We start from the raw sequence: 72,089 nt of genomic DNA, 5'->3' as shown, positions 1-72,089 counted from the left end.
ACCAAATATCTCTGAAACAATACGTTTAGTGAATGAAAACTATAAATTGGAAAAAGCTCTTTCTTTTAATACCCTATCTTATCACACGTTTAATAAAGCCTGGTTGGCATGGCCCTATAGGCCACAGTAACTAATAAATAAATGACTAAAGTTTTAAGTACTACTACCCATATAGGGAGGAGGAGAGGTGGCCTCGCCGCCTGTGGCTCAGTGACATTGCTCCCCTTTGGGCTCTGGGCCGGGTTGGTAGAGGCTACCTCTTCTCTTCTCTTCCCATCTCGAAACCCGAATTGCAATTCCACCATTGAGTATATGCTTTTCTCTTGCATAAATGCTTGCTATTTGATATCTACTGTTGTAACACTTTACTGTCCTGTTATTTCCCCCTGTTATCTACATCCAGTTGATGTAATTTTGTTGTTATTTTTGATAAAATGAATAAAAATTTATTGATTGAAAAAAAACATATCAACTCACACCCACTCACATCAACACATCAGGGAGAACATGTTTATTTGCTACCTAGAAAATCCCATCGACTGTCAGATGCCATTGTAATGAGATAATCAATGTTATTAATATTCACTTAACCTGTCAGTGGTCATAACATTATGGCTGACTGGTGTATATTATAATCCTGACATTGTACACAGGTTTTCCTGTAACACTGACCCCATATCTGCATGGACATAAGGAATAGTCTTCCAATATTGGAATACACCCAGAACGAGTTTATGCTTTTTATTCAGGAAGCCTTTGTGGCCATCTTACCGCATTAGTCCCGATTCCCGTGAGCATCCCACTGCCGAACATAGCAGGTGGCAAACGCTTGTCGACTTGCGCTACTGTCGAGCCACTTGGGCCATGGAGGGAGAGCCCACAACTGCAGGAATGCCTGTCCGCCTCCACGGGAACAGGCGCACACAGGACAGTCAAGTCTGACTGAAGTTTGTGTGTGTGTTCACCGGACCCAACCACCGAACTTGGAAGCTGTCAATAGCTTGGCACTGCTGTACCAATAAATATCGCCTTATCGATAATTCACATTTTTATTCTAGTGGGTGATTTTGTAGGCAGGGCCCCAGTGCACTGCTTTGCCTGGGGCCCTTTAATGCTCTTAAGATGGAACTGGTTTATGTCACGCAGCCTGTAAAAGTATATATGTCAAAATCATTTTTTCTTAGACAGATATTTATTCAAGATGGAAGTATGTATTTGGGATGGTGTTAACTTCTGCTATTGAAGGTGGGTGGGGACATTTACATTTTCTGACAACAGCTATGCATGCTGCTTTGAAGATGTGGGTTACTAGTAGAACCATCTGGGGAGCAGGGCTAAACAGAACATTAGTTATGGAGGTAACCAGAAGGGTGACATCTGCCCAGAATTTGGATAGGTTGGGGCATTGCCACCATGGAGCAGAGTCCCAATGTTTCCATCATTTCTCCAGCAGTCAGGTGATGCAGAGGCATACGTTTTGAAAATTGTTTTGCATCAATTCCAAATGGGTAATACAGTGAGATGCTTTTAGAGTGGGTCCAGAGCCCGATGCCATTGTGAGGTGGTGAAAGTAAGGTGGGTTATCTGCTCCCACTATTGCATGGAAGAGTTTGGACGTTGGATTTATCAGTAGCTTGTAGATAAATGCAATGCATTTGGAGGTTGGGTTAGGATGGTTGTAGAATTTTACGAAGTCCCGAAGTAAAGGCTGATTAGTCCATCATGTATGGGAGAGCACTGAACGTATCTGAAGATACAGGTTACCAGGGTTTAGTTGATATTGCTGACATAGGTGTTGAAAGGAGCTCAATGTCAAATGTTTTATTTGAACCTTTGGTTTCAAGACAATAACAATGATTGGAAAATACTACAAGGAACATGCTGATGGGAGGAGAGAGAAGAGTCACAGAAAATGAGCTAATCATTCTGCTGCTTTTCCTCCTACTGTCCAGTCACAGGTTGAGGGAGGGACAAGACTTGCAAGTACTACTGAGCTGCAGTAGAAACAATTCAGGTCTCCTGCCTTTCCAGAGTAGACTGTTATAGGTGACAGAGCTGTGAAAATCACAGGACTGGATGGACAAAAATACAAATCATTTAGCAGGTAAGACAACTGCCATATACAGCAGATATTTCACCTCTGTGCTTAGCTTTTTGCCTGGAGCTCAGCTCTCAACCTGGAATTTAGCTTTAAATAGTCCTTTCTGTGAAGTATCTTTTTATTTCCTAGCTGATGTGTGTATACTTGTGTATTGCAGCTCCTCTTTTTAATATTTCCTATTGTCTACATAACAGGACCTATCAGTGCATCTCGCAGCGTGACCTCCGGCACGAAGACTTAAAGCCGGGTCCATCCTTCTGTTTACTCTCCGTCCTGTTCCTACGCGCTGGCATCGCTGAGCAGATGTATTTTAACTAGGCTGATAAATAATTAATGGAAACACCGGCATTAAAATGCATATTTATTTTCTGCTCTGGAGGGGAGATGTCTGCGAGCCACAGAACGGGTCGTGGGGAATATTTGTATTCGCAGTGTTTGTCCAAATGTTGAGCCACGCTTTTCATATTCATTCAGCCAGAAGGGTCTTATTTGATAGAAAATAGAGCAAAGTAAAAGCTGTGTTTTTTCCCTTTCCTATAGAAAAAAAAAAAAAACACCTGAAAGGAAATTTAATTACATTGGCTCGGCGTCTACTAAGACTCATTTACAAAGGCAATAAAACCCTGCCTTGTAGCACAATTGTTGTTTTGTCTGTTTCTTATGCAGGTCTTACAAAATGGAATGGACATGATGTACTGCACTGGGGTTGTGGGTATTCCCCTTCCTACTGTCATTTTGCAGCAGTGGGAAAAAGTAGATATGCAAGGGAAAGTTACTCACCCACCACCAACATCAGATACCAATCAGTTATGAAAATTGACAAGTTAGTAGGGCATGGATAAGGAGGGAGATAGGGGGCTCCAAACCTACCCAGAACATCCATTGCACAGCACAGTAGCTAGTTTTAAAAAGTGTGTTGGGCATCTAAAAACTGAAGGTTTCAGAAGAAAGTCATCCAGACATGCTGTCTGGAGCTCAAAGCCAATACTACATCCTCATCATGACCTCTCAGCAGCCTCCACTGACAGGGATGATGGTATAGTGCAGGGGGTCCCAGGTCCTTGCTGCACATCTTCTGGTAGCACACCACCAGCTGTAGACTACAGCAGGCAAATTTCTTTCTTGTTGATTCTGACCCCTTCCATGAACTTGCAGAATGTGCTGTACCACAATGGCAGGTTCCCAGTTGCTATTTCTTTTCAAGTAAGGCTATGCCAGCTCTCTACCATCATGTGGAAGGCAATGTTGTGGCATCATTGGGCATGGCAGTTAGCTGAAAGGCCTACATTACTGCTGACACAGGGTCCAGCAAGCACGGTCAGGGCCAATATATTTAGTTCACAGCACATTGGGTAACTCTGCTTGCAACTTGAAAGGATTCAGGACAGGACTCAGTGCTGCAGCTTGTTGCGCCGCCGTGTCTTTATACAGCTAGTGGTGATGATGCAAGATTTGTCAGCTCCACCCCCTCCTCCTCCTCCTCCTCCATGCCCTCGTCTGCTGAATTGTCCCATGAACCACAAGTACCCCCTAAGCTTTAAAGGGGCTATTCAATGAGTCAGGCTGAAAGGTGTCATGAAATGCTTCAGCTGGTCTGTCTAGGGGACAGGAGCCATATCGGAGCAGAGATTCTTGCAGCTCTGCAGCAGAAAGCCCAGAGGTTGTTCACGCCAGCTGGAGCCAGGAATGGAGGTGTGCGATAACTTCCTGTCCGCCCTTAGACAGGGAAAGTTGACATATGTGCCATGCTTGGCACATATCCTCAATTTGTTGGTGCAGCATTTTTAAATAGGCAGTCATACACAGTCAGTGCTCGGTTTGCTGAAATTCAGAGGGAATTCCACCTCCCCATAAACCGCCCGATTTGTGACATGCCCACCAGGTGGAACTCGACTTTAGCAATGCTGCAGCAGCTGCACATGCAACAGAGGGCTGTCGAAGAACTGTCTGAGTATGGCACAACGACAGGCTCAGGCCAGCTTGGTTTTCTTTCCCCACACCAATGGCTGCTAATAAAAGATGCATTCACTGTACGGTCACGATTTGAGGAGGCCACAATTATCGTGAGCCGTGACAATTCTTGCATTAGTGACACAATCCCTGCTGTGTTCCTGCTGAAGCAGACTCTGCTTGGCATTATGGACAGGGCACTAGAGGCAGAGCAGTGGGAGGAAGAGGATGACTTCCTTTCCTCTCAAGGCCCACTTTATGCAGACACCATTCTTCCTACACCACAGAAAACACAAGAGGAGAGGGAGGGGGAGGCTGAGGAGGTTTCTGGCAGCTTTGGAGGCATTGAAGCAGTGCAAGACACACATCATCCCTTGGTTTTCCATCCCCAGAACTCTTGGGAGTAGTATGTGGCTGGGGGGAGGCAGTTGTAGATACAGTTATCTTCAGTGACCCTGAGGAGTCTGCTTCTCATGCCTCCGAAACTTGCGGTGCATGGGCTCCCCCATTCTTCAAAAGGAGCTGAGAATACGTGGCATGAAGGAGAAGGATCACTATTGGTTGGAAACTCTCCCTGACCACCGTTACAAGGGGAAAGCCTCCGAACTCATCCTATCCCCACAGAGGGAGCAGAAGATGAAATCTCTAGAGGACACCTTAAAGAGGAGTTTATGTAATGCCTTTCCTGACTCTGGTAGGTAACAGTCTGGTGGAAAACATAGTTTTGAGGCTTCTGTTGGTCAAGAGAGTAATGATGCTTTTCAAAATATTTTTAGTCCTCGACGCCCAGGACTATCAGCTTCTGCATTCCATCAGGCTAGCCGACTGCCTTAATGAATACTTCTGTTCAGTTTTTACAGAAGAAAAAGAAAAAGAAAAGGACCTCCACTTGAAAGGATGACTAATGAATCGTTTGATGCATGTGTCTTTACTGAGGAAGACGTTCTAAGATTGCTGTCTAAAGTGAAGACAAATAAGTCACAGGGTCCTGATGAGATACACCCAAAATTATTAAAAGAGCTTAGTGGTGAGCTGGCAAAACCATTAACAGATTTATTTAACCAATCATTAGTAACAGGAGTCGTCCCGGAAGATTGGAAATTGGCAAATGTCGTGCCCATTCACAAGAAAGGTAGTAGGGAGGAATCGAGCAACTATAGACCAGTGAGTCTGACATCAATAGTAGGCAAATTAATGGAAACCCTATTAACCACTCGGTACGTCACTAGCCTGGGAGGGTCTGGGGAGCGAGCGCGTCACGGAACCCCCCGCGCGTGTGACCGGCGGACCCGATGTCCGCTGGTCACTCGGTGATCGGCGGGGGAGAGGGAGAAAGGCAGGCAGCTTGTGTAAACAAGCTGCCTGTCAGTTCTCCCTTTGTAGAAACACTTATCATACGGTTCTACTATATAGAACCGTTGATCAGTGTAACTACACCTCAAGCCACAGCCAATCACAGTTAGAATCACGCCCCTAGGGACACACACAGCCCCTCCCTCTCAAATAAAGTTAACCCCTTCACTGCCAGAGTATTATTACAGTAAAATTGCATATTTTTAGCACTGATTATTGTAGAAATGTCACTGGTAACCCCAAAAGTGTCAAAAATGTCAGTCAAGGGTCCGATCTGTTGCCGCAATGTCGCAGTACCGCAAAAAAAATCGCAGATCGCCGCCATTACGCGTTAAAAAAAAAACAACAAAAATGACAAAAATCTTTCCCTTTGTTAGTAAACGCGATAACTTTTGCGCAAACCAATCAAAATACGCTTTTTGCGATTTTTTTTTTTACCAAACATATGTAGCATAAAACAAATTGGCCGAAAATTTAAAAAAATTTTGATTTTTACTTTTTTTTTGGGGGGAATTTCATATAAAAAAATGTGAAAAATATTGTTATTTTCGCAAAATTGACACTCTTTTTTTTGTTTATAGCGCATGATAAAAAAATCGCACAGGTGATCAAATACCACCAAAAGAAAGCTCTGTTTGTGGGAAAAAAAGGACATCAAATTCATTTAGGTACAGCGTCGCACGACCGCGCAATTGTCCGTTAAAGTCACGCAGTGCCGAATCGCAAAATACCCCCTGGTCAGGAAGGGGGTAAAATCTTCCGGGGCTTAAGTGGTTAAAGGATAGGATTGTGGAACATCTTAAATCCCATGGATTGCAAGATGAAAAACAACATGGGTTTACTTCAGGGAAATCATGTCAAACAAATCTTATAGATTTTTTTGACTGGGTGACTAAAATAATAGACGATGGAGGTGCAGTAGACATTGCATATCTAGATTTTAGTAAGGCTTTTGACACTGTCCCACATAGAAGACTTATCAATAAACTGCAGTCATTGAGCATGGACTCCCATATTGTTGAGTGGATTAGGCAGTGGCTGAGTGACAGACAACAGAGGGTTGTAGTCAATGGAGAACATTCGGAACAAGGTCATGTTACCAGTGGGGTACCTCAGGGATCTGTACTGGGACCAATTTTGTTTAATATCTTCATAAGTGATATTACAAAAGGCCTCGATGGTAAGGTTTGTCTTTTTGCTGATGACACAAAGATATGTAACAGGGTTGATGTTCCTGGAGGGAAACGCCAAATGGAAAAGGATTTAGGAAAACTAGAAGAATGGTCAGAACTCTGGCAACTGAAATTTAATGTGGATAAGTGCAAGATAATGCACCTGGGGCGTAAAAACCCAAGGGCAGAATATAGAATATTTGACACAGTCCTGACCTCAGTATCTGAGGAAAGGGATTTAGGAGTAATTATTTCAGAAGACTTAAAGGTGGGAAGACAATGTAATAGAGCAGCATGAAATGCCAGCAGAATGCTTGGATGTATAGGGAGAGGTATAAGCAGTAGAAAGAGAGAAGTGCTTATGCCCCTGTACAGAACACTGGTGAGACCTCACTTGGAGTATTGTGCGCAGTACTGGAGGCCATATCTCCAGAAGGATATAGATACTCTAGAGAGAGTTCAGAGAAGAGCTACTAAACTAGTACATGGATTGCAGGAAAAAACTTACCAGGAAAGGTTAAAGGACATTAACATGTATAGCTTGGAAGAAAGAAGAGACAGAGGGGATATGATAGAAACTTTTAAATACATAAAGGGAATCAACTCGGTAAAGGAGGAGAGCATATTTAAAAGAAGAAAAACGACCACAAGAGGACACAGTTTTAAATTAGAGGGGCAAAGGTTTAAAAGTAATATGAGGAAGTATTACTTTACTGAGAGAGTAGTGGATGCATGGAATAACCTTCCGGCAGAAGTGGTAGCTGCAAATACAGTGATGGAGTTTAAGCATGCATGGGATAGGCATAAGGCTATCCTTCATATAAGATAGGGCCAGGGATTATTCATAGGATTCAGATATACTGGGCAGACTAGATGGGCCAAATGGTTCTTATCTGCCGACACATTCTATGTTTCTATGTTTCTATGTTTCTATCAGAAGCGTCTTCATCATATGGTGGGAGATCATCAAGGGGCAAAAACAGATATGAAGAGCTTTCCAATTGACGATCCACTGGGTCATGAGAATAGACCACTGCCCAGAACTTGTCCAGTATGCAATAGAACTCCCAGGTTGCCTTGCATCCTACTTGCTTTCTGAACAGGCATTCAGTCCTGCCGGAGATTTTGTGACAGATAAAAGAGCGCGTTTGTCCAGAGACTCCGTGGATTGGCTGACATTTATCAAAATGAATAAGTTCTGGATTAGCAGCAGCTAGCAAACCCCTGATGCCAATTTCACTGATTAAGTGCTTTCAGGATCGAAAATCTCTGAAAGACTGTCTAGGATGCCTAGCTTTGTGGGTGTTGAATTCATCTGGAAAACAATTTATGGTGTAGGTTTCATGGGCACAATTAACACCCAAGCACCAATTTTCCGGGACCTGTTTGACATGTACATATCATTGTAATTTTTGACAGCAAGGCCAATTCTTCCTTTCATCAAGAGTGCCTGTATAGGGTCACTGTGAAGGCACCACCGACACTCCAAGACCAATTTTTCCGCAATTGTTTGAGCGGGGCATCAAATCAAAATTTTTGGCTGCAAGGCCAATTCTTGTTTTCATGACACCCAAAGACTAATTTTTCTGCATCTGTTTGACAGGTGCATCCTATAATCTATATAAATTAGAATCACATGGGGGCACAGTGGACACCCAGCTCATAGCACAATGGCAGCAAAGGCATCCAGTGTGTCCACTCACCATTATACATCCCCACCTAGAACTGGCCTTCATAGCAAAGAGTACATGGAAGGGCAACGCATGCGAGACAAAATCAGAACATCTGTCATGGACAGTATAAGTGTCAGGTAAAGGTTCCAGACAAGAAGGGAAGGCTTAGAGCTCGCAATCTCGTTGGACATCTTCCCATTTGGGTACAAGACAGCCAGGCCACATGCTACCCATTCAGACAGACGCTGTCAGTTTGGCTGATACCTGCTCTATTTCCTTCTCTATTCAAAAATGAAAAGAAAATGTGTGACTATGCATGTACTTTAAACCATTGAGAGCCACAGAGGAGGCAATATAGGACTGCATGTGGCACAATAAAATGCCAGTCTGACATGCATGTAGGCACGTGCAGTCTACTTTCTCCACTGCAGGTGGTGCTCAAATTCAGTGGCATAGCAGGGTGAATGGAAGTCAAGGGGAACATGGTTCCTCTATGGTTTCCATAGTCAGTTAGTAAGCTATCCGATTGGATGCTGTGCCCCATGTGACTCTAGTGGCCATCTTGGGTCATGAAGAGTCTATTTAGGGCCTGGCTTCCAGATTTGGCACACATTCACTGGTGGGTAGTGTAGGGGCAGGTCACCCATTTGTCAGGGACAGTATAAGTGGCAGGTAAAGGTTCCAGACCAGAAGGAAAAGCTTAGGGCTCGCAATCTCATTGGACATTTTTCCATTTGGGTACAAGACAGCCAGGCCACATGCTACCTCTCCAGACAAACGCTGTCAGTTTGGCTGATACCTGCTCTATTTCCTTCTCTATTTGAAAACGAAAAGAAAAAGTTTTACTATACATGCGCTTTAAACCGTTGAGAGCCACAGAGGAAGCAAAAGAGGACTGCATGTGGCACAATAAAATGCCAGTCTGACATGCATGTAGACATGAGCAGTCTACTTTCTCTACTGCAGGTGGTGCTCAAATGCAGTGGCATGGCAGGGTGAAAGGAAGTCAAGGGGAACAGGGTTCCTCTATGGTTTCCGTCATCACTGGGTAAGCTATCGGATTGGATGCTGTGCCCCGTGTGACTTTTGTGGCCATCTTGGGTCATGCAGAGTCTATTTAGGGCCTGGCTTCCAGGTTTGGCGCACATTCACTGGTGGGTAGTGTAGGGGCAGGTCACCCATTTGTCAGGGACATTTTAAGTGGCAGGTAAAGATTCCAGATGAGAAGGGAAAGCTTAGGGCTCCCAATCTTGTTGGACATCTTCCTGATTGGGTACAAGACAGCCAGCCAGCAAGGCACATGCTACCCCTCCAGACAAATGCTGTCTGTTTGGCTGATACCTGCTCCACTACACGCTGTTGGCATTCGTGAGTGTTCCTGATTGGGCCTTCCCCCACCGGGTTTGTTGTGAACTGTTTTTGCCCTTACTACAGTAAAAGTTCTAGGAATAGCACTTGGACCGTGTGTGAGTTACTGGCACCGACCCACATGCAGATTATAAATCCTTCAATTTTCATTTTGTTACCAGGATATACATTACAATAGAATATCACTTTTCTATCATTTGTAATCAACGCGATGCATATTGGAGTATTCCTGGAAACATAAGTGATTCATTGACACTTTAATTCAACAACCGTACAGGCGCCCACTGACACACAAAATATTATGTTATTTTCAGCAAAAAAAGGAGACAGATTCTCGCTGTTCAGGATAAAATTCATATCAGCTTCTGGAGCGGCGAATTAGCACTTTGTTCTAATTACTAGAGACACTATTTAAATGAAGCATACCCAGAATTAAACTTTGACATTTTCATAATCACCAGAACACAATCTCAGTAATAAGGGCATATTTCTTTACTCACTCAAACCAGTGATCCACAAAAATCAGCATTGCTCACACCTTATTGAGAAAAGCCGGCCACAAAGGTGTGATGGAAAGAGAATTAAAAATGCGGGAGCTGGCCGACATCAAAGAATTAATTAAATGGTATTAAAGAACATTGTAATTAATCCTAAAGCATACCTTTTTTTGTTCTAATCTTAAAGAAGAATTACAGCCAGAATAAAAAAAAAAAAAAAAAAAACCCACTAGGAAATTTATTTCATCTCAGAATAGGTACTCAAGCCTTCTTTTTTTTATTTTATTTTATTTTATTTTATTTTTTAAATTAAAAGCCCAAACCTGAGGTATTTTTGTTTAACCACTTCAGCTCCAGAAGTTTTTACCCTCCTTAATGACCAGGCCATATTTTTGCGATATGGCATTGCATTACTTTACCTGACAATTGCGCAGTTGTGCGACGCTGTACCCAACTAAAATTGATGTCCCTTTTTCCCACAAATAGAGCTTTTTTTGGTGGTATTTGATCACCTCTGCGGTTTTTATTTTTTGCGCTATAAACATAAAAAGGGGAACAATTTTGAAAGAAAATATATATATATTTTCTACTTTCTGCTATAAAACATATCCAATAAAAAAATAAAAATAAATGAAAAATCTAATTTCTTCAGAAATGTAGGCCAATATGTTTTCTGCTACATATTTTTGGTAAAAAAAAAAAAACATCCCAATAAGCGTACATTGATTGGTTTGTGCAAAAGGTATAGCGTCTACAAATGATGGGATATTTTTATGGGAATTTTTTTTTCTTTTACTAGTAATGGCAGCGATCAGTGACTTATAGTGGGACTGCGACATTGCGGCGGACAAATCGGACACCTAACTGACACTTTCGACACTTTTTTGGGGACCAGTGATATTATTTACAGTGATCAGTGCTAAAAAAAAATATGCACTTTTACTGTACTAATGACACTGGCTGTGAAGGGGTTACCATCAGGGGCGATCAAAGGGTTAAATGTTTTTCCTGGGAGTGCTTGCTAACTGTATAAGGGGGTTACTCTGCCTGGGGGAAGATAGAGATCGGTGTTCCCTGCTTAGCAAGAAAACAAGATCTCTGTTTTCCTCCCTATCAGAACGGCGATCTGCCTTGTTTACATAGGCAGACCGCTGTTTCGGGAACAATCACGGGTGGCCACAGACATCGGGTCCGCCGGACCTGCTTATTGGTTCCCTCTCCAGCCAATCAGCGAGAGATCGCGCCCCTGCGGGGCAGGCGCGCCCTCTGGAGCCCCTTGACGAAATGACGTACAGGTACGTGATTTCGCGCAGGGCAGCTGACTTGCCGCAGTAAAAGTATGTTGGGCAGTCGGCAAGTGGTTTATTGGACTCCCAGCCTATGGCAAAAAAAATAAAAAATTCAGCTCTGGCTACAAAACTCACCTCTTCTCCAGCGCTGTCTATTCCTGTTCTCTATTACAAGATGTCCTCAGTCTACCAGGTAAAATGACGGTAAAACTACATATTTACTATTTATACTACTACTATATATATATATATATATATATATATATATATATATATATATATATATATATTATATATCTATATTTTTATATATATATATATCTATATGTTTTTTCTATATATATATATATATATATATATATACATATATATATGTGTGTGTGTATATATATATATATATATATATATATATATATATATATATATATATATATATATATATATATAAAAATATTACCATTTTACATTTACATTTAATAAAGGCAAAGAGACTGTACACATTGCAAAGTGTAGCTGCACCCTTTGAAAAGAATATCCAATCACGTCCAAGGAAAATAAAAAGAACAGCATTTTTGCTTGCACGTGATTGGATGATGGAAGTCATGCGAATTTCTGATCATTTACTAAGCTCTGGAGCAACTGCTCTTGCAGAGAGCAAAAGCACTTTGCAAAGTGCACAGTCTATTTGCCTTTATTAAATCAACCCCACAGCGAGTGCAAGGCACCATGGACTCACACCTTCAAGGTAAGAGTTTTGAGGTTTTTAGTGAACACAAACTCAGTGGACAAAAGCAGCAAGTTTACATAGGAAGGTGCACAACGGGGTTGATTTATTAAAGGCAAATAGACTGTGCACTTTGCAAAGTTTAGAGAGCTTAGTAAATGAGCAGAAGTTCTGCTGACTTCCATCATCCAATCATGTAATATTAATAATAATAAAAATAATAATAATCATTTAAAAATAATAATAATAATAATATTAAAAAATAATAATTTGGTCCGGTAACACTTATAGTGATAATGCCTCCATCCCTAAATCATTTACATACAGAAAGGGAAGGTTGCCCTGGGACTTAAGATGAGGCGAACACAGGTGGCCACTCAATGGAGTAAATGTAATCTCAATTTAATGATTAATGTAAAAAAATTACATCATGTAACATGGTACATAAAACAATAACCAAGCCAGACAAAGGTAAATACAGGAATATAGTACATGCTTGAAGTTAGTAACTGTATTGTTGCATGGTTGTAAACAGGCATCTTAGTAACTTTGACGCGTTTCCGGAGCAAACTGCTCACTTCTTCAGAAATGGATGCACACATGCATGTCTGTGAAAACACATATGCAGAAATAGTATTGTAACAACAATCCAAAAATGAGTTATTGATGATGTTTGCAGGGTACAAAACCCATCAGGGATCCCGAGTCATGGACCCATACTTACAAGTTGGACGGGCCTGGACGGCGAAAAGACACTGACATCCATTGGCGGCTAATGGAAAGGGACCCAGAAACACCCACCCGGGAGAGGATGAGGGACAGGAAATTGTTATGGGTGTGTAGAGTGAAGTGCCATGATGTCCATGATCACTGACTAAAATAAATATATATAGGTTATAGCAATGTAAAAATAAACTGCATCATGAATATATTAAATATAAATATGTATTGAATGTACAGCAACAAGGACATAAATGCAAGGGCTGGTGCAGGGATCGAGGGAGGAGATGTGCCTAAAAGTGAAACAAAATGCTTGGTATGAGCAGTGTGGGAAGCAAAGTCAAAGACAAAGAAAAAGTGTTAAAAACAAAAAATACAGATTGGAAGAGATAGATATTGTACTGTGTGTGGTGCAAGCAAAAAAAGAGGGGAACAAAGAAAACAGTGGTGCAGAAAGAAATTAATTTGAAATAGGAATTCATCTGAAACTTTATTTTGGAAAAGCATCGCACGACCGCACAATTGTCTGTTAAAGTAACGCAGTGCCGAATTGCAAAATAGGGCCTGGTCATTAAGGGGGCAAATCCTTCATATCTTAAAGTGGAGTTCCACACTGAAATTTTTTTTTTACTTAAAAATACCCCCCGGGACAGTCAGGGCTAGTGCATTTAACCACCTCCCACTTAAAAATACCCCCCGGGACAGTCAGGGCTAGTGCATTTAACCACCTCCCACCCGGGCCATTGTACATATACGGCCGGGTGGGAGTCTCGTCCTTCTAATCAGACGTTCCGGAACGTCCTTCAGAAGGAGAGAGATTGCGCCGCCGCAGGCACGCGCAGCGGCGCGATCTCGATGTGCCTGTGTCCCTAGGACACAGAGCAACAAGATGCGGCAGGAGGGCCCTGTGATTGGCCCTCCTGATCACATGACGGCTGTGTCCAATCACAGCCGTCATGTAATGTCAATACAGCCGTTGTAACGGCTTCGATCTCTTCTCCTCCTGACAGATCCTGTCAGTGAGGAGAAGAGGAGAGGATCGGTGCTGCAGCCGGGGGGGATCAGTGAGAATTTCTAATTACTCACTGATCACAGGGGGGGTCTGTGCTGGTAATCAGATGATTGATTACCAGTGCAGCCCTGGGGGGAGGGGGTGCCACTAGAGCCACCAGGGATGCCCACCCATGACCACCAGGGATGCCCACCATGGCCACCAGGGATGGCAAACAGGGCTCAGCGAGCCTGCCAGTGGTGCCCCCCATCAGTGCTGCCCACCAATGCCATCTATCAGTGCTGCCCACCAGTGCCCGTTATTGCCATCTATCAGTGCTGCCCACCAGTGCCCATTATTGCCCACCAGTGCTGCCTATCAGTGCCCATCAGTGCCCCCCATCAGTGCCGATCAGTGCCACCCATCAGTGCCACCTATCAGTGCCCATCAGTGCCGCTGATCAGTCCCCATCAGTGCTGCCTATCAGTGCCCATCAGCGCTGCCTATCAGTGCCCACCAATGCTGCATATCAGTGCTATCTATCAGTGCCACATATCAGTGCCCATCAGTGCTGCATATCCGTGCTACCTATCAGTGCCCATCAGTGCTGCATATCAGTGCCACCCCATCAGTGCCACCCCATCAGTGCCACCCCATCAGTGTCTCCTCATCAGTGCCTGTCAGTGCGGCATCATCAGTGCTCATCAGTGCAGGAAAAAACGTATCTATTTACAAAATTTTATAACCTAAACAAAAAAACGTTTTTTTTTTTTTTTTAAACTTTTCGGTCTTTTTTTATTTGTGCGCCAAAAAAGAAAAAACCTTGCGGTGATCAAATACCACCAAAAGAAATCTCTATTTGTGGGGAAAAAATGACATAAATTTGGTTTAGGTACAGTGTTGCATGACCGCGCAATTGTCATTCAAAATGCAACAGCGCTAAAAGCTGAAAATTGGTCTGGGAAGGAAGGGGGTTTAAGTGCCCTGTATTGAGGTAGTTAAGCAACGATGGCCTCTGAATTGTCCCTGGGTTCACTTACCTTTTAGAAGAAATACTTAGCTTGAAAATTTCTTGTCCAGCGCTGCCATCTCAGGGGTGGGCAGCTGAAGCCGGAGCGTCCTCTTCGGTGACGTCGGAGTCCCAGAATGCCCTGCAACTGCCCTGTCACTTACGGTGCAGGCGCGTCATCCCTGCACAGCTTCTGGGCATGCCCAGAAGCTGTTCAGAAGGGAATGACGCGCCTGCACCGGACGTGACAAGCGGGGCCAGTGCAGGCGCATTGACTCCTGAGATCGATGACGTTCAGCTCCCAGGAGTCAATGCAAGGAGGAAGTGACAGCGCGGGCCACAGCCGCAGAGGGAGGAAGAGGAAGGAAGGTAAGTTTATTTTCTTTAAAAACAAGGTAAGTGAAAAAAAAAATGAATTATCCAATTATTTTTCAGGATATTTTCTTCTATTGGAAACTGCAAAGGTCATTTTTAGGGTGGAACTCCTCTTTAAAGTCGTTAAGTATATACTTACCAATACTGTAGCATAGTTGCCAACATTTGAAAAAAATTTCCAGGGACACTTTGCAGCACAGCTATCAATTACTTACCGCACCCAGTTCCCTGAAGCTCCACCCACTCCACATATATAATCTCCACCTACTTACCATCAGATTATAGGGTCTACTCAATAAAGAGAGAATTACAGGAAATTGAAAAGGGAATTTTAAACTTGAGGCCAAAGTAGCAGAGTTGGAATAATTCTCCCATTCAGCTGCACTACTTCTGCCTAAAGTTTAAAATTCTCATCACAATTCCCTGCAATTCTAAAGTGTGAAATGTGCTCAGGTGTGACCATACAGAAAATGTAATATGGAAATATAAAGTGCAAAGTGTAAATAAGTACATTGCCGGGACAATGTTAATTACCCGGGACAGGCTCCTATGTGCCGGGACTGTCCCGGCAAAACGGGACAGTTGGCAAGTATGCTGTAGTAACTATGACTAGTGCCTAGAAAGTCCCACCCAAAGGTGAACCTTCTATGGTTTATGAATGGAAGTAAATCCACTCCATTGACAAGGCGATTAATACAAGCTCTCACACCTTTGGTGGTCAGTAAAGCTCAGCTGTAGCCAAGCCCTCATCCGAAGGGATCAACTCATTGTAGGGTTTTGCATTTCGGTGGGAATGAAGAAATATCTGTCGCAGATGGGTAGATGACTAGGTTGAGGACTAGCTGAGAAAATGTATGACAGACAACACATTTTACTATAATTTTAGCCACAGCTGACAAGAGTTTTGAAATATCAGCCTCCTGTACACAATAAAAGAGAGGAAAGCAGACAGAGGGATTTTGTGGAGTGAGCAGAATGTGGATGTATCCATGCAATGATGCATGGCTGGCTCCGTATAGACTCTGCTCTAATGAGCCACACTTCTATCGCGTGCGGCGGGCGCGCTCGCTGTCATCCGCCAGTGTGCCGGTGACAGACTCCACCGAGGAGCTTCGTATTCACACAGCAACAGACTTCTCCTATTCTTCTGTCTCTCGGTGTGAGCTATAGACCCTTCCTCTGTGCATGTCACAGGCTCTTGTAGGGACAATACATATTTTATGGGGGAATGTATATTTTAAGATGTATCTGGTGAATTTTTTCCTTTTCATTTCTGTCTTTCTTGCCTTATTTTATTGAAGCAGAACACCAGGCTAGGCTGTGTAGTAAAAAAAAAAAAAATGAAGAACCATTTACAATAGCTCGCATACGCTTCTTTTACCGCTGAGGATTTAAAGAAGAGCTCCTGGCAAAACGTAAAACTTTTTTCTGTTTTTAGGCTCTGTTCACATCTAGGCATTTTTGGGCGATTTTCTACTCTAAGCCTCAGCTCTAAAAAAGCCCAACAAGACCAATCCCATTCATTTTAACCACTTCCCGACGGCCGCACGACTATTTACTGCGGCGGTCAGCCCCTCACAGCCAAAGTGACGTAGTACTACGTCACTTGCCTGTGAGGCTCTAGGGAGCGAGCGCGTGCCACTGGAGGCGCGCTCCCGCTCGCTCTCAGACCCCCCGTGTGTGAGACCGGCGGACCCGATGTCTGCCAGTCATTCGCGATCGTCGGTTACACTGGGAGAAAGGCAGGCGGCTAATGTAAACACAGCCGCCTGTCTTTCTCCGCTGTGTAACAGCAGAGATCATACGGTCCTGCTATGTAGGACCGTAGATCTGTGCTGTTACATCACAAGCCACATCCAATCACAGTTAGAAACACGCCCCTAGGGACACACTTAACCCCTCCCTCTCCAATAAAGTTAACCCCTTCCCTGCCAGTGTCATTTTTACAGTAACAGTGCATATTTTTAGCACTGATTACTGTAGTAATGTCACTGGTACCCCCAAAAATGTCAGTCAAGGGTCCAATCTGTCCACCGCAATGTCGCAGTCCCGCAATAAAAAAACGCAAATCGCCGCCATTACTCGTTAAAAAAAAAAAAAAAACAATAAAAATTACAAAAATCTTTCCCTTAGTTAGTAAACGCAATAACTTTTGCGCAAACCAACCAAAATATGCTTTTTGCGATTTGTTTTACCAAACATATGTAGCTGAAAACAAATTGGCCTAAAATGTTAAAAAATTTTAATTTTTGCTTTTTTTTTTTTGGGGGGGGGGGGGGAATTTCATATAAAAAAATGTGAAAAATATTGTTATTTTTTCAAAATTGTCGCTATTTTTTTGTTTATAGCACATGATCAAAAAATTGCACAGGTGATCAAATACCACCAAAAGAAAGCTCTGTTTGTGGGAAAAAAAGGACGTAAATTTCATTTGGGTACAGCGTCGCACGACCGTGCAATTTTCCGTTAAAGTCATGCAGTGCCGAATCGCTAAATAGGCCCTGGTCAGGAAGGGGGTAAAATCTTCCGGGGCTTAAGTGGTTAAGACCAAGCCTATTTGTGACGCTTTGTGCTTACAAGCTAAAATAATTTTTTTTTTTGCTAGAAAACTACTTAGAACCCCCCAAAATTATATATTTTTTTTTAGCAGAGACCCTAAAGAATAAAATGGAGATCGTTGCAATATTTTTTTATCACATCGTATTTGTGAAGCGGTCTTCCAAACGCAATTTATTTGGAAAGTCACTTTTTTGAATTAAAAAATAAGAAAACAGTAAAGTTAGCCTAATTTTTTTTCCATAATGTGAAAGATAATGTTACGCTGAGTAAATAGATACCCAACATGTCATGCTTCAAAATTGCGCACGCTCGCGGAATGGTGACAGACTTTGGTGCTTAAAAATCCCATACGCGACACTTTAAAAATTTCTATAGGTTACCAGCTTAGAGTTACAGAGGAGGTCCAGGGCTCAAATTATTGCTCTCGCTCTAACGATCGCGGCGATACCTCACATGTGTGGTTTGAACACCGTTTACATATGTGGGCAGGGCTTCTGTATGCGTTCGCTTCTGCGCACGAGCTAATGGGGACAGGGCGCTTTCATGTTTTTTCCTATTTATCATTTTTTATTTTTACACAGTTTAAAAAAAAAAAAAAAAAGATAATTTTTATTCCTATTACAAGGAATGTAAACATTCCTTGTAATAGAAATAGCCATGACAGGACCGCTTTATTGTGAGATCTGGGGTCAAAAAGTCCTCAGATCTCACAAGTACACTAAAAGATAAAAAAAAAAGAAAAACGGTTAAAAAAAAAAATCGGCTGTTTAAGCCGTTTGCTAGGCAACAACGTTTAACGTCGCTCCGGTCCTCCAAGACCATAGAGTCGAGTGAGGGCCATCTTGCCCTCACTCGACTTCCTGTCTAGGAGGATCCGGGGCAAAATGGAAAAGAACACACTGGTTGCCCACACAGGGGATTTCACACAGCAAAAACATAAAATTCTGAGCTATCTGGCTCTTTTTCCAACAGCACCAATCCTCTCATACTTTGGACTCTTAGATCTGCCCCACCCAATTCCACTTGGCTCAGTCAGTCGGAAGAGATGCAGCTCCTCTGGGGTTCCATTTATATATTTTCCTCGATCCTTTATTCATTTATTAGTTATGTGGTAATAAATATCTTTTATATCCAGAAGCACTATTTCAAAACAGGTTGTTGCTGAGATTATGATCTATGTCTTGACATGAGTTTCAAAGAGAAGCAGGGGAGGACTGTGCCAGGGGGGCAATTGCCCCCCGGGCCACTCTGATGCCTCATAAAAAGGCTGCATGGCTTCTGCCACAGACATGCCTAAAGGATTCCTTTTAAAGAGAAAGAAAAAGTCCCCACCGCTGACCTACTGAGTGCGGGATGAAGACAAGGACAGAGCACAGACCTCCCCCCCCCCCAGCATGGATGGTGTAAACTGTATCTGAGCAGATGGTGGTGGTTCATCCCCATCCGGGGGGAATCGGTCTGCTGAGTGCTTAAGTCTGCGGTCTCAATGCTTCTCCTCTGAAGGACCTCTTATACTTTGGACATACCTGGGCCACATTTACTTGGCTTGCTGTCCCCAATTGGTTGCCGCCACTGGTATCTGTCTCATTTTAGACATGTATCTTGTGTATGTTCGCTTACCGTGATACCAGCTGACAGACTCATCTCAGCAGACCCCCCCGTTATGTTTTATGATATATATACCCTTTTATTGCCTAGTACATCGGCCACTGTAAACCACTACTCGCCTTTATAGGGAGTCTGTATACCAGTAGCTCCAGAAGAAGCTTGATTCCTCAAGCGAAACATGTAGGGCATCTGGCTGCATGAACTATATCTTACTTCTAGGGTTGTACCAACCATACTCGAGGATGTCGAGTGTCATTTTTGGCATCGTCCCCGAGTCTTGTAGGATGTAATGTATATTATCTCTATATCACCACGTCTCATGTGTTATGCAACCATTTTTTACATTTGATGTATAATTGTGTTTTACTGTAAGGTATATTTTGGTGTCTTTCCATGTATATATTGCTATGTATAACTGAGTATCCCTCTATGTTGGGGGTTTTCCCCTTGTTTTTATATGTCAATCAATAAAAAAGTTTTTTACTTCACCTTTATTTGTGCCTATAAAGTCCATTCAACTCCTTCCAAATATCCAATATGTATACTAGGATGTGGCACAATCTTCTCTAACATTGTTGCGCCTTTATTTTGCTGCTGTATTGATTGCGCAATCCATTTAATTATTCACTGTATCTGAGCAGAGGCCGGTTCCATGCCCCCCTGGAGACTCTCCTCCTCCGGCCAGCCGCCGACCGAGCTGTCCCAGCTCCCCTTAACCGCTCCTGCTGGCCAGGTCGGGGAAACCAGATTTGGCCAGTGAGTAGAGAGTACCTGGAGCAGAGCTTCAGCCTGGAATGGGGGTTAGGAGGAGGCCGGGAAGAGGGAGAGTGGGAGGGGGACCGAGTCAATGCACCATGGGCCTATGGTTTGTACTTGCCCCCTGACCTGAAAGTTGCCAGTCAGCCCCTGAAGAAGTATGGGTTTTTGTTTATATTTTAATTCATACTTACCTAGGGGGATGCAGCCTTGGTCCGATACTGCATCTGTCCTGTAGCGCCTCTACTCTGAGAACCAAATGATCAAACACTGCCGATCGCTCAGTTCTCATACTGTCAGTCAGCAGCTCTCCGCTCTGCCCCCCTCCTCCCTCACTGGAGTGCTGGGCTGTGGAAATCAAATTATTCTGTAGCAATTGTGGTTTATTTCTAACCCACTGATACTCTTCAGCATGGACTGAGCTTTTGAGGGCAAGTAGATACCACATAATTCACCTCTTAGCACCCTCTCATGGGCACTTGAGGTGTCAAAGAGTCAGATTCATCAGGACTGATGCATTGACAGAAGGAGCAGTGCCAACATACCCTAGCCCAATGATAGGGGGCAAAGGCAACATGGTTGATTTCCACTTGCCATGGGGGCACCAGTCACTTCCTCTTTCTTGCTCTGTTTGTTATACCACACACCTGATTGGATCATGCTCTCTTGCCTAGGATTCAGGTATCACTTGGTTACATTGTTCATTCTGGCTGTCATGTTTGCGCTGGTCTTTGTTGGTGCTTTTTTCCTATTATTCACTCCTTTGGTGAGTGTTTCCATTGTATGTCATTATCTACTTTGATTTCTCACCTGGGCTTACTCTTATTGACACCATGCTTTTGGGCTTCAGTCCCCACTATCTCATCAGACATCCACAGAGTTTCCTTTGAGACAATGGGGACCCTACTCCTATCGTAGTCCATTCACCATGTTTGTGTTGTCTTCATGCCGCTTGCCACTTCCACAGCTCCCGGAGATGAGTCCCCCATGTCTTCGGGTTCCAGCACCCCATTGGGAACCTTTAGCTGATCTGTGAGTAACCAGGGGGGATTCTCTTCCCCCTTTTCTCTTTCTTCTCCTCCTTTTCTTTTTAATAAACATCAGATTGCAGATACAATCATATTTATCTTGCATCAGCTCCTGATGAGTGGAAAGAACCCACGAAACGCGTAGAGACCTTTTTGATGCTACATCATTAATACCATCTGATCAATTACTCGCTTTTACAGTTATGATCCATCAATGTATTTTTTTAGAGAGGTCTAGGTCACCAATTAACACCACCCACACCACAGTGGTGCGGCGATTTGAGTATATACACGATGTGTTATTAATTACTATTTATTCACTGTATACTGTTATGACTCAGAGCATCTGTGATCCTCCTATATAGGAACACAGGTCTCTGTGATCATTTCACAAGCCAAACCCCCATACAGTTAGAAAACACTACCCTTGGCTCACATTTAACCCTTTGATCGCCCCTAGTGTTAACCCCTTCCCTGCCAGTGTCATTAGTACAGTAACAGTGCATATTTTTAGCACTGCCACTGATTACTGTATTAAAGCGAAGTTCCCGCCTGAAAAAAAAAAAAAAAATAGGTAAAAATACCCCCGGGACTCTGAACTGTCCCTGGTTTCACTTACCTTTTAGAAGAAATACTTACCTTGAAAATGTCTTGTCCAGCGCTGCCATCTCAGGTGTGGGCAGCTGAAGCCGGAGCGTCCTCTTCGGTGTCCTCATTGGTGACGTCAGAGTCCCAGAATGCCCTGCACCGGCTCCACTCGTCACTTCCGGTGCAGGCGCATCATCCCTGCACAGCTTCTGGGCATGCTCAGAAGCTGTTTAGCAGGGAATGACGTGCCTGCACCGGAAGTGATGAGCGGGGCAGGGGCATTGATTCCTGGGGGGCGATGACGTTCAGCTCCAAGGAGTCAATGCAAGCAGGAAGTCACGGAGCGGGCCATGGCCACAGAGGGAGGAAGTGGAAGGAAGGTAAGTATATTTTCTTTAAAAACAAGGTAAGTAAACCAAAAAAAAAAAAATTGTGATTATCCAATTCTTTTTCAGGTTACTTAGAGCAAGTGGATGGCAACATTTTGGTTTTGAGGCTGGAACTCCGCTTTAATGTCACTGGTCCCCCCAAAAGTGTCACAAAAATCAGTTAGGAGTTCGAAATATATAGCAGGATACAAATTGGCCTAAAAGGATGAAAAAAAAAAATTTTTACATTTTTTTTGGGAATGTTATATAGCAGAATGTGGAAATAATAATTTTTTTTTTTAAGAATTGCCGCTCTTTTTTTGTTTATAGCGCAAAGAATAAAAATCACACAGGTGATCAAACACCACCAAAAGAAAGCTCAATTTGTGGGAAAAAAAGTACATCAATTTATTTTGGTATATCATCGCACGATCGCGCAATTGTCAGGTAAAGTAACGCAAAAGTAAGCTGAATCGCAAAAAATGGCCTGGTCATTAAAGCGGAGTTCCGGCCTCAAAATCGAAAAAAAAAACGATTTTGGGCCATCCGCTTGCTGAGGGCCAACTGAAAAAGAAATGGATGCTCCCAAATTTATTTTTTTTTGGTCACTTACCTTGATATTGAAGAAAATATACTCACCTTCCTTCCACTTCCTCCCTCGGAGGCCGCGACCCGCGCCGTCACTTCCGGCTTGCGATGACTCCTGGGAGATGAACGTCATCACTCCCAGGAGTCAATGCGCCTGCACCGGCCCCACTCGTCACTTCCGGCGCAGGCGCAGCATTCCCTGCTAAACAGCTTCTGGGCATGCCCAGAAGCTGTGCAGGGATGGCGTGCTTGCACCGGAAGTGATGAGCGGGGCCGGTGCAGTGCATTGTGGGACTCTGACGTCACCGAAGAGGCCGTAGAAGAGGACGCGCTGGCTTCAGCTGCCCACACCTGAGATGGCAGCGCTGGAGAAGAAATTTTCAATGTAAGTATTTCTTCTTACAGGTAAGTGCGACCCGGGACAGTTCAGAGGCTATCCATTGTGAAATGTACTAGCCCTGACTGTCCCGGGGGTATTTTTATCTAAATTTGACCCCCTGAGGCCGGAAACTCCGCTTTAAGGGGGCAAATCCTTCCCGGTCCAGAACTGGTTAATAAACATAACATTATACATTGATTGAGGAATAGGGGTGAATCATATCGGCCATCACTCATTGAAGAAGACATGGCATCATCAATGAAAGGTAGCATTAGTAGTACAGCAGTCAAAAACTTCAGATAAAAGGTGAGCATTGCAATAAATGTTGTTGTTTTTTTTTTTTTTTTTTTTTTAACTGCCGGGCTTCTTTTTTTTTTCTAAAGCTGAAGTTCAGCTTTATATCATAATAACTGTTAATATCCCTTTTTATTCTAAATTTACTATCCATTACTTCCAGAGGCTCTTTTGTTTCTTTGTAATAATATGCTGTCACTTATGTGGGTATATATAGAATGATTGCTTGGCTCTCCCATCGTCAAAAAAGTCGCTGTCTTGCCTACCAATGCTGTCAAAAGCTTCAGCAGCCACTGGTAGTAATATACTGTACACTATATTGTCAAAAGTATTGGGACGCCTGCCTTTACACACACATGAACTTTATCCACTTCTGGATCGGAAGGATTTACCCCCTAAATGACCAGGCCATTGTTTGCGATAGGGCACTGCGTTATTTTAACTGACAATTGCACAGTCCTGCGGCACTGTACCCAAATAAAATTGATGTCCTTTTTTTCCCCACAAATAGAGCTTTCTTTTGGTGGTATTTGATCACCTGTGCGATTTTAATTTTTTGCGCTATAAAAAAAAGAGCAACAATTCTGAAAAGAAAAAAATAACAATATTTTTTTACTTTCGGCTATATAACATTCCCAACATTTTTTTTTTTTTTTTTTTTTAGTTTTAGGCCAATTTGTATTCTGCTACATATTTTTGGCAAAAAAAATCCCAATGAGTGTATATTGATTGGTTTGCACAAATGTTATCACTTCTACAAACTAAGGGAAAGATTTATGTCATTTTTATTTATTTTATCTTTTTTTACTAGTATTGGCGGTGATCAGCGATTTTTAGCAGGACTGCAACAGTGTGGTGGACAGATTGGACACCTAACTGACATTTTCTACACTTTGGGGGGGGGGGGCAGTGACATTACTACAGTAATCAGTGCTAATAAATATACACTGCTACTGTAATAATGACACTGGCAAGGAAGGGGTTAACACCAGGGGCAATCAAAGGGTTAAATGTGTCCCTAGGGGGTGTTTTCTAACTGTGGATGAATGGACTTTCTGCATGAACATGGAAACCTGTGTTCCTAAATAAGGATCCCTGTGTTTATAACTCTCAATGAGGAGCAATCGTGGTTGTTGGACCCGCTGATCCGCTTCCCCTATGACGAATTGGCGTGTGCACATGCACCCCCGCTAGTGGTCATTGGTCCTGTGAAGCAATGTACAGTTACGTCTTTCCTTGGGCAGAGCCGAACTGCCTGTGGCGGGCAGTGGTTAGGTGGTTAATGGCATCCCAGACTTAGTCCGTAGGGTTTAATATTAAGTTTTCCCACCCTTTGCAGCTATAACAGCTTCAACTCTTCTGGGAAGGCTGTCCACAAGGCTTAGGAGTGTGTCTATGGGAATGTTTGACCATTCTTCCCGGAAGTGCATTTGTGAGGTCAGGCTCTGATGTTGGACAAGAAGGCCTGGCTGGCAATCTCTGCTCTAATTCATCCCAAAGTTGTTCTGTCAGGTTGAGGTCAGGACTCTGTTCAGGGCAGTCAAGTTCCTCCACCCCAAACTCGCTCATCCATGCCATTATGGACCTTGCTTTGTGCACTGGTGTGCAGTCATGTTGGAACAGGAAGAGGCCATTCCCAAACTGTTCCCACAAAGTTAAAGGAATCATGAAATTGTCCATGTCTTGGTATGCTGATGCCTTTAAGATTTCCTTTCACTGGAACTAAGGGGCCAAGCCCAACCCCTGGAAAACAAACCCACATCATAATCCCCCCTCCACCAAATGATTTGGACCAGTGCACAAACCAAGTAGGATTCAAGCAAAAAAAATCCTGTCTCTTGAGTTGTTGCCAATAAACTCCGCTCCAGGAGTGAGGTGCTCTTCACCTGAGGAGCAGAGATTTTTCTCTCACGGGACAAACACTGGGCACCTATGAGGAGTCACAATGGAATTAAGATCTGTATTAGTCCTGGAAGTAAACCCAGGTCTCCAATACTAAGATCATTTGGAGGATTTTCTCTATGTTAAACATGCTGAGCTTCTATTTGTCTTGGAAAGTAGAAGTTGGTCTAAATTTTAGACATGGATGCAAAAGGATACGACACAGTGACATAATATTCCAGCACCAGATGCGGATAACAGTGTGTGCAGGAAGGGGGGTGTAGTGTTAAAGTGGAGCAGTGTGTGCAGAAAGGGGGAAGTGTGTACAGGAAAGGGGGTGTAGAGTTAAAGGGGTGCAGTGTGTACAGGAATGGGAGCAGTGTGTGCGGGAAGGGGAGAGTAGGGTTAAAAGGGAGCAGTGTGTGTGAGAAGCGGGCAGTGTGTGTTGGAAGGGGGTATAGGGTTAAAGGGGGGCAATGTGTGCAGGAAGGGGGTGTAGGGTTAAGGAGGGCAGTGTGCACAGGAAGGAGGAAGTGTGTGCAGGGAAAATAGGGGGGCAATGTGTGCCAGAAGGGCGGCAGTGTATACAGGAAGGGGGTGTAGGGTTAAATGGGGGCAGTGTGTACAGGAAGAGGGTGTAGGGTAAAGGGCACAGTGTGTGCAGGAAGGGGGGCAGTGTGTGCAGGAAGTGTGGAGGGTTGTGTAAAGGGGGGAAATGTGTGTACAAAAGGGGATAGTGTAGTGTTAAATGGGGCTACGGTATGAAGGAAGAAGGGCAGTGTATATAAGTAGGGTGGTGTAGGATAAAAGGGCACAGTGTGTGCAGGAAGGGGGGTGTAAGGGTAAAAGGGGGGGTTAAAGATTGGCAGTATATGCAGGGGAAATAGCGGGGCAGTGTGTGCAGGGAGCGAGGCAGAGTATACAGGAAGGGGGTGTAGGGTTAAAGGGGGGGGGGGTGCATGGATTGCAGGTAGGGGGCAGTGTGTACAGTTTTAGTTTTTCTTTTTGGGGAGGTCAAGTATTTGGCCCTGCCTAGGGTGCAAAAGAATATACAATATAATGATGTATTACCTTGATAACCCTTTTTTTTTATATAATGCCGTTTGGGGTAATATACTGTATGTTGGCAAGAACATTTGTTTTTACTTGGGATCTGAGGGCAAGTGGCCTGGTTTGGTTTATCAGGAGGGGGGGGTGCTCGTACACCCCCCACCTTCCTTGACCTGTCAGGCTGCATGCTTGAAAAAGGGTCCGGTATATATTCTGGGGTGGACCACACACAGTTTTGTTGTAAATTTTGGCGTGGGGTAGCCCTTAAAATCCCTTATGGACTGGAGGGGGGGAGGGGGTTCTTTATTTTTTTCAATAGCCGGGTGCCGGCAATTGCAACCACAAGTCAATTTAAATATGATTTGACTTGTTTTTCTTTTGAAATGTAATTTTTGCTGCAGCAGGTTCTATATATGCTACAGATGTGCTACTTTACAGGGACACTAAGGGGACCCCCCCCCCCAGGCACTTTATTTAATATTTTTTTTATTTTTATCGTTGCACTTTAAGCATTAATAAAATCACTGCCTTTAAAAAAATTATCTTTTAAAAAAACATTTTGCATTGATACATGTCCCCCAAGGAAGTATCCGCACCCCCATACCCCATTTATGGCCAATTACTTAAATATAACCCTTCAAAATGGGGACTTTTGATTTCTCATGTTCGGCTCCCATGAACTTCAATGGAATTTGCTGTTTGGTTCACAGCAGAACTTCCGAAAAGGGGGGTTTTCGGCCCATCTCTACCTGTAGGTATAAATACATCTTTACTATCACTACCTTTACTAGTGGTTGACATTACCACATTTCTTTCCATAGCACAGGGAGACTGTTGTAATCCTCTTAAAGTAGGGTGACCAGATTTTTAAAATGAAATATGGGGACATATTTTTTTTGTAATTGGCAAATGGCACAAGACTGCATAATACACAGAGCACTGGGCACAGGACTGCATAATACACAGAGCGTGGGCACAGGACTGCATAATACACAGAGCACTGGGCACAGGACTGCATAATACACAGAGCACTGGGCACAGGGCTGCATAATACACAGAGCACTGGGCACCAGACTGCATAATACACAGAACACTGGGCACAGGACTGCATAATACACAGAGCGCTGAGTACAGGACTGCATAATACACAGACCACTGGGCACAGGACTACATAATACACAGAGCACTGGGCACAGGACTGCATAATACACAGAGCGCTGAGTACAGGACTGCATAATACACAAACCACTGGGCACAGGACTACATAATACACAGAGCACTGGGTACAGAACTACATAATACACAGAGCACAGGGCACAGGATTGCATCAACACAGAGCGCTAGGTACAGGACTACATAATATACAGAGCGCTGTGCACAGGACTGCATAATATACAGAGTGCTGGGCACAGGGCTGCATATTACTCAGAGCGCTGGGCACAGGACTGCATAATACACAGAGCGCTGGGCACATGACTGCATAATACACAGAGCACTTGGCACATAACTGCATATTACACAGAGCGCTGGGCATAGAACTACATAATACACAGAGTGCTGTGCACAGGACTACATACTACACAGAGCGCTGGGCATAGGACTACATAAAACACAGAACGCTGGGCACAGGACTACATACTACACAGAGCGCTTGGCATAGGACTACATAATACCCAGAGCGCTGGGCACAGGACTACATAATACACAGAGTGCTGGGCACAGGACTACATAATACACAGAGCGCTGGGCACAGGACTACACAATACACAAAGCACTGGGCACATGACTGCATAATACACAGAGCGCTGGGCACAGGACTACATAATACACAGAGCGCTGGGCACAGGACTACATAATACACAGAGCGCTGGGCACAATACTACATAATACACAGAGCGCTGGGCACAGGACTACATAATAAACAGAGCGCTGGGCACAGGAGTGCATGATACACAGAGCGCTGGGCACAGGACTACATAATACACAGAGTGATGGGCACAGGACTACATAATATACAGGAGGGTGTTAGGCATAGAGTGCAGGGTTCAGAGGATTGCTATGCACAGAGGACACTTCTACCCCCACATCCATAGCTCACCACTGCACCCTTCTCCCACAGATTATCTCTGCAGCCACTTCTTAGCCCTTCCACCACAACAGGCAAACTCTACGTCTCCACCAGGCATCTCCACCAGGCTGTTTTCAGCCAGCATGGGATGCCCTGTCTTGTCTATATTATTCTGGCCCTGAGTCCAGGGACAAAACTGGGGATAAACTTGGACCGGGGACAGTGTCCTCAATCCAGGGACTGTCATCCTATCCTAAAGGAAGTACATCTACAACACTTCTGCTGGCAGGATCACCTGGTATTATTTTCCCTATTAAATGGTGTTTTGGAAAAAACAGACTGGGCTGTGGTAATAATGTTGGCAGCCCAGAGAAGGTAATAAAAGTGTGTTTAGCCCTTACTTTTATTTTAACAAATAGACAAAAGCATGATTACTGTGAACGTCCTTCAGGATCATTTATAGTAAGCTCTTGGACATTTAAGAAGGTTGTATAAATTGTACATCAATCTCTCCTCAGGTTTCATAAACAAAAAAGGTTTTCTAGCGCCCAGGCACCACTCTCAAAGTGACTTTATAAGAGGTATTTTTTCTGTTTTTTGTTTTTTTTTTTCCTCCAAACTCCTTGAAAGCCCATGTATCATTGTTTCTTACAGCACTTTTCATGAGGCTCATTTAATGGCGTTATAAAAGTCACATCGCGCACAAATTGGGAACTTCAGCGTGGAGTAACGGCTGCCATGCAGATACACTCGCAAAGTTTGGAAAGCGTTGTATGTCGAAGGCATTTCAAGGCACAAACCCATCCTTGAGTAAATGACTTGCCATTAGTGTGTCACATTTTTCTTATATACGACTTCTAGTTCCGCAGAGTGACAGAGGCTGGAGACAATAAAAGTTGGCGTTCATTTTATTTCCATTTTTTGTGTTTGATTTTTATATTCCCTCCTACATTTTATAATGTCTGATCACCAGTATATTGTTTCAACTGCCAAGGATACGAAGTATACTCGCTATGACTACCAATCAGACGGACAGGAGGCTCGCAGCTGCTGCCCGCTTTGATATATTGTTCATGGAGAACTGTGTACATAAGAAAAAAAACTGAAGCATGGATGAATTAAACAACAATGCCAGGTAGATATAGAAAAAGACCCTTCGGTTCGCTTAGGTATTTCTTCAAAATTCATAAAATCATTTTCAATTTGTTTTTAAGCTGCTCTGGAAATATGGTGCCAATAGAATTGTTTTTTATAATAAACACCTGTATGCTTCAGAGTCTTATGTTTCATATATATATATAAATATCCAGATGGGTAGTTGCAGCACACTTCCATTATTTATTAAGTATGGCATGAGATCCCGTAACAGCAGCAACCATGCTCTTTGGCAAGCCTTCCTGTCTGGACTTTTGTATCAGCCTTTCTCAACAGGGGGGTTGTGGCAAAATGCCTAAAAGTTGCCCCAAATTTCAAGGCAAGTGGTTGGATCAAGCTTTCTTTTGTCCACAGAACTAGGCCAGTTGCACACCAGCATAATAACCACTTGCTGACCGAAATACCTATTCTGTATATACGTTGGGGCTTGCAAGTAGTTTATAGGGGTTATGGCTGAAGCTATCAGGCATAACCCAGTTTTTTTTTTTTTTAGCTAGCGATTGTCTTTCTCATAAAAGTGGTCAGAGTGGCTAATTAGCTGCTGGATCACTTTTAGAATCAGTGGGAGGGGTCTTTCCCCCATCCCTCCTGGGCGCTCACAGGTGTTTCTCGGGCTTACCGCTTTTACCGGCGAGTTTGGGAAATGATCCGACGGGTCGCGTGGCTGGCCATAGAGGTGAACAGAGACCATCTCATCTCTGATCATCTCTAGGATCTTGGAGGTCTGGAGCGATGTCATGATGTCACTTCCGGTCTAGGGTGGAATTAAACCATTTAAACCCTTCACGACTGCGCTATAGCTGAATGACAGCTACAGCGCAGATGCACTTTGCTGGGGGGCCGTCTTATGACATCCTCCCATGTTTGCGATGCTTGTGCACCTCCTGTGGCATGTATTAGCAGTGATCTGTGATCAGGGTAATGAGCCAATCATGGCAGCTCTTTACCATACGATCAGCTGTGTTCAATCACAGCTGATATCGGATGTAAACAGGATTTTCTGGTTATCAGAAATCCTCCCCTCACGCTGACAGAGTGAGGAGAGGAAAGCCGAAAACCGGCAAATTCACACAGGGGACATCTACACTGACATTGTGGGCACTGATCATCAGTGCCCTGATTATTATTGCAGCACCAACAGTGCCCACCAGTGCTGCCAATCTGTGCCCACTAGTGCTGCCAATCAGTGCTCATCAGTGATGCCTGTCAGTGCCAATCAGTGCCGCCTATCAGTGATGCATATCAATGCCCATCAATTCTGCCTATCAGTGCCACCTATCTGTGACACCCATCAGTGCCACCCATCAGTGCCACCCATCAGTGCCACCCATCAGTGCCACCTATCTGTGACACCCATCAGTGCCACCCATCAGTGCCACCCATCAGTGCCACCCATCAGTGCCACCCATCAGTGCTGCCTATCAGTGCTCATCATTGAAAAGGGGAAAAAAAGGTTGGTAAAAGGTGCTACCGGTTTAAGAGGAGATTGAGATGGGAAGATGGTATACGGTGCAAACTTTAAACATAAATCTCCATCATAATGAAAATCCTAAATCCAATTTTCAAACATACAATAAGTAAATAGTTTGCTGGTAATAATTAAAGAGTGTGTGCCAAATAAAAGCTAATTGGGCATATACCAAGGCCCCCATAGAGTGCTCAGTGCCGAAAATAATTGTTTATAAACTGTAAATAAAACAAAATTGTGCACAGTGTGATAAAAATGTATTATCTTATACAGTGTTTATAGTGGTGGTATATCAGTGAAGAAAGTACCAGTGTGGGTAGTACTCAATTATTGTTACCCTATTAAGCGTGTAAGGTGACAGTGCTCTTAGGAAAAATGACACTTAAAAAATAAATAAATAAATCTGTCCCTTTAAGTGTAATAAAATAGTGCCAGTGAATGAGTCCAAAGTGCTATTTAGCAAGTAGTGATGCTGGTAAATCTCGTGCCTATACCCGTGGTGCCCATTAGGTATTGCACTCACCTTTCTCAAACCCTCGAAACAGGGTTGTTAGGTTGACTGGTGTTATTGAGAACCTCCAAAAATGAATAAACAGTCCGGGGCGTCTTTTGTATCTGAATGTGAGCGGGCTCAGATGTGCCTCCACGAGATGTTCTCACGATCTAGATAGCTCAAACAGACCAAAAACCCCATGGTGTAGTACATAACATAATACTGAAACGAGTGTAGATAACTCACAATTTGAAATAATCACGATCAGCGAGAGACGCCGGGATACTTCCGCCTTCCACGGCTACAGCTCTCCAAACCGGAAGTGACGTTGGCGTACAAAAACTCTGCCCTACGCATTTCGTTATACAGATGTCATCTGGAGCGGCGCTAATTTATTACACTTAAAGGGACAGATTTATTATTTATTTTTTAAGTGTAATTTTTCCTAAGAGCACTGTCACCTTACACGTTTAATAAGGTAACAAAAATTGAGTACTGGTACTTTCTTCTCTGATATCAACCACTATAAGCACTGTATAAGATGGGTGTTTGGGATAGGTGGAGCTGGGGTAGGTGTTTGGGATGGATGGGGCTGGGGTGGGTGTTTGGGATGAATGGAGCTGGGGTGGGTGTTTGGGATGGATGGAACTGGGAAGGAGGTTGGGGGTGGATGGAGCTGGGATAGGTGTGGAGGATGGATGGAGCTGGAATGGGTACGGGGGATGGATGGAGCTGGGATGGGTGTTTGGGATAGATGGAGCTGGGGTTGGAGGTTGAAATGGATGGAGCTGAGATGGGTGTTTGGGATGGATGGAGCTGGGGTGGGTGTGGGGGGTGGATAGAGCTGGGGTGGGTGTGGGGGTGGATGGAGCTGGGATGGGTGAAGGGGATGGATGGAGCTGCAATGGGTGCAGTGGATGGATGGAGCTGGGGTGGGTGTTTGGGGTGAATGGAGCTGGGGTGGGTGTTTGGGATGGATGGAGCTTGGGTTGGTTGTTTTCTTGTTGTGGATGGAGCTGGGATGGGTGTTTGGGGTGGATGGAGCTGGGATGGGTGCAGGGGATGGACGGAACTGGGATGGGTGTTTGGGATTGATGGAGCTGGGGTGGTAGGTTGGGATGTATGGAGATGGGGTGGGTGTTTGGGGTTGATGTAGCTAGGATGGGTGCGGGGGATGGATGGAGCTAGAATGGGTGCAATGGATGGATGGAGCTGGGATGGGTGTTTTGGATGGACAGAGCTGGGATGGGAGGTTGGGGTGGACGGAGCTGGGGTAGGAGGTTGGGATGGATGGAGCTGAGTTGGGTGTTTGGGATGGATGGAGCTGGGGTGGGTGTGGGGGGTGGATAGAGCTGGGGTGGGTGTTTGGGATGGACGGAGCTGGGATGGGTGTTTTGGATGGACAGAGCTGGGATGAGTGTTTGGGGTGGATGGAGCTGGTATGGGTGTTTGGGGTGGATGGAGCTAGGGTGGGGCTTGGGATGGATGGAGCTGGGATGGGTGTTTGGGGTGAATGGAGCTGGGATGGGTGCAAGGGATGGATGGGGCTGGAATGGGTGTGGCGGATGGATGGAGCAGGGGTGGGTGTTTGGAGGTGGGATTGGTGTTTAAAGTGAATGGAGCTGGGATGGGTGCGGGGGATGGATGGAGCTGGGATGAGTGCTGCGGATGGATAGAGCTAGGATGGGTGTTTGGGATGGACGGAGCTGGGGTATGAGGTTGGAATGGATGGAGCTGAGGTGGGTGTTTGAGATGGATGGAGCTGGGGTGGGTGTGGGGGTTGGATAGAGCTGGGGTGGGTGTTTTGGGTGGATGGAGCTGGGGTGGGTGTTTGGGGTGGATGGAGCTGGGATGGGTGCAGAAGATGGATGGAGCTGCAATGGGTCCAGTGGATGGATGGAGCTGGGATGGTTGTTTGGGATGGACGGAGCTGGGGGTGGGTCTTTGGGGTGAATGGAGCTGGGGTGGATGAAGCTTGGGTTGGTTGTTTTCTTGTTGTGGATGGAGCTGGGATGGGTGTTTGGGGTGGATGGAGCTGGGATGGGTGTGGGGGATGGATGGAGCTGGGATGGGTGTTTGGGATTGATGGAGCTGGGGTGGTAGGTTGGGATGTATGGAGATGGGGTGGGTGTTCGGGGTTGATGGAGCTAGGATGGGTGCGGGGGATGGATGGAGCTAAAATGGGTGCAATGGATGGAAGGAGCTGGGATGGGTGTTTTGGATGGACAGAGCTGGGATGGGAGGTTGGGGTGGATGGAGCTGGGATGGGTGCGGGGGATGGATGGAGCTGGGATGGGTGTTTGGGGTGAATGGAGCTGGGATGGGTGCAAGGGATGGATGGAGCTGGAAGGGATGTGGCGGATGGATGGAGCAGGGGTGGGTGTTTGGGGTGGATGGATCTTGGGTGGGTGTTTGGGGTGGATGGAGCTGGGATGGGTGCGGCAGATGGATGGAGCTAGGATGGGTGTTTGGGAAGGACGGAGCTGGGGTAGGAGGTTGGGATGGATGGAGCTGAGGTGGGTGTGGGGGGGGGTGGGTGTTTGGGATGGACAGAGCTGGGGTGGGTGTTTTGGGTGGATGGAGCTGGGGTGGATGTTTGGGGTGGATGGAGCTGGGGTGGGTGTTTGGGGTGGATAGAGCTTGGGTGGGTGTTTGGGGTGGATAGAGCTGGGATGGGTGTTTGGGGTGGATAGAGCTGGGATGGGAGGTTGGGATTGATGGAGCTGGGGTGGGAGGTTGGGAAGGATGGAGCTGGGTTGGGAGGTTGGGATGGATAGAGCTGGGATGGGTGCTTGGGATGGATGGAGCTGGGGTGGGTGTGGGGGGTGGAAAGAACTGGGGTGGGTGTTTGGGATGGATGGAGCTGGGATGGGTGTTTTGGATGGATGGAGCTGGAGTGGGTTTGGGGGCTGGATAGAACTGGGGTGGGTGTTTGGCATGGATGGAGCTGGGATAGTTGTGGGGGGGGTAGATGGAGCTGGGAAGGATGGGGCTAGGGTTGGTGTATGGAGTGGATGAAGCTGGGATGGGTGTTTGGGATGGATGGAGCTGGGGTGGGGTCAGTGGGGGAAGGATGGAGCCAGGATGCGATCAGGGGGATGAATGGGATCGGGGGATGAATGGAGCCACAATGGGATCGGGGGACGGATGGAGGCGGTATGAGATCGGGGAACAGATAGTTGGGATGGGATTGAGGGATAGATGGAGCTGGGATTGCATCAAGGTGGTGGATAGAGTTGGGATTGAATCGGGGTGGTGGATGGAGCCAGAATGGGATTGGGGTGGTGGATGGAGCCAGAATGGGATTGGGGGAAATGTATGGAGCTGCCCCCTGCAATCTTTACATTACATTCTTCTGCCCCCTGCATTCTGCACATTACACACTCATGTCCCCTGCATTCTATACATTACACACTCCTGACCCCTGCATTCTGTACATTACACACTCCTGACCCCTGCATTCTGTACATTACACACTCCTGACCCCTGCATTCTGTACATTACACACTCCTGACCCCTGCATTCTATACATTACACACTCCTGACCCCTGCATTATGTACATTACACACTCCTGTCCCTTGAATTCTATACATTACAGAATCCTGTCCCTTGAATTCTATACATTACATACTGCTGTTTCCTGCATTCTATACATTACACAGTCCTGCCCCCTGCCTTCTGTGTATTACACACTCCTGTCCTCTGAATTCTGTACATTACACAGTCCTGCACCTTGATATCTGTACATCACTTACTCCTGCCCCCTGCCTTCTGTACATTACACACTCCTGCCCCATGCATTCTGTACATTACACACCCCTGTCCCCTGCATTCTGTACATTACAAACTCCTGACCCCTGCATTCTTTACATTACACACTCCTATCCCCTGCATTCTATACAATACATATTCCTGCCCCCTGCATTCTATACATTACATACACCTGTCCCCTGCATGCTGTACATTACACACTCCTGACCCCTGCCTTCTGTGCATGACACACTCCTTTCCCCTGCATTCTATACATTACATACTCCTGTCCCCTGCATTCTATACATTACAAACTCTTGTTCGCTGTATTCTGTACATTACACACTCCTGCCCCCTGCATTATATACATTACATACTCCTGTCCACTGCCTTCTATACATTACACACTCCTGTCCCCTGCATTCTATACATTACACACTCCTGTCCCCTGCATTCTATACATTACGTACTCCTGTCCCCTGCAATCTGTAGATTACACACTCCTTACCCCTGCATTCTATACATTACATACTCCTGACCCCTGCATTCTGTACATTACACACTCCTGCCCCCTGCATTATATACATTATGTACTTCTGACCCCAGCCTTCTGTACATTACAAACTCCTGTCCCTTGAATTCTATACATTATATACTTCTATTTCCTGCATTCTATACATTAAATACTTCTGCCCCCTGCATTCTATACATTACATATTCCTGTCCCCTGCATTCTATACATTACATAGGAAAAAATTACCGTGTAGATAGGCCCCTACCCCTAATATTGCAAAACAACACAAAAAGAAAAGATGGGGATTTTTAGGCCAATTGGGAGAAGGACGATTGAAACAACCATCAATTTATGTATAAAAAACCTTTATTATTGATAAAACTTAAAAAAAATATATGACATTAGGGTAAATAACCCGACATACGTACAACACAGAATTAAAAAGGTACATTCGTGTAGAAATACTTTCCCAGAAGGGGGTGTCAAGGACCCATAAAGGATGTTATAGGGTCTCTGGTGGAACAACAGTCTAGGGGGTCCCAGCAAGCCAACGCGTTTCGCATGGGGCTTCCTCAGGGCCAGAGAAACCAGAGAAGGCCGGTATTTCCCACTATATAATGGACCATGGATGGGCAGAACCGACGGACCACCAATGATCAGAAGAATCCTCAGATCAAACAGTAAATGTCTCTTTTGTATAATCTTTTTATGGGAGTTGTTTCCTCTTGTGCTTGGTCTGCAATATGTGCAGCATGCCTTAACCGCAAAATGGGTTCCTGTCAATCAGGTTGAAGACAAACTTGAACCAGCCATAAGGATATATTTTTTATTTTCAATTAATTATTAGTCCTGGATCTATCTTTGTGCCTGTTCCTGGTGACTTACTGTTACCATGGACAATTCCGAGTCACATTTACATTTTTTTAATTTGAGATTACTATTTATTGTGTTTTATGAATTATAACTTTCAAGTGTTGCTGCCTCGTGGTATGAAGTTGTCCCTTATATCGTGAAATAGCAGCTAATTATTCATTTTTAATTTGAGGGCAGTCAATCCCATACTCAATATGGCCGCCACCATGTGTTCTGCACAATTCAGATTGAGGCGGGGTTTGAGTTGTCATTGCTTATTTAAATGGTGAGGTCAGCACGCCGCCCGCATCCCCATTAGAAGTCTTTTCAGACGAGCGCGTAGGGTACGGCGTGCTGACATCACCGCCCTGCCCAGAGGACGGGCTACACGAGAGCCAGCCGGCTTCCTTTGAATTTTAGCGGTTTTCATTCATCTATATGTGAGTGTAACTTTTTTATCTTCTCTAATAAATTGGTTTTGATGTTATTACACTATCGAGCCTATTGTTTTCCTTGTATGGTGCCACCAGAGTTCCTACTTGGGATGAGTGTCGGGATCAGTTTAATTCCTCCTCCTTGGCCATACTCGTGTGGGCTCACTGAAGCAAGGAATCTCCTATCTCCATCTTTTCTCTTTGTGTTGTTTTGCTATACATTACATACTTCTGACCCCAGCCTTCTGTACATTACACACTCCTGCCCCTGCATTCTGTACACTTTATACTCCTGCCCCCTGCATTCTGTACATTACATACTCCTGCCCCCTGCCTTTTGTACATTACACACTCCTGCCCCCTGCATTCTGTACATTACACAGTCCTGCACCCTGATATCTGCACATTACTTACTCCTGCCCCCAGCCTTCTGTACATTACACACTCCTGCCCCATGCATTCTGTACATTACACACTCCTGACCCCTGCATTCTGTACATTACACAATCCTACCCCCTGCATTCTGTACATTACACACTCCTGTTCCCTGCATTCTGTACATTACACACTCCTGTCCCCTGCATTCTGTACATTACACATTCATGACCCCTGAATTCTGTACATTACAAACTCCTGACCCCTGCCTTCTATACATTACAGACTCCTGCCCCATTCCTTTTCTGCATTACACAATCTACCCCCTGCATTCTTAACATTACACACTCCTGTTCTCTGCATTCTGTACTTTACACACTCTGATCCCCTGCATTCTGTACATTACACACTCCTGTCCCCTGCATTCTGTACATTACACATTCATGTCCCCTGAATTTTGTACATTACACACTCCTGACCCCTGCCTTCTATACATGACATACTCCTGCCACTTGCCTTCTTTGTATTACACACGCCTGCCCCCTGCATTCTGTACATTACACACTCCTGACCGCTTTACACACTCCTGACCCCTGCCTTCTATACATGACATACTCCTGCCACTTGCCTTCTTTGTATTACACACGCCTGCCCCCTGCATTCTGTACATTACACACTCCTGACCCCTTTACACACTCATGTCCCCTGAATTTTGTACATTACACAATCCTGACCCCTGCCTTCTATACATGACATACTCCTGCCACTTGCCTTCTTTGTATTACACACTCCTGCCCCCTGCATTCTGTACATTACACACTCCTGACCGCTTTACACACTCCTGACCTCTACCTTCTATACATGACATACTCCTGCCACTTGCCTTCTTTGTATTACACACGCCTGCCCCCTGCATTCTGTACATTACACACTCCTGACCCCTTTACACACTCATGACCCCCTGAATTCTGTACATTACACACTCCTCACCTCTGCCTTCTATACATTACATACTCCTGCCCCCTGCCTTCTTTGCATTACACACTCCTGCCCCCTGCATTCTGTACATTACACACTCCTGACCCCTGCTTTCTGTACCTTACATACTCCTGACCCCTGCCTTCTGCGCAATACACACTCCGGTCGCCTGCATTCTGTACATTACACACTCCTGTCCCCTGCATTCTGTACATTACACACTCCTATCCCCTGCATTCTATACAATACATATTCCTGCCCCCTGCATTCTATACATTACACACACCTGCCCCCTGCATGCTGTACATTCCACACTCCTGACCCCTGCCTTCTGTGCATGACACACTCCTGCCCCCTGCATTCTATACATTACATACTCCTGTCCCCTGCATTCTATACATTGCACACTCTTGTTCGCTGTATTCTGTACATTACACACTCCTGCCCCCTGCATTATATGCATTACATACTCCTGTCCACTGCCTTCTATACATTACACACAGCTGTCTCCTGCATTCTATACATTACGTACTCCTGTCCCCTGCCATCTGTAGATTACACACTCGTGACCCCTGCATTCTGTACATTACACACTCCTGACTCCTGCATTCTATACATTACACAATCCTGCCCCTTGTATTCTGTACATTACACACTCCTGCCCCTTGTATTCTGTACATTGCAAACTCCTGACCCCTGAATTCTGTACATTACACACTCCTGACCCCTGCATTCTGTACATTGCACACTCCTGACCCCTGCATTCTGTACATTACACACTTATGACCCCTGCATTCTGTACATTACACACTCCTGACTCCTGCATTCTATACATTACATACTCCTGCCCCTTGTATTCTGTACATTATACACTCCTGGCCCTGCATTCTATACATTACATACTCCTGCCCCTTGTATTCTGTACATTACACACTCATGTCCCCGGCATTCTATACATTACATACTCCTGCCCCTGCATTCTGTACATCCCACACTCCTGATCCCTGCATTCTATACATTTCACACTCCTGACCCCTGCATTCTGTATATTACACACTCCTGACCCCTGCATTCTGTACATTACACACTCCTTACCACCGCATGTTTTACATCACACACTCCTGGCTCCTGCATTCTGTACATTACACACTCCTCACCCCTGCATTCTGTACAATACACACTCCCGCCCCCTGCATTCTGTACATTACACACTCCTGACCCCTGCATTCTGTACATTACACACTCCTATATAATAATACTTATATCCCTGCAGCCCCCCACCCCCGATCCACCCTTCAAACACAAATCCACCTAAATCCCCACTCTTAGCACCCCCTCAAATATTCCCTTCTTAAACAATACTTATATCCCTGCAGCCCCCCCAAATCCCCCCTCCTAAAACTAATCCCCTTAAATCCCCACTCTTAGCACCCATTCAAATCTCCCCTGCTAGAACAATACTTATATCCCTGCACTCCCCAAATCCACCCTCCCAACACAAATCCCCCTAAATCCCCACTCTTTGCTCCCCCTCAAATTTCCCCTTCTCAAACAATACTTATATCCCTAAAGCCCCCAATATCCCCCCTCCCAACACAAATCCCTCTAAATCCCCACTCTTAGCAATCCCCATATTTCCTCCTAGAACAATGCTTATATCCCTGCTGCCCCCTAAATTACCCCTCCCAAAACGAATCCCCCCTAAATCCCCACTCTTAGCACCCCCTCAAAATTCCAATCCTAGAACAATACATATATCCCTGCACCCCCCCCCCCCAAATCCCCCTCCCAACACAAATCCCCCTAAATCCCCACTCTCTGCACCCTCTAAAACGCCCCCTTCTAAAACAATACTTATATCCTTGCAGCCCCCACCCCCCCAAAAATTCCCCCTCTAAACACAAATCTCTCTAAATCCACTGTCTTTGCACACCCTCTAATTTATCATCCTAGAACAATACTTATATCCCTGCAGCCCCCCAGATTCCCCCTTCCAACACAAATCCCCTCTCTCCTGATCTCCTTTTCGTGGCCTCCCCACCTCACAGCAATACCACAGTGCCCAGAACAGATGCCCCCCTTGCCCACCCCTTGTCCTGACTTGAGCTCGGCACTGCAATTTATCCATTCATCTACAGTATATAGGCTTACCTGCAATCACATATCAGCAAGTGCCACCTATTGTGTGGCCACACCATCATATGCATGGACTCTGGGACTTGAGCTGAGTTAGGATATGTCTGCCTAGTTGTCCAATACCCACTTTACTAATTATGACAGATCAACCATACAGGCGGCTGCGGGCTGCATACCTGTCAATGTCTACCATCCCAGCAGGCACAATCTTCTCAGCACGGCACTGTAATCCACCAACAGACTCATTCATCCATCTTATATAGAGTGCCTTTTGCTATCTAGAGATCTTTACCAGATGGGTTTACCTGCAGTCATCATATCTGCATGCATTATTCAAATGTGTGGCTGTACTATCAATTACATGGACTCTGGGACTTTTGAGATGCGTTAGGTTTAAATGCTTGCCAGTCAAGCTCCTTAGACTGATCAGGGGTGGGTTACTCTAGGCATCCCTTTATTGCCCATTATGGTCTGTACCTTTACTGGTTGCTTCACACCTCTGACCTATCATTCTAGCTTTAGATTGGACCAGGGTGGGTTGTGGGGAGTAAGGGGGTTTAGACTGGGTTTTGGTGGGGGCAGTGGCGGCTGGTCCTCGGTAATTGGGGGGGGGGGGCAGCAAACCAATGCGCACCCTCCCCCGGGTGGGCCGGCCGGTCGGTCAGTCGGTCAGTCAGTCAGTTGGCAGGCGACACATCCCCCCCCCCCCCCCATCCTGTCTGCCTCCTTATCTCCTTACCTCCTCCTTCCTTCTGTTGGGAGCCGGGGAGTGCTGGATGGCTGAGCCACTGTGCTCCTCCAGCCATGTGTCTTCTGCCGCTTCCTGGCCACTGGCAATTTCTTCAAGATCGCTTCTCCTTTTGACCAATTGGGAAAGGGGTCTCACAACCCTCTTCCTGATTGGCTGGGAGGAGAGTCAGTGTGACAATAACGAATATTCATTCGCTATTGGCACACAACTGGGTGGGCTCAGGGCGCAGTGCTCTGCGCCCTGAGCCCACCCTTTTTTGAAGACTATTAGAGCCTCTGGCTCTAATCACGAGTTTAAAAAAAGAAATCCCCTATTGGAATCCATGCGTCCGGCAACCTGCATGTAGATTAGGGGGCCGGACGCATGGATATGGGGGCGGTGCCACTGCACCCCCAATAGACGGGCTGCCCCTGGGTGGTGGTTGTGTTTTGGGGGGTGCCATAGATTCCATAGGGGGGGGAGCAGGTATATTCTAGATTTGTGAGGGAAGAAATGTCATAAGCACACCAAGGATTCCTCAGAAGGGTCCAAAGCTTTATTCGCATGGTCAAATGATACACATATGGCAATATTTCAGAGCCACACAGGGCCCCTTCATCAGGCAAGTGACAAAGGGGCCCTGCATGGCTCTGAAACATTGCTGTAGGTGTACCGTGTGACCATGTGAACAAAGCTTTGGACCCTTCTGAGGAATCTTTTGTGTGCTGTTGACATTTCTTCATTCCGATTGTCTGTGGTTTCCAACCGGTGGTCAATACAGCACCCAGCATCATTATAGACATTTCCATGTGTGCGTAGGGAAATATTGCATTTGGGTTTGTGAGGGGGTGACCTGCCCAAATAGCAAGCAATTGTGCTGCAAGTTTGAAAATGACTTGCTAAGTTATTGCTAGATTTTCCAGGCTTAACAAGTTTGCTGCAAATGTAGTACTGTCCCCACAGGGCCTGCTGAATAATGACTTGGCGGGCTCCCCTGATTACCAGAACGCGGTTACCTTGAGATATAGTTTGTTGATCCCTCCTTGCTCCTGCTGGCTGGTCACACATATAAACAATCTAGGGGAGTTGTTTTTTTTTATGTTTATTTGGAACTTGAATAGGAGAAGGGAAACAGTGGGATACTCCAGTTTGAATTATTCACATTAGCTGAGGACTTCTATCTCTAAGCCTTCTAGGTTAATTGTAAGCAGCTAGGCTGCTTAATTCCACACTGCCACAAGTATAGTAAGGGCTAAGTATCTTGCTCTTCACTTCCTAGCAAAACGACTAAGTGAGTGATAACTTATCTTCAGGACACTCTCACTAGCATCCCCTTTCAACCGACACCCATCCACTGACTATCCTAGGAGCAGGGGTGGCCCCCCTCAGGTCAGGCCCCTTGACACGAGATTTTGTACTCACTGTACAGAGACAGATCCTCCAGTGTCTCCCCTCTAAGCCAGCTCCTCTGGACCTCCAGGTTCAGTTCCTCACTGCTACTCTCCAGGCCCTCAGGACGACCCCCTGAGGCCGCATGGCACCTTTACAGAGGAGGAGGCAGCCACTCCCTCCCTCCAGGACTATCCAGCCGAAAGACCCCGAGCACATGTACTCCTGGTTTTTATACAGTATCCCAACATGCAACGAGGCACTTTCCCTCTGCCAATCCTCAGGACTCTATCAAACGCCTATGCACCCTTTCGACAGGTTCCCTACCACTGTTCTACCAGCCTCCCTATTGGACCAGCGTGAAACACTTTCCAGACAGAATGAGTTGCATCCTGAGCGCAATGAGCAGACCTCACTAACAGATCCTACTCTCTGGTAGGCAGAGAACAATATAGATTTACCTGCAGCCACTCTGGTAAGCAGACAAAGCTCAAAACTATATTCTCTCACTAGAACCTACCTAGGAGGGTGCTAGACAGAATTGCAGCAAGTCTGCATTGCATGACTCCAGATCAACTTTCGTTGTAAACATTGTGCAGTCTGCTGTAAGTTCTGGTTCAGTTATGTTGTGCAATAGTCATCCCACCACAGGGGGTCACTGTGACTTGCAGAGCTCTTGCTGTAGACTCACCACCACTGCAACTTTGCTCTTGCTAGAGACTTTCCATGCACATTTGCTACAAATTGCAAAAGTGTCATCTAGAACAGACCTCAAATTTTCCACTCGCCTGCTCGCATTTTGCGAGTGGAAAATTATTCAGGGCGAGCGTGGGGCGGCTTCGGGAGCCGCTCAGGGGAAGAGAGAGGAGAGGAAGAGTAAAGCCGACCAGCCAACAGACTGGATAATCCAGAGCGCGGATCATCCCACTGTAACAGCTTTATTTTGAATTGCCGGGCGCTCGCCGACACACACAGTCCCGCCTCCTAACCCGGCTTCTTTGATAGACTGAACAACTGACCAACCAGGACGTGTGACGTCTCTCAAAGGAGCTGAGCCAGGAGGTGGGACTGTGAGTGTCGGCGAGCACCCAGCAATTCAAAATAAAGCTGTTACAGTGGGATGATCCGCGCTCTGTGATTATTCGGCCAGTTTTCCTCTTCCTCTCTCTCTCTCTCTTCCCCTGTACTGGTCAGTGCATTGACAGGCACAGGTAAAGCTGCATTGATGGGCACAAGTGAAGCTGCAGTAACAGGCTCAGGTAAAGCTGCATTGCCGGGCACAGATACAGCTGCATTAATGGGCACTGGTAAAGCTGCGTTAACAGGCTCAGGTAAAGCTGCATTGTCGGGCACAGATAGAGCTGCATTGATGGGCACAGGTGAAGCTGCGTTAACAGGCTCAGGTAAAGCTGCATTGATGGGCACAGGTGAAGCTGCGTTAACAGGCTCAGGTAAAGCTGCATTGATGGGCACAGGTGGAACTGCATTTACAGGCTCAGGTAAAGCTGCATTGTTGGTCACAGATAAAGCTGCATTGATGGGCACAGGTGAAGCTGCATTAACAGGCTCAGGTAAAGCTGCATTGACAGGCACAGATAAAGCTGTATTGAAGGGCACAGGTGAAGCTGCGTTAACAAGCTCAGGTAAAGCTGCATTGATGGGCACAGGTGAAGCTGCATTAACAGGCTCAGGTAAAGCTGCATTGACGGGCACAGGTGAAGCTGCGTTAACAGGCTCAGGTAAACCTGCATTGTCGGACACAGATAAAACTGCATTGACGGGCTCAGGTAAAGCTGCATTGATGGGCTCAGATGAAGCTGCATTAACATGCTCAGGTAAAGCTGCATTGATGGGCACAGGTGAAGCTGCATTAACAGGCTCAGGTAAACCTGCATTGTCGGGCACAGATAAAACTGCATTGACGGGCTCAGGTAAAGCTGCATTGACGGGCTCAGATGAAGCTGCATTAACAGGCTCAGGTAAAGCTGCATTGATGGGCACAGGTGAAACTGCATTAACAGGCTCAGGTAAAGCTGCATTGTTGGGCACAGATAAAGCTGCATTGATGGGCACAGGTGAAGCTGCATTAACAGGCTCAGGTAAAGCTGCATTGACAGGCACAGATAAAGCTGTATTGAAGGGCACAGGTGAAGCTGCGTTAACAAGCTCAGGTAAAGCTGCATTGATGGGCACAGGTGAAGCTGCATTAACAGGCTCAGGTAAAGCTGCATCGACGGGCACAGGTGAAGCTGCGTTAACAGGCTCAGGTAAACCTGCATTGTCGGGCACAGATAAAACTGCATTGACGGGCTCAGGTAAAGCTGCATTGACGGGCTCAGATGAAGCTGCATTAACAGGCTCAGGTAAAGATGCATTGACGGGCACAGATAAAGCTGTATTGAAGGGCACAGGTGAACTGCGTTAACAGGCTCAGGTAAAGCTGCATTGATGAGCACAGGTGAAGCTGCATTAACAGGCTCAGGTGAAGCTGCATTGACGGGCACAGGTGAAGCTGCATTAACAGGCTCAGGTAAAGCTGCATTGACTGGCACAGGTGACGCTGCATTGACGGGCACAGGTGAAGCTGCATTGACGGGCACAGGTGAAGCTGCATTAACAGGCTCAGGTGAAGCTGCATTAACAGGCTCAGGTGAAGCTGCATTAACAGGCTCACGTAAAGCTGCATTGACGGGAACAGGTGACGCTGCATTGACGGGCACAGATGAAGCTGCATTGGCGGGCACCGGTGAAGCTGCATTGACGTGCACAGGTAAAGCTACATTTCATTTTATGAGATAATTTATGAGGGCGTGTTTAGGGGCGGAATTATGGGCGGGGCAACTCTTAAGGCCTGGCTAGTAGCTAATTTTGAAATTTTGAGCCCTGATCTAGAACGTGTGCTTCACGTGCTCTGCAAGCGTGTAACTTGCCAGTGAAAATGTGCAGCAAGTTAACAGACTTACAATTGAACACTGCCACAAGTTTGTGACAAGTTATCCTTGCTATCAGGGTGGGGGTTTCCTGGGTGGGGCGGTTGTTCTTGGGGGGGGGGTTAGGTTTGGCAGGAGGAGAGGTGCGGTAACTGTGATACCTACTGTTTTTTTTGTATTTTTGATTCAATAAATATATTTTTAGTGGTAGCTGTCTGGGTGTTTAGATTCCCTTTTCATTTTCTTTCTTTTTTTGATATGCAAATGGATGGTGACACCCACCTACTTATTAATTGGAAGCACCACTAGTGTGTCCTACTCAGCAGGGCTCCCAGGACCATACACACTTTTTGCTGATATAGAAAATTGCACCCCTAAGGCTCCATGCACACTAGTGATTGTTAAGCCTCGTAGACACGTAACGAATTTCCGCCGACCGGTCGTCCGTCTTTTGTCCAGAGTGGTGTCTGTTGGTTGGAATGTGCTCTAGACTGCACACGAATTTTCCCGCACGACAGAATTCTACTTCAGAAGGGATTTCATGTGTTGGATTGCTTTCTTTGTGTTCTTTCATCTCTGAGCATGCCCAGTCTTGCTCATAAGATTTTTCCCTGTCGAAATCTGTACTAATGAGACCAAAATCAGACGTGTTTTGACGGAGGACAAAAATTTTAACCACTTGCCGACCGCCGCACGCCGATCTACGTCGGCGGTCAGCCCCTCACAGGCAAAGTGACGTAGGGCTACGTCACTAGCTTGTGAGGGTCTAGGGAGCGAGCGCGCGCCACCGGAGGCGCGCTCCCGCGTGGTCACGGACCCCCCCCCCCCGCGCGTGTGACCGGCGGACCCGATGTCCGCCGGCCACTCTGCGATCGGCGGGGGAGAGGGAGAAAGTCAGGCAGCTTGTGTAAACAAGCTGCCTGTCATTCTCCCCTCTGTATGAGAGCTGATCATATGGATCTACTATGTAGATCCGTTGATCACTCTGCATACAGCTGAAGCCACAGCCAATCACAGTAAGAATCACGCCCCTAGGGACACACACAGCCCCTCCCTCTCAAATAAAGTTAACCCCTTCACTACCAGTGTATTTTTACAGTAACAGTGCATATATATAGCACTGATTACTGTAGAAATGTCACTGGTAACCCCAAAAGTGTCAAAAATGTCAGTCAAGGGTCCGATCTGTCCGCCGCAATGTCGCAGTACCGCAAAAAAATCGCAGATCGCCGCCATTACGCGTTAAAAAAAAACAATAAAAATGACAAAAATCTTTCCCTTAGTCAGTAAACGCAATAACTTTTGCGCAAACCAATCAAAATACGCTTTTTGCGATTATTTTTTTTACCAAACATAGGTAGCATAAAACAAATTGGCCGAAAATGTTAAAAAATTTTGATTGTTACATTTTTTTGGGGGGGAATTTCATATAAAAAAAAGGGAAAAATATTGCTATTTTTGCAAAATTGACGCTCTTTTTTTGTTTATAGCGCGTGATCAAAAAATCGCACAGGTGATCAAATACCGCCAAAAGAAAGCTCTGTTTGTGGGAAAAAAAGGACGCCAAATTCGTTTAGGTACAGCGTCGCACGACCGCGCAATTGTCCGTTAAAGTCACGCAGTGCCGAATCGCAAAATACCCCCTGGTCGTTTAGCAGCCAAATCCTCCGGGGCTTAAGTGGTTAATGCCTGCACATCTGGATTTTGTAAGCCGAAAAGTCGGAGTCGGCTGTCAAAAGCACCATACTAACAATCCGAAAATTGGCAGATCGGTCGTCGGACGAATTTTCCCTTCCGAATTTCTTATCGTGTGTACGGGCCTTTAAGCTCCAAGAAACTATCAGCATTTTTTTCTGCCTCTTGATACTAAATAGTGTTGTCTTATGTCTCCATGCACACTTCTTTAGGCAGTTTGTTTTTTTTCTTTTTAGCTTCGGCGTCTAGGAGCAGCAAAAAAAATGTTTTTGTAGAGTTTCTTGGAGCGTTTTTCTAGCAGAAACGCTCCAAAATGCTCCTAAATGCTGTTAAATGCTCCTAAACGCTACTAATAGCCTTTTTTTTTTAGCTTTTTTTTCCTGTTTTCTAAAGGAACTGCAAAAATGGTAATAAAACGCTAACACTCCTAAACGCTCCTTATTGTTCCTAAATGATCTTAAACGCTCCAAAATGCTACTAAAACACTACTACAAAAATCTATTACCAATGGTTTTTATCTAGCATTTTTTTTTCCAACCTTTTTTTTTTAGCTTCACCATTTTCCTGCTGATATACTACGGAAGGCTGGCTCGGCTGCACGAACCGCTCTACCGTACCGCCCGTCCCCATTAGGCAGCGGGGAAGCCGATCCAGCCGCGATTGCCACCGGGCACCCGCAATCGCTCCTCGTGGAGAGAGAGAAAGGCGGTCTGCTGTTGTAAACACAGCAGACCGTTGTTCTCTCTGGAATGAACACAGAGTTGCCTGTGATCCCCCTATTTAAGAACACAGGTCTCTGTGTTGATTCCACAAGTCCCTCCCCCATACAGTTAGAAAACACCCCCTAGGCTCACACTTAACCCTTTGATCACCCCTGGGTTAATTCCTTCCCTGCCAGTGTCATTATTACAGTAACAGTGCATATCTTTAGCACTGATTACTGTAATAATGTCATTGGTCCCCCCAAAAGTTTCAAAATTTTCAGTTAGGTGTCCAATATGTCCACCGCAATGTCACAGTCCCGCTAAAAATTGCAGATCGCCGCCATTAATAGTAAAAATAAGCAAATAAATAAAAATTACATAAATCTTTCCCCTAGTTTGTAGACGCGATAACTTTTGTGGAAAACATGCGCTTATTGGGATTTTTTTTACCAACAATATGTAGCAGAATTCAAATTGGACTAAAAGGATGAAAAATTTAGATTTATAATGTTTTTATTCTTTTTTTGGGGGGGGGGAATGTTATATAGAATAAAGTGAAAAATATATATATTTTTTTCAGAATTGTCGCCCTATTTTGTTGATAAAATGAAAATCACACAGGTGATCAATTACCATCAAAAGAAAGCTCTATTTGTGGGAAAAAAGGACATCAATTTTATTAGGGTACAGCGTCCCACAACCACGTAATTGTCAGTTAAAATAACGCAGTGCCGAATTGCAAAAAATGGCCTGGTCATTAAGGGGGCAAAACCTTCCGGGGCTGAAGTGGTTAAAAAAAAAAACGCTAATGTGTTTTTTCATGCTTTTTTGCTGAAACACTTTTTATTTTTATTTTTTTAAATGGGTTCCTATGGAACATGTTCACATAAATGCATTTTTGTGTCGCTGCGTTTTTGGAAAGGGTCGGGGACTTTTTTTTCCCGGCAAAATGCAGCCTTTTGCACGTAATGGGCAAGCATTAAAAATGCAAGTCCTGAGTTCTTGATGAGTTTTTTGATGCATTTTTTGTTATTTAATCAGCCCAACAACAAATTGTCCAAATAAAAAGAAAAAAAGATTTTAAAAAATGCAACATATCGAGGGCAGTGCTTGCAACAGTGTGTAAAAGTGATCAGGAGGCTATAAAGCACTTCCACTCAGCCCACAGTCAGCTTAAAACGGAGTTCCACCCTGGGAATTTTTTTTTAAATAAAAATACCCCCAGGACAGTCAGGGCTAGTGCATTCCACAATGGATAGCCTCTGATCTGTCCCGGGTTGCACTTACCTCCAAGAAGAAATACTTACCTTGAAAATGTATTGTCCAGCGCTGCCATCTCAGGTGTGGGCAGCTTGAAGCCAGTGCGATCCTCTTCTGTGTCCTCTTCCGTCTTCTTGGGTCCCACGATGCACTGCACCGACCCCGCCATCACTTCCGGTGCCGCAGCGTCATCCCTTCACGGCATGCCCAGAAGCTGTTTAGCAAGGTATGACGTCGCCCGCACCGGAAATGACGTCGGGGCCGGTGCAGGCGCATTGATTCCTGGGAGCGATGACGTTCAGCTCCCAGGAATCATTGCAAAGCCAGGAAGTGACGAATCGCCGTGGCCGCCGAGGGGAGGAAGAGGAAGTAAGGTAAGTATATTTTCTTCTAAACTAGGTAAGTAAAAAAAAAATAAAAAATTGCGATTATCCATTTGTTTTTCTGGTGACCCGGAGCGAGAAGATGGAGGTAAGTATCATTTTAGGGTGGAACTCCGCTTTAAAGTGGATCTTTTCCTTCTTTTTCTAAACATGAAAGTGCTTGTAAAGGTGAAAGGTTTTTTACCTTATTGCATTCTCTGGGTTACCCTGGATGATCAATGAAAAAAGGAAGGGTTTTGAGGGGATACAGATCCTCTGACAATGGTTGCAATAACTAGGCTCACAATTAATAAAGTGCATAAATCAATTTTATTGGTGATATCAAAAAATAGGACAAAAATATATACATACAATGTTAACAGGGAACTGATGACTCAGCATGAATCATCTGTATAAAAACAAGACCCTTAAGACCGGGAAGGGTGGAGTTGCTGTATCTAGCAATACCCTTACCATGCCTTGCCCACCTTTGGGAAAGGTCTAAAGTGTGGAAAAATAGGGGATAATTATGTCACTTCTACTGCCACCCTATCTATTGAAATCCAGGTTTGCCTTATAAATCGCATTTGGGGAGGACGGATTATGATAATCAAATCAATCAATCATGCATGAAAGTATATAATAAAAATTACAATTCATTCAACATGCGCAAGTGACATTGGCATAAAGCTTCTTCCGACTCTGGAAGGAATTAGATGAGAGTTGTTAATGTCACAATCGGCCAATGTATGGTGGGGAATAAAAGTAACCCCTAATCAAAGAAAAAAGTGCACTTGGTTTCATACGTTGGCTTAAGCGTTGGAGCTCATATTGTGAAGATTAACAGTCACTCTGATATATACTAAATCCCGGTGTCCGGAGGTATGACACTGTGCAGCGGGTTAAGGTGTATTGGATACTTGGTGAAGGGAGGAGAAATTATGTCAGAATCCGGTATTTAAATGGAGAAATTTCTTCCTTAATTTCTGTATGGGGCACAGATGGTTAATGTTCGGATCTTATGTTTTGTCGGCCGTGTAGAGGGGCTCGTGGCACCCGGGACCAGGACAATCTGGTTAGGGGAGTGACTCCTTAATTGGTTATGACAGAGAATTTCTGGGCTATGCCCAATCGTTTCTCTATGTCAGTGAGTAGTAAGTGTGCAGATTCTTTGTCATTACTCACCCTTTTTTGTCCGGTCAACCTGCCTCGGTGTCACTGAGCTACATTACCTCTTGGCTTCCAGGGAATGTCCGAGTCCGCATCACTGTGTAGAGCCTCCAGCTTAGATCATCTATGGCGGCTTGCTGTACGGAGCGTGGTTTGTTTCCACAAATTAAGTGCTTTGTGTTGAAATACCTTTTCGCTGCCGTAAGTGCAGTATTGCGGTGTCCAGGGGAATGAGGCTGCTTCGGTATCCGTACCTTCCGGGTTGCTGCGCACGTGTGTCGTACCTCGATGTATCGGTGTACTGGACTTCACATGGAGTCGGAGGTTCCTAGGGGTGGCGCTGGCGTCTGCCGTCTACCGTTGACGCGTTTCGCGTGATGACGCACGCTTCTTCAGAACGTAGAGGACACCGTTCTGTTGTGGTTTAAATAGTCAGAGTTTTTTTCAATTGGACGGTTTTTTAATTGATTTTAATTCTTACCCTGGATGATCCACTGCTAAAATGCTCAAAAGCAACATGCATAGGTCTGAATCACGCCTAAAACTTACTGTAACTAATCTTTCCCCCTTGACTCCAATGCATTGAGCCGAAACGGTTACATTTCACCGTAATTTTTTTTTTGCCAGAATTTCAAGGTAATTGAAATCTGTCTGCAAAAAGAGTTCTTCCAAGGATAAATTAAAAAAAGGGGAAAATATTTTTTTTCTTTAAATATTAATCATTCTTTTGTTTGTTTTTTTTTTTTTTTTCATTTCCAAAAGCAGGCAGGAACACTGACATCCATGTGCCTTTATTTACTTCTTTTTATTGCTTTTAAGTGCATATAACCAACAAAGAGAGTGAAAAGCAACAGAAATGGAGTACATAATAAGTGAAAAAATATGCACATAATTATTGTATATTCCAGGAGTGGAAAAAAAGCATGAAAGAAAAAAAAAAGGAGATGGAAAGAAAATGAAAATGAAACAATGATGGGGGAAGGTTGTTATGTGGTTAGGTGTGAAATAAATAAAGGGAATTTACATTTTCTTCAGCATTATTTGTATTAATTAGATTGGAAACGGTGTGTACAGAATTAACCCATAGAGCCTCAAAGTTATGTCAATTGTCTGCACTCTGCAGTCTATACCAGGTGATGGCAGAAAGTACCAACCAACTGCAGTGGAATAAAGTTTGAAACTTTTCCATTATTAACCACTTCTGGACCAGACGATTTCCCCCCCTAATGACCAGTCCATACTTTGCGATTCAGCACTGCGTTACTTTAACGGACAATTGCGCGGTCGTGTGACGCTTTACCCAAATAAAATTTATGTCCTTTTTTTCCCACAAATAGAGCTTTGTTTTGGTGGTATTTTAACACCTGTGCGATTTTTATTTTTTGCGCTATGAACAAAAAAAGAGCGACAATTCTGAAAACAAATATACAGTAAACCCCCACTCCATCGCGGTTCAGTTTTTGCGGTCCCGGTATATTGCGTTTTTTTTTTGTAATGTTATTTTACTATATAAATCATTAAAAATGAAATATTTTTGTGTTTTCCATAGCTCTTGCTCTGTCTCTCAGTATCTTTTATGTGTTTAAATGAGTTTCTATTGTTTTAAAAGTGTGTTTAAAGACCTTAAAATGCTTTTACACGTACAGTGACAGTAAAAAAAACATGCCTGCAATGCATTTTAATAGGGTTTTTCTATTTTGCGGATTTTCACTTTTCGCGGCTGGGTCCGGAACGTAACCCCCGCAATGGAGGGGGGTTTACTGTATATATTTTTCACTTTCTGCTATAAAACTTTCTCAAAAAAAAAAAAAATCTAACAATCTAATTTTTTTTTAACATTTTTGGCCAATTTGTTGTCTGCTACATATTTTTGATAAAAAAAATCACAATAAGCGTATTTTGATTGGTTTGCGCAAAAGTTATTGTGTCTACTAACTACGGGAAAGATTTATGTAATTTTTATTGTTTTTTTTTTTTTTACTAGTAATGGCGCGATCTACGATTTTTAGTGGGACTATGACATTTGGACCCCTAACTGACATTTTTGACACTTTTGGGGGTACCAGTGACATTACTACAATAATCAGTGCTAAATATATGCACTGCTACTGTAATAATGACACTGGCAGGGAAGGGGTTAACATTGTGGGTGATCAAGGGGTTAAATGTGTACCTAGGGAGAGTGATTGTGGGGGGCGTGGCTTGTGAAATGATCATAGAGACCTGTGATCCTATATAGAAGGATCACAGGAGCTCTGTGATCATTCCAGAGAGAAGAATGGTCAGCTGTGTTTACAACAGCTGACTGTTCTTCTCTCTCAGCGGGAAACGATTGTGGGTGCCCGGCGGCAATTGGAGCCGCCTGCCCCATGCATCAGCTTTCTGCTGCTGAGTGGGGGCGGGAGCACGCCGCCTGCGGCATGCGCTTTCCCCCTAGCTGCAGGCGCACGACCGAAGTAGGTCTATGTTGGCTTGCACAGGAGAGCCGCACTGGCACAGTAAAAAGGCGGTGGGCGGCCCGAAAGAGGTTAAAAAAATAGTTTTATGTCCACCAAACATACAGTAGGTATCTGTAATATTTATTTTCAATTATCTTGACTTAAATGTGGTTTTAAATAGATCTGATAAACACGAGAATTGTACAAACTTGAGTAAAAATGTATTTGAAATGTTACCTCATCCCAATACACAGTAAAGTCCCAAAACATTTTTTGTGCTGAATGTTTGAAGAGAGTAAAATGCTACATAACAAAGTAAAAACGTGAGATGTCTTTTTCTGGACTGAAAGGGTAACTCCACTTTTGTGGAGAAAAAAATCAGCAAATAAAAAAAAAACAATATAGCATATACAACTGCGACACAAATCATATTGTAATTGAATGTTATTTAAAAATGACCTTTCCTTTTCAATCTGCAGCTGCTGTAATTTTCTGAAAATGCAATGCAATATGGCCGCCTGGAGGTGTTCTGTACACAGAATGTATACTGACCACACCCCCAGAAACGTCAGTTCCTGCTTGTGTAATTGGCTCACCAATTTTCCCAGAAGTCTGCACTAAGATACAAGTCAGATTTCTGGCATCCCCTGCAACAAAAATGTCCTTTTTGTTGAGATACTCCCAATAGGAACACGTCTAAAGGGATGCAAGCCCAGCAGATTTCCTCATTAGTGCCCTGCAGCTGCCACAGCTGATAGATAATTATGAAACCACTCCCATTAGACCCAATCAGCACAGAGGAACAAACAATGATTTCTTCTAAATAACAAAAGGTAGGAATCTGCAACAAAGTTTGGTAAAATCCTTGTATTGTACAAGGATCACCCAGAGGGGAATGTTTTTTTCTCAATAAAAGTGGAGTTACTCTTTAAAGGATATGTAAATGCAATAAAGTCTCTGTCTTCAGCTTTAGAGCATGTCCCAGCTAATTTTATTTATTTATTTTTTTACTTTATTCCAGTGGCGAGAAACTGCTTTTATTACTTCCTTTGAGATCATTACCAGGATTGTACAACTCTTGCAGGAGCAGTTGATAGAAGAAGGGTGCTGCAGAATTCCATTGGTCAGCTCCTCACTGTGGGCAGGGCTTGGCACCCAGTACCTTGGATTGGCTATGAACAGGTGAAATCAGCATTAAAGTGATTGTAAAGTCTTTTTTTTTTTTTTTTTAAACAACAAACATGTTATACTTACTGTACCTGCTCTGTTGCGGCTGGTTTGCACAGAGCAGCCTGGATCCTCCCCTTCTCGGGTCCCTCGTTGCTGATCCTGGCTCCTCCCTCCTATCGAGTGCCCCCACACCAAGCAGCTTGCTATGGGGGCAGCCGAGCTGCAGCTCTGTCTGTCCATTCAGACACGGAGCTGCCGTTCGGCCCCGTCCCCTCTCTCTCCCGATTGGCTCACTGACTTTGATTGACAGCCGCTGGAGCCAGTGGTGCCGCTGCTGTGTCTTAGCCAATCAGGAGGGAGAGTCCCGCACGGCCGAGGGACTCGTGGACATCGCTGGACAGAGATTGGGTCCAGGTAAGTATTAGGGGGTGCTGGGGGGGGGGGGCTGCTACACACAGAAGGCTTTTTATCTTAATGCATAGAACCTTCTGACTTTACAACTCCTTTAGGGTAGCACTTTGGATCTTAATCAAGGCTTCTATGAGAGTACATTTGTTAACTCTTTGTAATTCGTAGCCAATCATCAGCACTGTTGACACATATGCACTATGGACACACTTTTGTTAGACTCTACCTCTCCCCAGGTGTGCAGCATTTCTGAGCCAGTACTGCGGAGCTTGTACAGGTCTCCACCAAACCAGCAGTTCTGTCACCTCACTCCCGGCGACTGTGACCCATATGTTGCTACTGGATACAGGAAGCACAGTACCCATAATATAGGCTTGTTCTCCTCCGAAGGCCTCACTTCTTCACTGTGCTGTGAGGATGGTCCCAGTATGTGGGGAACTGGTCACCAGTAAAAGGGCCAAGCATCAAACCCCTTCACTATCAGAGTCTCCATCTCCAATTCCATGTCAACCGTTTCCTGGCTGGTTGGCTGCTTAACCACTGGACAGGTAGTCATTGGCAATGGCAATATAACCTCCCTAGGACAGCTTCTTTGCTCGTTAGACCTCTGTACTGTATCTTCTCTAATTTCTCTCGTCCCTTTGAAAAAGCCCTGTTTTTTTTTTTATTGTTTTTTATAGAAACAAAGGAGAAGTTTGGGACTTTATATGAAGTGTGTATCCACCCGTAAATGTATTGTATATAAACATAAAATACATGTACAAAAAAGTATAAGCGTGTAATAAAATCAGGTATTATTATTTAAATCTATTAAATAGATAGTAACAATAGTATATCTTATTTGGAACATTCATGAGGTGACTTTAGTACATAGATGATATATTAGAGCCATGGCATACTAAAAATATTGAAAAAAATTGGTTTAATAATAAATATACATGATGGACAAAAATTGATATCTACACAAAGATATAAATTAATAATAATTATTAATAATAATAATAATAATAATAATAATAATAATAATAATGATAATAATAAAAAAAAATGTTTTTTATATGCCATGCATGCCCCATTTAATAACTTCAGACCAGGCAGTAGAACTGAATAACAAGTTATTTTGCTAAAGTAGTTGATAGCAGGAAAACAGTTCTTCAAGATATTTCCACACACATCCCTGACAATGTTCTCTAAATGCCAGTGTTGCAGTGGCCCATGAGGTAGATGTAGCACCCTCCTAGGTAGTTGCTAGGAAAAGGAATAGTTTGCACCATCTGCTTATCAGGGGAGCCTGATCAGTATTCTGGTCTGAGGGAGTGTCCCCACTGTATCCAATAGGGGAGCCTGAATCACAGTGGAGGAAACCCAGTCAGTAACACACATGCTTTTATGACTATCCCAGTGGGTAGGCACAGCATTGGTGCATCCTGGGATATGTTATAAAAGCCACGGGCACATGTGACAGGGTGTCTTTGGGTGGGAAGCCAGGTCCCAGGAGGAGGCTGACGGCTGTCTCTCCTCCTGTTGCTGAGGAAAGTGGTCACAGGTGGTCGGCCTTGTGGACCAGAAGTGCAGGGCTGAGCCAGGTGGTCCAGTGGATGCTGACAAGGGAGTTGGAGGCAGAGCGACCCAGGGAAAAACAGTATCTGTGAGTACTGGGAAGCTTGCCAGGGGTCTGCCCAGGAAGGGGACCACTCCAGTAGGGTGTCAGTAGACAGAAGGTCAGCGCACACGGTCATTGAGTACATATTCTCTGTCTTCACTTTAATGGCAAGGTGAAGCAGCAGCCTTGCCGCATTCTACAGTTAGTTGTCCTCAGGAATTTTGCATAGTTCAAGTTGGAGTTTCCCACTCATCCCTTCTCCCATCCACGTTCCAATAAAAACACAAAAAAACCAACATCCCTTGGACTGTTCATTGTCTGAGCCAAGAACTTGTAATGCCTTGTATCTGCTATCAGTTGCTAATGGTAACCCAGGGGAATCCAAGAAGTGTAATTCCCAGCAGCTCCCTAGGGGGCAGTGCTACATAGACATTCCTTAATTTAGGTAGTAAAGTCCAATAAAAGTCCTTTGCAATGCAAAAATCCTTTATTGGCAGGGAATCCATGATTTGGTAGCAATAATCTATAACTGGCAGTAAATCCATGACTGGCAACATAAATCCCTTTAAGTCCACACCCCTTGGAACCCTGACTGGGCTTTCACAAGTGGTGGCGATACGGTAGAGTTGCAGCTTACACCTTAGTAGTTCAGTCCCCAAAGAGCCCTTGATGTAAATTCAGCTCACTTTTTATGTCATGTCCAGCAGAGGGTGGAAAAGCCTGGGAAAACCTGGCCAGCAGAGTTAACCCTTACCTACCAAACGGCACCACCTCTGCTGGGCAACATTACCTAAGCAGTGCAACTTACACAACATTAAATACTTTTAACCCTAAATGTACTGAACATAACCAGCACAGAAATACCTCGGTCAGCACTTTCTTACATACTCATGTAGGCATACCCTCGAAAACTACACCTACCAGGAGCTCTTTACCTACACTCAGTGGGAATGATGTAAAAAAAAAAAAAAGAGTAGAGCATTTTCTCTTTGCAACATGAATTTTTCATTTAGCCTAGTAAATATGGTGAGGCTGTGCTGACTTGCACTTTTGGAATATTCTTTACAAAGTAAATTTCCGCTTATCTTTACTCGCCTAAATCATTGTTACATAGTTAGTCAGGAGGACAAGTCCTTCTAGTTTAGCCAATCATGGTGGATACTCCCCATCCAGGGAGAGTGTTTGCGCATGGATAAGGAGTCTTTTGAGGGTTATACTATTGGCCCCACCAGGTATTAGAGTACCTTGTTTCATTACATATCATTTTGTCGGCACACCAGCTGATGTGCTTTATGCCAATCTTTGCTGGTTGATGACGCTTGGCAGCGTATGTACATTTTTACCCATTTTTTTGATGATTCTGATCCTCCATCCACCCTCCTTGCTGGTTACTAATCTTTTTACCTATATCGTCATTGCCTACTGATCATATACAGACCATTGATCCATTAGCTCTGTGACAGGAAGTCAGGTAAATCTGTGAGTGTTGTCACAGATGGGAGATACACTTCTGCTTGGTTTAGACAATTCACCAATTACTATAGGGTGTCGGCTGCAGAGGGAGCCAGCAGGAAGGTTTAAGGAAGTTGAAAAACCTTCAGCTATTCAGAATGAGGAAATTAAGGCCTCTATAATTTGTCCAGAGGAAGTCTATTGATGGCTGCCTCCTGACGCTGTGTGAGTAGAGGAGGACAGTCAGATGGGTGCCTCCTGAAGCTGTGAGAGCATAGGAGAGGAATACCTCCTGAAGCGATGTGCGCTGAGGAGGGTAAAAAGACTGAAGACTTCTCAAGGTGAGGTCTTGGATTATTTTCTATGTGAAGAGAAAAAACAATGGATGTTTTCTATGTGAAGAGAAAAGGGACATTTTCTATGTGAAGAGAAAAACCAATGGATGTTTTCTATGTGAAGAGAAAAGAGACATTTTCTGGGTGGCGAGAAAACAAATGGACTATTGATGGTCTGCTGTATGATCAGCCAAGTCTGCCCAACAGTAGGTTGGGGATAGACTCCTTAGGTAGGTTCCTGTGTGTGAGAAGGTAGCCGCCCACAGTGGCAAGGATTTATTTTGTATTTTATTTTATTTCTGATGTTTTGATGCTTGCGCTTGTGTGAAGAAAATTGCAAGAATAAAACCATACACTGTTGTTTGCAACCACTTCTCGGCTATCTCCCTGTGTAACGAACCCCCCCCCCCCAAAGGGGTCATCCACACCCGCCACCGAGCTAATCCCTCACAGCTCCTAGAGGAAGCTTGAGGCGAAACATGTCGAGCACTATGGCTCAATGGAACTCTATGATCTATTGTTAAACACATTGTTCAATCTTCCTGGGAAGACCGCATATCTTCCTGTCACCTGCATTTAGGATCGCTTAGATGTGAAGTATCATTGAATTTTATTGTTATTTTTTTGTTGTATACTTGCCCACCATTTACCAACAAATACCAATTTGATGTTGTTGTATTAATGTGTTTCCCTCTATACATGGGATACACTATTGCTATGTGTCTTTTGTGACCTTTTGCTGGTGATTTTATATGAATTAATTAATAAAATGTTATATTTTTAAGTACCCAGTGCCTGCAAAGTCCACGCTTCTTCTTTTCCCAATTTTTTAGTTTAGCCAATAGAATAAATAAATAATATAAGTACATAAATAAATAAATAAAAACATAAATAAATAAATATTAAAAAATAGATCCAGAGGAAGGCAAAAAAAAAAAAACCCTTAACCACTTTACCACCGCCCACAGTAATATTACTGCGGCAGAGTGGCTCGTTATCGTCTGACGACGTAGTACTACGTCGTCAGACACTCCCCCTTCTGGGCGGCGCTTGCGCGCCGCCGGAGGCTCGCTCCCGCTGTTTTCGGTCACAGCGGGAGCCGAGCCAGGGGAGGAGCAGCGGTGATCGCCGCAGCTCTTCCCCGATCGTCGGGGATCTAGTGTGGAGATCCGCCCGCCTGTGTAAACACAAGCGGGCGGATCTCCCAAGTGACAGACAGTGACAGATCGGAGTGTTCAGCATAGCTGGACATCCGATCTGTCCCTGTCTCACACAGTCACCCCCCCCCCACACGTTAGTAAGCACCAGGCATACATTAACCCCTCCCTCTCCAATAAAATTAACCCCTTCCCTGCCAGTGTCATTTTTACAGTAACAGTGCATATTTATAGCACTGATTACTGCAGTAATGTCACTGGTACCCCCAAAAGTGTCAAAAATGTCAGTCAAGGGTCCGATCTGTCCGCCGCAATGTCGCAGTACCGCAAAAAAAATCGCAGATTGCCGCCATTACGCGTTAAAAAAAAAACACCAAAAATGACAGAAATCTTTCCCTTAGTTAGTAAACGCAATAACTTTTGCGCAAACCAATCAAAATATGCTTATTGTAATTTTTTTTACCAAACATAGGTAGCAGAAAACAAATTGGCCAAAAATTTTTAAAAAAATTGTTTTTTACATCTTTTTTGGGGGGAATTTCATATAAAAAAATGTTAAAAATATTGTTATTTTTTCAAAATAAACGCTCTTTTTTTGTTTATAGCGCAAAAAGTAAAAATCGCACAGGGGATCAAATAACACCAAAAGAAAGCTCTGTTTGTGGGAAAAAAAGGACGTAAATTTAGTTTGGGTGCGGCGTTGCACGACCGCGCAATTGTCAGTTAAAGTTGCACAGCGCCGAATCGCAAAAAGTGGCCTGGACGTAAGACAGCAAAATCCTCCGGTCGTAAAGTGGTTAATGAAGCATGCCACTTTTTGCTTCAGCAGGGGAAAGAAAATCTTCCTGATTCTTCAGGAGGCAATCAGATATTCTGTAGTCCAGCTAAAGAGAATTCAGGCAGGCCCCATCGCTGCTTGGGATTAGCAGTGTCAGCCAATAACAGGAAGTTTTACACTCACTGGATTTCCAGCAGGTTAGCGGGTATTTTTCTGCACTTGCAGTGTTTTTGATGGGATAACATAGGGAAATGTATTTGTGTCGCAGTGATGTACTGAATATTTTATTTTTCTCATTTTGCCCAGACATACATTTTAAAAAAGGATTTTTTATTTATTTTTTTGCCTTTTGTTTGTTCCTAGAATAGTCTCTTCTAACGGACCAGTAACTTCCTTCCACTATGTGAATTATTCTTCTATACCAGCACTACTGGAGTTATTTAGCATTAAAAAAATACTAGATAAACATTTATTTGGGATATGGTGGCATAAACATTTTTCTAAAACAGACATATTCAGAGAAAAAGAATAGCTTTGCAAACTGAAACCATGCCGCATGACACAACTGGAAATAACAGAACCTTAAATGACTCGGAAAATTAAACCTTAAGCATAGCTGATCAAAAGATACAAATGAGCCATGTGATCAAATAGATTCTTTATGACAAAAAGCTGAAGCCTTCTTGTATATACAAGCTTGGCTGTCAGCTTTGGGGTAGGAGCTGCATTGTATTAACACTGAAAGCAAGGCCCGAAGCGAAAGAAAAAAAAAAAAAAAAAAAAAATAGCGCAGGGCAGACATGACCATGTGAAGAGGGGAGACAGGGCAGGTGTGAGTTAAATTAAATTGTTTTGAGTTGGGGGGTATTCAGGGATTGGTGTATCAGGTTTGGGAGGGGTTGAGGTACAGTTAGGAGGGGTGGCCCCTCAGATTGGAGGTCAGTGGAAGTTCAACGGACGAAGGAAGAAGAAGCTTGGTCACCCACCTTTTTCACTGCAGAGCATCTCACCTCAGCTTCCCTGGTCTGTGATGGCGGATTTGGACGTTTTGCTGGAGCAAATTAAGGCCGCTGCCGCGGTGAAGGGGACTGAGTGGCTCCGGTCCCAGGTCTCCACGTTGATGGGGGTTCAGGACTCTGCACAGGATTCGGAGGGGCTTGCGGTCCCGCGGGCTCGGCGGTCACGGCCGCCGGAGCGTTTTTCACCGGACCCTTCCCCTCGAGCTCAGCGTCATCCTAGGAGCCCCGACAGGGACCCTTCAGGGCCGCCGGCTAAGCGTACTCCTGCTGCGGCCGTGCGCGCCTCTGGGAGGAATCCTCTGCATGGACGGAGCTCTGGGGGTAGTGGGGGGAGGCGGCCTTCGGTCTCTCCCCGTCCCTCTCGCCGGGGTGCTACTGGACTGGCGGGCTCCCCTACTGGCGATGCTCCGGTCGGAGGGGTGCCTCGGCGTGGGAGCGGCTTCATGGCGGCCGGTGGCAGCAGTGATCGGCGGGACTCGGAGTCGGCCTTGGCTGGGCGCAGAGAGATGACGCGGCGGGGCAAGTCACGTGGCCGGGTCATCGGAAGTTCGGCTGGTTCACAGAGGTCTCCGTCGGGCGGAGCTGGAGTACGGGGGCGTGGACGCCTGTCGCTCGGCTCTGCAGATGGCGGGAGTGCGACACCTGGTGGACGGATGTCGGCGGTGCCCGGGGACGATCGTTCGGAAGGCGAAGTGTCCGGATCGGATGTGGAAGAGGATGTCGGTGGTCGGTCGGGGACGAGGGAGGCTGGATCGGCGGCTGGGGGCGCCCCCCCTGGGCAGACAGGTGAGGTCACAATTCCTTCTCTGGCTTTGTCTGATTTGCGGGGCTTGTTTGATGTGGGGGGTGGGAGTGCTGGAGGGGCTCGGGGGGTGGGGGTGTCCCGGCCAGTGGGGGCGGGGACCCCGGAAGGGGGTGATAATGGGGGTTTGAGGGGCTTCCTCCTGGGTCTACGGGACCTCTTGGGGCGTTTGCCCCGGGGGGACGGGGGCCGCTTGTCTCCAGCGGCGGCTTGGGTGCCTCCGGCGGGGGGCTCGGGCACGGAGCCGGGGGGGGGCCCGGGGCTGGCGGGGCCGTCTTCCACGGGGCTAGTTGCGGGGGGGGCTGGGGCCCCTCCCCAGGTTGTTGGTGCTCCGGCAGTGGTGGCGGTGACGGCCGGGGCGACGGGGGACAAGACCGGGACGGCGAAGGAGGGGAAGGCGGACGCTGTTCGCCTGGACGATTCAGCGAAAGGTGAGGTATATGTTTGTTTTGAGGGCCCGTTGGGGGCACATTTGAAGCAGGAAGTCCGGGAGAAGATCTGGAAGGGTGAGTACGTGGAAATCTTCACGCTGTTGCCCCTCGAGAAGTTTCACCTGGACAGGGTTAAACCGGAGGAGCGCAAGAAGGAGGACGAGGAGGCGCGACGCTATCGGCTTATCCCTCGGACCTTCGCCAATTGGCTGCAGGCCTTTGCCATTCTGGCGGGCGTCATAGGGGAAAAGGCGCCGGAAAACTGCTCGGCCCTGTTCTGCTACATGGACGCTGTAGGGGAAGCCTATCGGGTTTACGGGGGGTCGGCCTGGCTGCGGTACGACGAACAGTTCCGGCAGCGGAAGGCGGTTAGGCCGTCCTTGCGGTGGGACCACAAGGACATCAGCCTGTGGATGCGGCTCATGTCGTCTGCGAAGGCTCCGAATCAGTTTTTTCCAGGGGGGGCCGGTGGTTCTGCGACCCCGGGACAGCCGGCCGCAAAGAGGAGGGGTTTCTGCTGGCAATTTAATGAGGGTTCCTGTAAGTTCGGTGGCACATGTCGCTTCAAACATGAATGCTCCGGTTGCGGAGGTTCCCATTCCTTGGCTCGGTGTTTTAAGTCCGGAAAAGGGCGGTCCGGAGAGCCTTCGCACAAAGGGGACGACGCCGGTGAGGGTGGAAAGGCTGCGGCCTTTTCTAGATAGGTACCCCGATAGGGCGGCTGCTCGACTTCTGTGGGAGGGTTTTGCGGTGGGTTTTCGTATCCCTTGCTCTTTGGCCTCGGTGCCGCCGGTGGCGAGGAATTTGCGTTCGGCATTGCGCCACCCTTTGGTGGTGTCGGATAAGTTGCACAAGGAAGTGGCTCTCGGTCGCATGGCGGGCCCGTTCTCGGAGGTGCCGGTGCGTGACTTGGTGGTTTCGCCGTTGGGGGTGGTTCCCAAGAAGGAACCCAACAAGTTTCGCCTCATTCACCACCTCTCCTTCCCGAAGGGTGGGTCTGTGAATGACGCCATCGACCCGGAGGCCTGTACGGTGTCTTACATTTCCTTTGACGCCGCGGTGGCCTGGGTGCGACATTATGGGCGGGGGGCCTTGATGGCCAAATCGGACATTGAGGCGGCGTTCAGGTTGCTCCCGGTTCACCCGGACAGTTTTCGATTGCTGGGCTGCCGGTGGCAGGGGGCGTATTATGTGGATCGCTGCCTTCCTATGGGCTGCTCCATATCATGCGCGCTGTTTGAGACCTTCAGTTCCTTTGTGGAGTGGGTGGTTCGGGAGGTTTCCGGTGTGAATTCGGTGATCCACTATTTGGTCGACTTTCTGTGTGTGGGCCCGCCCGCTTCCAACGGGTGCGCGATCCTGCTTGCCACGTTGCAGCATGTGGCCGGGAGCTTCAGCATTCCGTTGGCCCCCGACAAGACGGAAGGCCCGACCACGGTGCTCAGCTTCCTGGGCATTGTCGTGGATTCGGAGGCCATGGAGTGTCGCCTACCGGAGGATAAATTGGGGGCTTTGAGAGCTGAAATTGAAGGGGTGCTGGGTTTGCGCAAGATTCAGTTGCGCAGCTTGCAGTCGTTGCTGGGTAAATTGAATTTTGCCTGCCGCATTATGCCCATGGGCCGGGTCTTCTGCCGACGGCTGTCGGCGGCGACTTCGGGGGTGAAGTTGCCCACTCACTTCGTCAGGCTCAACAGGGAACACAGGGATGACTTGCGTCTGTGGCACGGTTTTTTGGCCACATACAATGGTAGATCCTTGTGGATGGCCGGGTCGATCAGCAACTTTGATTTGGAACTGTTTGCCGATGCTGCTGGTTCGGCGGGGTACGGGGCTTTTCACCGGGGGGCGTGGAGCGCCGCCCCTTGGCCGGGGGCATGGCAGGTAGCGGGGCTGGTCAGCAACTTGGTGTTGCTGGAACTGTTCCCGGTGGTGGTGGCCCTGGAGATTTGGGGGGCGGAGTTCAGGAACCTGAAGGTTCGCCTCCATTGCGACAATCTCGGGGTGGTTCAGGTGATCAACCGCGCGTCGGCTTCGTCTCAGCCGGTGGTGCGCCTCCTCAGGTATTTGGTTTTGCGGTGTCTACGGTTGAATGTTTTCCTGTACGCTGTGCACATTCCGGGGGTTAAGAATGATATTGCTGACGCGCTGTCTCGTTTTCAGTGGGACAGGTTCCGGGAGTTGGCACCGGCAGCGGAGCAACGCGGAGTCACGTGTCCGGAGTGGCTATGGGGGATTGCCTTGGGGTCCTCGCTGGATGGATCAGGAAGTCGGTGAGCGAGTCCATGTGGTCGGCTTATTGCAAGGTATGGTTGGAGTGGCTCGAGGTGTTGCGGGTGGCATCGGTGGATCCTCTGGGTCCGGAGGTCAGGTGGGTGTTACTTTCTTTTGTCTCTGATCATTTTGAGAGGGGCGCGTCGGCTTCCGCTGTGGCTCGCAAGTTGTCCGGCCTGGCCTTTCTGTTTAAATTTCTGGGTTGTCAGGATTACACGAAGGACTTCGTGGTGAGACAAGCGTTACGGGGCTATTCCAGGGCTTATCGGAGGAGGGACACTAGGCGCCCGGTGTCCTTCGCTCTTTTGCAGGACGTCTGCCGGCAATTGGGGGAGCACTGCGCCTCGAGTTACGAGGTGGTGTTGTTTAAGGCGGCCTTTTCTCTCGCTTTCTTCGGGGCTTTCCGGATTGGGGAATTGGTCAGCTCCTCCCGGACGGTGCCGGGGGGCCTATTGGGTCAGGATGTCTCTGTCGGTCGGGAGGGGGTTACTATCCTCCTTCGACGGTCCAAAACGGACCAGAGTGGCAAGGGGGTCCGTGTCCGGTTGTTCGCGGTGCCGTCTTCACCGCTGTGCCCGGTAGGGGCGGTTCGGGATTACTGGGCACTCCGCCCTTCGCGGCCCGGTTCATTTTTAATGCATGCGGACGGGTCGTCGTTATCTCGTTTTCAATTTGTATCGGTGTTCAGAAGGTGTGTGGGCTCTTTGGGTTTGGATGCCAGTAGGTTTGCATCTCATTCCTTTCGGATCGGGGCGGCCACTGAGGCTGCACGCTGGGGATTGAATGACGATGCGGTCAAACGCATTGGGCGCTGGGAGTCTAGGAGGTTCTTGTTGTACGTTCGTCCACAGCTGTTGGTGTAGGGTATGTACGGGGGGTGGTTTTGTCGCTGGGGGGGTGTGGGCCCGGCTGGTTATCTGATTATTGGTTGGTTTTCTTTTCCTTTTGTCCCCTTTTCTTGTAGGTTTGGAACCCTGCCTTGTTTGGATCGTGGGACACTCGTATGTTTTCTGGGGGGCCCGGAGAGCTGATGTGCGTCCTAATGGTAGACAACTTGGTTTTTCTCGGCACGAGGCTTGTGTCAGGTGGCTGGGGGTGCCGGGGCTTACTTGGGGCAGGGTCCTTCCCGAAGTGCATCGTTTCGCCCGGTTGGACAGGCAGCCAGATGTTTTGGTGCTGCATGCCGGGGGCAACGATTTGGGGGCCAGGTCCGCGCGGGCCTTGATCAGGGACATAAAGTTGGATTTCCTTCGGCTGCGCACGGCTTTTCCGGCGCTGCTTGTAGTTTGGTCGGATATGGTGGCCCGCACGTCCTGGCGCATGGCCAGGTCGGTCGCGCGCCTTAATAAGGCTCGGATTAAGTTGAACAAGGAAGTGGGGCGCTTTGTGTGTCGGAATGGGGGGTTGGTGGTTCGCCACCTGGAGTTGGAAGTGGACACATGGCGGTATCTGCGGGATGATGGAGTCCACCTCAATGCGGTGGGTATAGATTTATGGGCCCTGGGATTACAGGATGGGATCCAGCGAGCCTTGAGGGTTTGGAGGGGCACGCAAGGGTAAGGTGTCACCCTTGGGTGCTGGTGGCGTTTTGTTGGTCTTTGCTGGCGGGGGAGGTGAACAGTTTAGGATAAGGGTATGGTTGGGACTCATCGTTGGTATGGGTCCCTATGGTGCATTCCATTTAATGTCAGTTTAAATGGAATTCAAAATGGTGGCACTGCGGGGAGTGGTTTGTCTCCGAGCCGGTGACGCGGCTGGAGGCCTATCAGGGCACAGGTCCCGCAGTGCAGGATTTGGAATTATTTGGAGGAGCCTCAAAGACCAACAGGCCTAATGACTGATTGTTTTATGTTTGTAAGGAATGTTTTTTCTCCTTATGTTAATTTTAAGGTAAAAGGGTTAATAAAATGGCTGCTGTGGCCAATTAACTCCAAGCACGGTGTGGTCTCAATTATTTAGGTAAAGGGAAAGGTTTATGGCATGGGGGTGGAGCCTTTGGCTTTAAGCAGCCTAAGAGTTTGGGGGTGACATCTATTCTACATTGGTCAAGCAAGGCCCGAAGCGAAAGAAAAAAAAAAAAAAAATAGCGCAGGGCAGACATGACCATGTGAAGAGGGGAGACAGGGCAGGTGTGAGTTAAATTAAATTGTTTTGAGTTGGGGGGTATTCAGGGATTGGTGTATCAGGTTTGGGAGGGGTTGAGGTACAGTTAGGAGGGGTGGCCCCTCAGATTGGAGGTCAGTGGAAGTTCAACGGACGAAGGAAGAAGAAGCTTCCCACCCGCCCTCCCTAATTTCTGGGACTGTTATGGTTGATTTTGATTCATGTCTTTTGTGCTTTCTGTCCTTTCTGGGGGAATTTTATATTGTCATGGCAGCTGGGCGTTTTGTTGGTCTTTGCTGGCGGGGGAGGTGAACAGTTTAGGATAAGGGTATGGTTGGGACTCATCGTTGGTATGGGTCCCTATGGTGCATTCCATTTAATGTCAGTTTAAATGGAATTCAAAATGGTGGCACTGCGGGGAGTGGTTTGTCTCCGAGCCGGTGACGCGGCTGGAGGCCTATCAGGGCACAGGTCCCGCAGTGCAGGATTTGGAATTATTTGGAGGAGCCTCAAAGACCAACAGGCCTAATGACTGATTGTTTTATGTTTGTAAGGAATGTTTTTTCTCCTTATGTTAATTTTAAGGTAAAAGGGTTAATAAAATGGCTGCTGTGGCCAATTAACTCCAAGCACGGTGTGGTCTCAATTATTTAGGTAAAGGGAAAGGTTTATGGCATGGGGGTGGAGCCTTTGGCTTTAAGCAGCCTAAGAGTTTGGGGGTGACATCTATTCTACATTGGTCAAGACCAGGTCTATTTCTGACACATTTATATACAAGTTAAAATCAGTATTTCTAGCTAGAAAATGACTTAGAACCCCCAAACATTATATTATATTATATATATATATATATATATATATATATATATATATATATATATATATATATATATATATATATATATTTTAGCAAAAACTCTGAAGAATATAATGGCGGTCATTGCAATATTTTTTGTCACGCACTATTTGTGCTGCGGTCTTTCAAACCGCAATTTGTTTGGAAAAAATAAATTTCACTGCATTTAAAAAAAAAACTAAACAGTAAAGTTAGCCTAATTTTTTTGTATATTGTGACAGATGATGTCACGCCGAGTAAATAGATACCTAACATGTTACGGTTTAAAATTGCGCACTCTCGTGGAATGGCGACAAACTACGATACTTAAAAATCTCCATAGGTTACCCTTTAAAAAATGTTCATAGTTACCAGTTTAGAGTTACAGCGTAGGTCTTTTCTTAGAAGTATTGCTCTCGCTCTGGCAATCGCAGCATTACCACACATGTGTGGTTTGAACACAGTTTTCATTTGCGGGCGTGACTTATGTTTTACGGGCACACTTTAAACATTTTTTTTTTTACTATTTATTTTATTACATTTTTTACTTTTAGCACTGTTTTTTAAATAAAAAAATAAAAAAATTGGATCACTTTTGTTAACATCCCTTGTGACAGTAATATGCAGTGACAGATATTCTTTATGGAGGGATCGGGGGATCTAAAAGACCCCAGACCCCTCCACTGCACTGAAAAGTATTCAAAATACTGAAATCAGCATTTTTGAATACTGAAGAGTTTGTTAAGTTTGGCGCAGTTAGGGGCTGAGTAAACCGGAAGTGACGTCAAGCCTTCGTTACTACATCGGAGACCCGATTGAAGCCAAATCCGGCGTGCCGGCTGGTTGCTTGGGTCTCCCGGTGCAAGACGGCTCTCCTGTCAGAGAGGCAGGGAAAGATTGTGTGATACAGCTAAGCTGAATCACCGATCTGTCTGTGCTTCTGTTCAATCCATCCCACACACAGTTAGAAAGCACAAATAGGGAACACATTTAATCCCTTGATCCCCCCCCAGTGTTAACCCCTTCCCTGGCAGTGTCATTTATACAGTAACAGTGCATATTATTTAGCACTGATCACTGTATTAATGTCACTGGTACCCCCAAAAAGTGTCACTTAGTGTCAGATTTGTCCACCGCAATGTCGGAGTCCCGATAAAAATCGCTGATCGCCACCATTTCTAATAAAAAAAAAATTAGAAGTCCATAAATCTATCCCGTAGTTTGTAAATGCTATAACTTTTGCACAAACCAATTATTATATGCTTTTTGGGATTTTTTTTTACCAAAAATATGTGGCAGAATACAAATTGGCCTAAACTGATAAAAAAAATTAGATTTTTAAAAAAAAAATTATTGGGAATGTTTTATAGCAGAAAGTGGAAAATATTGGTGTTTTTTTTTTCAAAATTTACACTCTTTTTTTGTTGATAGCGCAAAAACTAAAAATCGTACAGGTGATCACATACCAGCAAAAGAAAGCTCTATTTGTGGGAAAAAAGGGACATCAATTGTATTTGGGTACAGCGTCGCACGATCGCGCAATTGTCAGTTAAAGCAACACAGTGCTGAATTACAAAAAATGGACTGGTCATTAAGGGGGTAAATAGTCCAGGGCTGAAGTGGTTAAAGTGTATTTCCACTTTTGCAGCCAAATTGGGATAACACCAACTTTATATTTGTAACAATAAACAATAAAACATGTCAGTGAGTATACGGATTAGAAACAAAGTTCATATACAAATCCATACAAATGTGAGATATCAAGAAATAATAATCAATGCAAACAGTGACCATAACCAGCATGCATAGAGGGCAGAGGCAGATGTGGGGACACACATCAAGTATCAGGAGATATAAAACTTGATCAACAGCCCCATAGACAATAATATCATAAATGAGGGGGCAGATTTACTATAAAGAGATTATTTATAAAGCAGAGTCCACCACCATTTTAAAAGCTGCATTTGAATATCATACTGTATCATAGGATGATCACTAACCTAACCAGATCAGTGTACCCGGTTGTACACAGGCCAGATGATTTCACAGAACAGGAAGATAATGTTGTCTTTAAAACACTTGCGGAGTTCAACATGTCCTCCTGGGAAAAATATTTTTTTATTTTTATTATATATTTATATATATATATATATATATATAGTCCAACCTAAAGAGAAAAAGGGAGAAGGAAAGAAGGGAAGCAAAGGGGAGAGGGAAGAGAGGGAGGGGGGGTTAGGGAAAAGGGAAGGGATGAGAGGTAGGGAACGTTCCCTACCTCTCATCCCTTCCCGTTTTTCTAATCACCCCCTCCCCCTTCACCCCCCTCCCCTTCGTCCTCTCCCCCTCTCCTCCCTCTTTCCCCTCTTGACACGCCAAATGTGGTATGTCAGGGGGTCAGGAGGCCTTAAAGTGGGAGTTACATTTTTGGGTGGAACTCCACTTTATGCTCCTTCTTCAGACACTACCAGTTATTGGTTTAGCACAGCTCATCAAGGCCCGCTAATTTGTCTCCCAGGTTCTTTTACCACTAGTGCAGTGGCAGCCAGGCAAGCAGCAACATTCACTCTTCTGGCACAGACACACAGTCTGGGGGTTGCCTTTTTTAAAGTTTATTGCAGATTAACTTGGATGGGGCTTAGGGAAGCTGTGAGATACTCCACAACAGTGGTCTCCAAACCATGGCCCGAGCGTCTAGACGTGGCCTGTTGTTTGCTTTAGGGGCTCTATCCCCCCCCCTTCCCACTGTCAGCAACAGTGGGCATTGTTCCTGCCATTGACACCAACAATGGGACACTATTCCTCCCCCTGACACCAATGATGGGGCATCATCCCTCCCACTGACACCAATGATGTTGCATAATTCCTCCCACTGACACCAATGATGGGGCCCCATCCCTCCCACTGAGACCAATGGCGGGTCACCATCCCTCCCACTGACAGCAATGATGGGGCACTATTCCTTCCACTGACATCAATGATGGGGCAATGTTTACTCCCACTGCCGCTAGGGCACTTTCCTCTCCCACTGACCACAGTCCGGCCCCCCTAAACTTGGAAGGATAGTAAAGAAGCCCTTTCTTTAGAAAGTTTGGAGACCCCTGCTCCAGAACACTGAACAGGAATGTGAGGACACTCGTCCCTTTTCAGCTACTTCTTTACACAATCCCTTGAGCAGCAGGACATACTGGTAAAGTGGACAGCACTGGGACACCATTAACAAAGTTCCAGGCCAGGCAAACCTTAAACTTAGTGCAGCAGGGTTTAGCAGCAGCAACAGTCACTAGCATTCCTCTTTCAGGTCTGTACTTACAGTGTCCCTGTGATTTGGGCTGGACTCAAATCTCGGCAGATTTGAATCATTATTAGGCAGGCTGAATGTACCAAGTTGATCAACCAATCACCTTGGGTACATCCAGCCTGCCACATTCACTTGCAATTATCTCAAACAGCTGCTGTAGCGGCTGGCAATAATCCCTGTCTTCTCCTACTGGGGACGGCTTCCCCCACCTGCTCCCATCCTCTCCTGCCAGGAGAAGACATTTCCTTGGCGGGAGGATTTCCCTGTCAACACTGTCTGTGTTGATGGTGGAATTGTGCAAATTTCTTTCCTGCAACCCATAGTTTCAAGAAAGAAGTTTGCATTAGATGGCTCCCTCTAGACTCAGGCAGACAATCTCCTCTGTGACGCTTCGAGGCTGGATCCCCAGTAGAACCCCTCTCTGTTAGCTCCAAAAGGAATTTGCAGAAGGAGAGGCCCCAATGCGATGCACAACTGGGACCGCGATTAAACAAGAAGAATCTTCAGCTGGACTGCCAGTAAGAGCAGCATCCCTTATGGTAGAGAACCTCTCCCCCTGGGGAAGAACCCTGCTCTCTGAGGCTCCAAACTATTTATGCACTCCCCAACCACCATCTGGGCACACTTCCACAGGGATTGGCTAGAGCTGCATAAATATTTAGGCTGCTCATTTGATTCTCCCGCCCACTATATTCTTGAAGCCTGCAGAAGACAGAGGGAAGAAATTAAACTTGCAGCCTATAGAGCTCCAAAAGGGATTTGCAGTAGGAGAGGCCCCCATGCTATACACAACTGGGACCTCGATGAGACAAGCAGAACCTTGAGATGGACTGCCAGGAAGGGCAGCAGTCCTTCTGGCTGAAGAACCTCTCCTCCTGAGGAAGAACCATGCTCTCTGAGGCTCCAAACTATTTATTCACTCCCCAACCACCATCTGGGCACACCTCCACAGTGATTGGCTAGAGCTGCATAAATATTTAGGCTGCCCATTTGATTCTCCCACCCACTATATTCTTGAAGCCTGCAGAAGACAGAGGGAAGCAATCAAACTCGCAGCCTGCAGAGCTCCAAAAGGGATTTGCAGTAAGAGAGGCCCCCATGCTATACACAACTGAGACATCAATGAAACAAGCAGAACATTGAGTTGAACTGCCAGGAATGGCAGCAGCCCTTCTGGCTGGAGAATTTCTCCTCCTGAGGAAGA

This window comes from Pelophylax lessonae (genome assembly GCF_965119305.1).
Source record: "Pelophylax lessonae genome assembly, chromosome: 1".
NCBI lineage: Eukaryota > Metazoa > Chordata > Amphibia > Anura > Ranidae > Pelophylax > Pelophylax lessonae.
This window is presented reverse-complemented; position numbering follows the sequence as displayed.